We start from the raw sequence: 72,089 nt of genomic DNA on the forward strand, positions 1-72,089 counted from the left end.
GAATAGCTTTATATGTTAAAATCAATGTTTTGAATTCGATACGTGCTTGTATCGGCAGCCAATGCAAATCGAAGAGTACCGGGGAAATATGTTGACGAGTAGTTGTATGTGTCAATAACCGGGCGGCTGAATTTTGAATATATTGTAATTTTTTTATGGATTTATTTGGGAGACCAGAATAGAGTGCATTGCAGTAATCAAGCCTCGACGTAATAAAGGCATGAATAAGCCTTTCTGCATCTGGCAGCGATAGAAATGGTCGTAGTCTAGCGATATTTCTAAGATGGAAAAATGCAGTCTTTGATACCTTTTTGATATGTGCATCGAACATAAGTTCAGGGTCGAAAATAACGCCAAGATTGCGCACTTGAAGGGACGGAGTAACAAAGTCATTGACAGTAATCAACTCTGAAGTGTTAAGGTTAAGTAAAGATGTTGGAGTACCGACAAAAAGGAGTTCTGTTTTTGCCTGGTTAAGCTTAAGAAAATTGTCATACATCCAGACTTTTATCTCATCCAAGCAGGTGCTAAGGGCTGTAACCGCAAGGTTTGGATTAGGGTGCATGCTGATATAGATCTGCGTATCGTCGGCATAACAATGAAAACCTAACCCAAACTTACGAATGATGTCACCCAGAGGCAACATATAGATGCTAAATAAGATGGGACCCAGCACAGACCCTTGTGGGACACCCTGCTGAACTAGTGTTGGTAAAGATTTGTTTTCCCCCAAAGACACAAACTGGAAACGATTTGTAAGATAAGATGTAAACCATTCAAAAGCAGTACCAGAGATTCCTAGCCATACAGACAGTCTTTCAAGAAGGACAGCATGAGATATTGTATCAAAAGCAGCCGTGATGTCCAACAATACTAAAATACTACAGGCACCCATATCCGCAGAGATGAGAAGATCATTTACAACCCGGACGAGAGCAGTCTCAGTACTATGGCCTGATCTAAATCCGGACTGAAACGGTTCTAGGAGATTGTTGTTGGACAGGTATTGCTGTAGCTGGCCAACTACAACTCGTTCCAAAACCTTAGCTAGGAAAGGTAGATGGGCAATAGGCCTATAGTTAGACAAATCCTCCACATCACAGCCAGTCTTTTTAGGGACTGGTGTGATGGCAGCTAACTTAACCCCCTGAGGTCTACGGTATCGCCGGCGATACCAGCTCGCTTTTTTTTTGTCAATGTAAAAGAAACTCATAAATACTCTGTTGACTTTGATTTTCCATAGGAGTTTCATACATCAATCGATTCTGTTAAATGTGTATTATTTTTGTGTATACTCACAATAAAAACAAAGTGTTGTGCTTTTTGCCAAATAAAGAAAAATAAACACGAAGCGAGTTCTGCCTTCTCTCTGCCAGTGAAGTCCATTCTGAAACGCGTCCGAAAATTAACAATAACTGAGCGAATACTCAGTCAAACAGGCATACAGACACACAGGCATGAAGCTTGAATTTTCTTCTTTTAAATGAAGTAATTTATATAAAAAAACAAATATTCTAATCTTGTGAAATCTGTATTAAAAGAGAGCGATTCCAGTCGAGCTCATCTCATCTCATTACGTTATAATCGGCCCCGCCCACGGAGAGCGCGCGCTATTCAAACGCAAATGACTGAGACGATCCCATACAAACTGTGAACGCCCACATATCAGCTCGAGAAAACACATCAAGTTTATTCAGATAAGTGTAGTTGTCTACACTGTCTCGCAGCGCTGTGAGGAATAATAATAATGGAAAACTTACCTCAGAAGTGCTGGTATTTCGAGGAGCAACGGATGGAATAATGTAGTAAGTTTTTTTTTTCATTCTCAAGTAAATCGCGTTTCTGTGTGAATGAATGAACGCAGAGATGCGCTGTTTACCACAACTCGCAAAAAGACGGTTTAAATTTGAATTGCGTTTCTGTGTGTGAATAAATGATCTGCTTTTAGCAAACTATTTAGCTATACTGAGTAAAATCGATTGAAATATGTTGAAATAAAATGTATTTGTATAAGCAACGTATTAAACTGCAAATTAACATTTATATTCCTTATAATAAAAACGAAAGACCTATGTTACAGACATATGAAAGACAACATTTCGTTGATTAATTTTGGATAGATTACACATTTTTACTGTAAAATATCTGCCACCTCAAATAAGCTTTTGTTTGCCAATTTTTGCTAATATGTTAAATATAGTATGCTTTGTCAATGTAGGCTATATTCGAAGTTTGAAATATGTATGATAAAATGTATACTTTAGTTTTTACAAAGAAAGATTACACTTCAATTGTTGTTGTAATTGTAACCTTTTTAATAAAAAATATATATATTTACAAGGTAGATGTAAACAAATTTTAAAAGGTAAATATAAGCATTTTCTTTAAATAATTTTTATTGTGTTTTATTATTGACAAATTTGGGGAGAGGATACATATTCCAAAACTGAAAATACAGTATGAGAATTAACTGCACAATTAATAGACATGTTTTCCTTGGATATTATACAATTTGCAAGCAAAATTTGTGAAAAAAAAAAAAATTGACATGCTTCCAACTGTGAACCAATTTGGTAGAATATATATATATATATATATATATATATATATATATATATATATATATATACTGTATATATATTGCTCTTGCATTCTTTCTTGTGGCTATAGGTGACACACCTGAATGAATGGCTCATTAAGTATGCGGGCCCCATTGTCTCCTCAGGTGTGAACCACTACATATGCATGATGCTGTTGAATGGTTGACGCCCCTTGCGCATATTGCCTTTACAAACAAAAAGTGTTTTACAAGATTTAAATCAATGTATTGTGTTATGTGAATGATAAGGGCAGGATGATTTTCACATCATTTTGAAGAAAAAATTCTAGGCAAAGACATCAATTAGTCAAAAGTCTTATTGACACGTATTTAGTATGTGTTTTGTGGCCTTATTTCAGAAACTTTTGTTTTTTCAATAACCATGCATAAACATTATTCTCTCAAAAATACAAACATGTACATGCATGTTGCTCACATATTATGGTAGCCCTGTTTGTGCTAAATAGAGTGTAATTATACCTTTGCCATTAATATGTTTATAAGCAACTGAAAAAAGCACAAATGTCAGGGCATGTCAGAACATCTCAAGGACCCCAAAAACCCCTCAGACCTCAGAGGGTTAAGGGCCGAAGGGACCTGACCAGTTAATAAAGAGTGATTAATAATACCAGTGATAGAGGGGCACAATAGTGTTAGACACTTTTTCAAAATCTCAGTAGGTATGGGATCAAGAGAGCATGTAGATGAATTCATAGACATGACCAGTTTTGAAATATCATCTGTGGTAACAGTGACAAAATTGCTGAAAGTAGAAGATAAATGTATAGAATGGGGCTTGTTGGATAGACGAGAGGGACCAGTAGCCATGGAGCTATAGATATCTTGAACTTTCTCTGTAAAGTATTTATGAAATTTGTTACACATCCCAAGAGAGGAACAAATGTTTTGGTTATGAGGTTTAAGAAGTTTGTTAATTGTATTAAACATCAATCTTGGATTTCCTGCACCTTCATTAATCATATGCGAGTAATATTCCTCTCTGGTGGATTTAAGGGCAAGATGATATTTCATTTGCTGTTCTTCAAACATTAATTTGTGGACAGTAAGACCAGTTTTTCGGTACAAGCGCTCAAGCTTTCTTTGTTTGGTTTTAAGTGCCCGTAATTCATCAGTAAACCAGGGAGATGATCTAGTGAAAGAAACGACTCGTTGTTTCAGTGGTGCTACAATATCAAGAATAGACGATAGCGCAGAGTTGTAGCTGTCCACAGAGTCAGTCACAGGAAGCTCAGCAGTAGAGCTAAAAAGCAACTGAGGATCAATGTTCTTGATATTCCTAAATGTTATAACACGCTCTTTAGAAGCTTTTGAAGAAGCAGAGGAGGTCAATTCACAGGTTAGCAAATTGTGATCACTGAAGTGTAGCTCATCATTTCTAAGTTGGTCTACATCTATACCAACTGTGCAGACCAAGTCCAATGTGTGTCCAGATTTATGAGTGGGGAAATCAACATGCTGATTAAAATTAAAACAGTCCAATATATGCATGAAATTTGCTGTTTGAGAACAGTCTGGATTATCAACATGGATATTTATGTCCCCTATTAGCAAAATATCTGAACAATTCGAACTCAACAGAGTCAATAATTCAGCGAGCTCAGAAAAAAAGACTGAATTTACCTTAGGAGGACGGTAAATAAGTGTGATAATTACAGGTGAGTTTCCACTAATTTTCACAACCAGGCACTCAAACGAAGACATTTCAGGTGTAGAGATTAAAGCAACAGTCAGTTCTGATTTGTATAAAATTGCAAGACCACCACCTTTACCGGTAAGTCTAGGTTTGTCAATGTATGTATATCCAGGTGGCAAGGCCAAGTTCAAGTTGTAACAGTCATTTGGTTGAATAACTTTATTCTTGAATAACAAAGAATATTGGTTGAATTGGTTGAATTATTGGTTGAATAACATAAATAACTTTACTTCATTTATACTTGTATGCTTTATGGCTGCAATATAAGTTGCAGGATTCCACATCTAAAGAAAGGCCTACAGAAGAGTCTGCACAGACAGAGGAGACATAGGCCTACAGGTGGGCAGTGGATAGACAACTTTTCCTTTTTATTTGTTGCATGTGTCTAATATCTCTTGTTGCAGGCACTTGAACACTGGCTTTTCTTTACAAAGAACAATTGAAATAAAACTCAAGGAACGAAGTATATTTGTCTTTTATTAAACATTTAATGAAAAGTGTTTTTTGGGGCAATGTTGTGTAATATGGCACATGCAACAATGTCACAGGCCCTGTCAGGTGTGCAACCCTCAGACTTTTCCGACACTGAAATCTTCCCTTTAGTTAGCCAAAGTTCATTTCATTGTGTGCCCTTGTCCTGGCTAGAGCTGCATTGTAACTGGTTTGGGTCAGGGAACGGGGTCATAAAACACCTGTCTGCAGACAGGAACATGTCATAATCACCTCTGAAAAAATGCAGTTCTGTTAGGATCAGCATAAGTGTATGTAATACAGTGAGTTTGATATATAATTGTGGAACTTTTCTTACCACTTTCAAATAATGTGCATAAATGTGAATCTCTGAAAATGCTTAAGTCATGCACAGATCCTGGCCATTTTGCTTTCACATTTGTGATATGGAAGATTTTAGTCAACTGCCTTTTTTTTTATTTGATATAATATTATTAATCTGGAATATTAAGAATCCCAATAGTAACTGGGCTGCACATTTACATTGTGAACCCCCTTTCTGTTCACATAGTCCCCTTCATTGAGGCCTTGATGGCAGTCTATGGTATAGTCTATGGTACCAATCACGTTAGTGAAGCCTGAGTGACATACTGTAATCGTAAATTTAAAAATTTGCTTTTAAAAAACTGCTTTACAACATTGGGTCTTAAGTGGCTTGGAAATGCCACAAAAAAACCTAAAACTGTTTTTTAAACCTAAAAGCGCCAGGTAAACTCCGAATGACATGACAGACACTTTCCATCAAGTTCTCCGCATCTCCAATAGTGGAAAGGAGATGGAAGGGAAAGAGCCACTCGCAAATAATCTTAGGGCAATGCAAACAGTTTGTGCTGTAGTTAAAGCCCGACTCCGACAAGTCGAAAAAAAATGTGCGTTTCCAACAATTTAATAATGTAAACGACAATCTCACGAGTCACGAGAAAAAATATACATCTCAGAAAGTGCACTATCGCTCAGCGCTGGACTTCCCGTATCAGCTCCGCTTATAAAGCCGCAGTCTAATCCTGTTTACATGAAATAAGCCTGCTCACGAGCAGGTTTAAGTTTACGGACCTGTTGCTATGACAGCAAGTCCAGGATGAGCTTCGAAGAACCAAACAATCCAAGATCATGACAAATCGTCAACAATCAAATCCAGCTAACTGAGTTAGCGGCGTACGAAGAACGGGCCCCTGGTCTGCGTACGACCTGTTTCTTGTTTTGTTTATTGTGTATTTTGGATTGCTATCATGGATTTTGAACCTTGCCTGGATGACTACGAGATGGATTACACTTCAATAAACAACTATTTTCATACTGCATTTGGATCTACCTACTTTCCTGTGTGTCCCCGTGACAGATATGTCACCATTTTGTGTCTGAATCTGAAAACTAAAATTTCATTATTTAATATTATGTATCTGTATTATTATTTATTAATATTCATAATCAGTTGTATTATCTTATGAAGTGTAAACTGCACGAGTTAGACTATAGATTGCATGGACACAAGTGTTTAAGGAACATATTTTAGACACAAGGAGGGTAGCTGGGAGGATTATGTATTCTGCTTAAAGGTACGAGTAAAATGCAATGTTCACTTAGCAGAGAGTTCCAGTGATGATGATACTTCAGATGTGTACACTTGGTTTGCTCTTTGCAAGAAAATGAATGTTTCGACTGATGCAAATGTAGCATTTGTATACCACTAATATACACTGAGAAATAGTTTCTTAATGTGGAAAGGGGATTGTACCATGTGTAAGCATTAGCATATACGTTCTATCTTTAAACAATGTTTTTTCCACCTTACAAGGAAGTCGAAAGTCGTTCAGTTGTGTATTTAAGCCATAGACTAAAAAAATATGGACGTAGTGTCCGTGACGTCACCCGTAGGTTTCTGAAGAGCAATTTTGAAGCCTAAAGTGGGCGGATTCGGCCGTCGCCATCTTGGCCTCGCGTCACCTTGCGTCACTCCTGGATAACAGAAAATGGGCAAAGAGGCGGGGCGTGAGTAGCCTGGCTACCAGAGTTAGCTCAGGGAAGTAATGCTATATGCTACTGACAGTACCAAGTCTGCGACTGCACAGAGCCTCGCGCTAAAGTGACAGTTGATGATGTAAAGCCAATTAAAAGTTCCTGTTTTTGCCCTTTGAAATATTAAAATAGTTAAAAGACATGGCTACAAGTGAGACTGTGTATCGTGATTCTGTACTATTCTGCTAGTTGAAAATGTATTATGCAGTAACTTAATATGAGAGAGTGTGTGTGACAGTGATTTATGTGCATAACAGTTACATGTCAGTACACTTTTTTATAGTCTATGGTCCGTCAGCGTGGCATCGCTCGTCAAGTTCGTAGAGAGCTTATTCAGTCCATTTTAAATTCTGATTTGGCCGCCTCTCAAATGAGTTAAACCATAGATATATTACCTATGAAGTTCAAGTACGTTAAATGCGCTAGAAATCTGCGCTCATTCAAGGATGTGCATTTATTACATGGACGGAGAAAGCAACGACACCTGCAGGATTTCATCTGACGGTACATAAGCATATTATAATCTATCTGTTCCGTGAGAGCAGAACAAACGAGCCTTTATATCTATAGACGTTTTTAAATCTGAAAACTCAAAAAATCTACGAAATTGTCAGACATCCATTAGTGCATGTTCACAGAGGAAAACAACTGAAATACAGCGCTGGTTGTTCTCTCGAACGATACTCGACGACAACGACGGAATCCTAAGCCGTGGGCGAAGTAATGGGTGTATTAAATTGTATGAAATAATCCCTAGAAAAAATAATCCCTAGACATCTTCAAAATGGCGCCGCGGATGGCTGCTTCGGTTTTGAGCTCCTCAGTACTTTTACTGTTTTGGTTTGTTTGTCCTGTTTTATGTAACCTTTTCCCCGTCAGTTTAACTAGGAACGAACTCCTAGACATCAGGAACAACACACCAAACGACATTTTGCCGACTTTTGAGCATTCCGACATTTTATTTGACATCCTAGTTGGCGGAGCTGCGATCCTGTACAAGCGCTTCAAAAGACGCAAACGAGGGAAACGCGCGGGCGCGCTCGTGAAGTTTCGACAGCGTGGATTCAGGACTCCGCTGCCGAGCATTCACTTGTCAAATCTCCGCTCTCTAGCAAATAAAACAGACGAACTACTACTCCTCACCCGCACAAACAAGGACTTTTCAAACTCGGCTGCTCTTTGCTTCACAGAAACATGGCTGAACGGTTCCATACCGGACAGTGCGCTAAATCTAACGGGCTTCCAGCTGTTCAGAGCGGATCGCGTCGCCGAGTTAACTGGGAAAACGAGAGGCGGTGGATTATGTTTTTATATCAACGAAGGCTGGTGTTCAGATGTGACAGTGTTGACGAAGATGTGCTGCCCTAATTTGGAAGCTCTCTTCATTAACTGTAAGCCTTTTTATTCGCCGCGGGAGTTTTCCTCATTTATTCTGGCGAGTGTGTACATTCCCCCTGACGCGTGTGTGAGCGCGGCATTGCAACAGCTGGCTGATCAGATCACACACACGGAGCAAAGTTACCCGGACTCTTTCACTATCATTCTCGGCGATTTTAATAAAGCTAATCTCACCCGTGAACTGCCTAAATTCAGACAGCACATCACCTGCCCCACCAGGGACCCTAACATACTGGACCATTGCTACACTGCTTTAAAGGACGCATACCACTCTGTCCCCAGAGCAGCTTTGGGACTCTCTGATCATTGTTTGGTTCATCTTCTCCCAGCCTACAAGCAGAAACTTAAATCTGCTAAGCCAGTTGTAAGAACTGTAAAGAGATGGACCAGCGAAACAGAGCAGGTCTTACAAGGTTGTTTTGACTGCACTGATTGGAGTGTTTTTGAGGCTGCAGCCACTGATCTGGATGAGCTCACTGACACTGTGACATCTTACATCAGCTTCTGTGAGGACATGTGTGTCCCCACTAGGACTTTTTTAACATATAACAACGATAAGCCATGGTTCACTGCAAAACTAAAACATCTTCGTCAGGCCAAAGAGGATGCCTACAGGAGTGGGGACAGAGCCTTGTACAAACAGGCCAAATACACACTGACAAAGGAGATCAGAGAAGCTAAGAGGAGCTTCTCTGAAAAGCTGAAAAGCCAGTTTTCAGCTAACGACCCTGCATCAGTGTGGAAAGGCCTGAAAGCCATCACCAGCTACAAGACACCATCCCCCAACACTGTTGAGAATCAACGACTGGCCGATCTCAATGTATTTTACAGTAGATTTGAAAAGCCTGCTCTCACACCCCACACCCGCTCTGACCGTCTCTACACACAACCATCAACACCCCCCACCCTCCCCCTACTGCTTCTCAACCTGCACCTCAGATCAGTGAGGGGGATGTATGCAGAGTCTTCAGGAAACAGAAGATAAGGAAAGCCAAAGGCCCAGACGGTGTCTCACCAGCCTGTCTCAAAGCCTGCGCTGTCCAGCTGTCATCCATCTTCACACTGATTTTCAACAGATCACTGGAGCTGTGTGAAGTCCCCTCCTGCTTCAAACACTCCACCATCATCCCGGTACCCAAGAAACCTAAAATCTCTGGACTTAACGATTACAGACCTGTTGCTTTGACATCTGTGGTCATGAAGTCATTTGAGAGACTGGTGCTGGCCTACCTGAAGGACCTCACTGGACCCTTGCTGGACCCCCTGCAGTTTGCTTATCGAGCAAACAGGTCTGTGGAGGATGCAGTCAACATGGGACTGCACTACATCCTCCAACATCTGGACAAACCAGGGACTTATGCAAGGATCCTGTTTGTGGACTTCAGCTCCGCTTTCAACACCATTGTCCCGGATACCCTCCTGAATAAACTAACCCAGCTCTCTGTGCCCTCCTCCATCTGTCAGTGGATCATCAGCTTCCTGACAGACCGGCAGCAGCTAGTGAGGCTGGGAAAAGTCACATCTCGGACCCTTACAATCAGCACTGGTGCCCCCCAGGGGTGCGTTCTCTCCCCACTGCTTTTCTCTCTCTACACAAATGACTGCACCTCCAAAGACTCATCCGTCAAGCTCCTGAAGTTTGCAGACGACACCAGTCATTGGCCTCATCCAGGACGGTGACGAGTCTGCTTACAGACAAGAGGTTGAACAAGAGGTCTGTGTGTTTACACTAATAACAACTGGTGTAAAAATGCTAGGACAGTCTCAATACATTGTTCACCAGACATTGAGCTTTTGACTGTAATTTGCAGACCAGTCTACCTACCCAGAGAGTTTAGTTGTGTTATCATTACTGCTGTGTACGTGCCTCCCAGTGCTAACACGAAGGTGGCTATGACTGTTCTCTATCAGACCATCAGTGAGCTGCAATCCACTTATCCTGAGGGCATCTTCATTGTTGCTGGGGATTTTAACCAGGCCAACATGAAAACAGTTCTCCCACACTTCCACCAGCATGTGGATTTCGCAACTAGGGGACAGAACATATTGGACAAGGCCTATACAAACATCAAAGGTGCATTTAGAGCAGCCCCCCGCCCCCAACTTGGCTTGTCAGACCATCTATCTGTTATGCTTATCCCTGCATACAAGCCCCTGCTCATCAGTGGGAAACCTACAGTGAGGCAGGTGAGAATATGGTCGGAGGGGGCTATGGAGGCACTCCAGGACTGTTTTGATTGCACTGATTGGGACATGTTCAAGTCAGCTGCCACCTACAACGGTCATACGAGCATTGATGAGTACGCCATATCAGTGTCAGCTTACATTAGCAAATGTACAGAGGACGTCAGCATCATGAAGACCATCATTTCCCGAGCCAATCAGAAACCCTGGCTGACTGCAGAAGTACGCAAGATGCTAAAAGCACGGAACATTGCCTTCAAGTCTGGCGACGTGGAGGCTCTGAGAACAGCAAGAGCCAATCTGAACCGTGCCATCAGGTTAGCAAAGCGTACTCACAGTAAAAAAATCCAGGACTTGTTCCATGACTCCACCAACATCAGCAACATGTGGAAAGGCATACGGGCTATCACCAACCACAAGGTAACTCCTCCATTTGGAGGTGAAGCTGACACTGACCTCCTCAATGAACTAAATATTTTTTTTGCGAGGTTTGAGGCACTAAACAGCACTCGTGCAGAGAAAGCAGTTCCCCATCAGCAAGAAAAGACACTTTGCCTGGACATAGCTGATGTGCGGAAGTCTCTGAGGAGGGTAAACACCCGGAAGGCCCCAGGCCCTGATAACATACAGGGGCGAGTGCTCAAGGACTGTGCAGACCAGCTGGCTTGTGTTCTGACGGATATTTTTAACACCTCGCTAGACCAAGCCACAGTGCCATCGTGCCTAAAGACCGCCACCATTATCCCAGTGCCTAAAAAATCTCGGATCACCTCTCTAAATGACTACCGGCCCATCGCACTGACTTCCATCATAATGAAGTGCTTTGAAAGGCTGGTCAAAGACTACATCATCTCCAGACTCCCTCCCACGTTTGACCCCTTTCAGTTTGCCTACCGGCCAAATCGCTCCACTGAGGATGCCATCTCCTCCGCTCTACATTTGAGCCTCGCACATCTGGAGGAGAAGAACACGCATGTTAGGCTGTTGTTCCTGGACTTCAGTTCAGCTTTTAATTCCATCATCCCTCAACACCTGGTAGACAAACTGGAACCTCTGGGCTTCAGCACCCCCTTGCGGAACTGGCTGCTTGATTTCCTCACTGATAGACCTCAGTCAGTGCGGGTTGGACAGAATACCTCCAGCGTCATCACCCTCAGTACAGGCTCCCCTCAGGGCTGTGTCCTGAGTCCTCTGTTGTTCACTCTAATGACACATGATTGCGTCCCTAGGCACGCCACTAATCACATTGTGAAATTTGCGGATGACACAACAGTGGTAGGCCTCATCAGGGATGACAAGGACCTGGCCTACAGAGAGGAGGTGGAGCAGTTGGTGGGCTGGTGCAGAGACAACAGCCTGATCCTGAATGTCGACAAGACCAAAGAACTCATTGTCGACTTCAGGAAGAACCAGCCCAGCCATGCTCCACTACTCATCAACAACATAACCGTGGAGGTGGTCAGCAGTATAAAGTTTCTGGGGGTGCTTATCACACACGATTTTACCTGGTCTGTAAACACTGCATCACTGGTGAAGAGGGCACAGCAGCGGATGTACTTCCTACGGAGGATGAGAAGAGCTCATCTGCCCCCACCTATCCTCACCACATTTTACAGAAGCACCATAGAGAGCATCTTGACCAGCTGTATCTCAGTGTGGTGTGGAGGCTGTAGTGCCTCTGACTGGAAGGATGTGAGAAGAGTGGTGAGGACAGCAGAGAGAATCATCGGCACTTCTCTCCCCTCCATTCAGGACATTGCAGAGAACCGCTGTGCATCTCGGGCCAGAAAAATCTGCAGCGACTCCTCTCACCCCCATTATGGTCTGTTTACTCTGCTGGCCTCCGGAAAGAGGTTCCGCAGCATGCGGTGTAGGACCACCAGGTTCTATAACAGCTTTTTTCCCCAAGCCATCAGACTGCTGAACACTTAAAAAATAATACTTAGTGCTGCTGGTCTTACACTAGACTGCTGTCATACATCTATTTAGATATTTGTATATTTAATATTTAATCCATTCTGCTATTTGTATATTTATTTATATTTTGCTTACAGAATTTTTTTTTTTTTTTTGCATAAACATTTGCATTGTACTGAAACTGTAAAAACTGTGGCCTATGCAAACGAAATTTCGTTCTGTACACACTTGTTGTATACTGAATGACAATAAAGTCTGTCAAGTCAAGTCAAGTCAAGAACAGCTGGCTGTCTGGTGCAGTCATAACAACCTGGAGCTGAACACGCTCAAAACTGTGGAGATGATAGTGGACTTTAGGAGAAACCCCCCTGCACTCCCCCCTCTCACCATCATGGACAGCACTGTGACAGCAGTGGAGTCATTCAGGTTCCTGGGCACTACCATCTCTCAGGACCTGAAGTGGGACAATCACATTGACTCCATTGTCAAAAAGGCCCAACAGAGGTTGTACTTCCTTCGTCAACTGAAAAAGTTCAACCTACCACAAGCACAGATGACTCAGTTTTACTCAGCTGTTATTGAGTCGGTTCTGTGCACTTCTATAACTGTCTGGTTTGGGTCAGCCAGCAAATCAGATATAAGAAGACTTCAACGGACTGTTAGGACAGCTGAAAGGATCATTGGTGTACACCTCCCCAACCTTCAGGACTTGTACAATGCCAGAGTGAACAATGCCAGAGTTTGCACTTCTGCCGTCAGGCAGACGTTACAGATCTCTGCGCACTAGAACATCTAGGCACAAAAACTGTTTTTTCCCCCATGCTATCTCCAGCTTAAACAGCTAAAACAGCAATTAACACCTGCTGTATAACTCATTCAGTACTTGAGAGAGAAGCAAGAGGTTTTTTTTTTTGTGTAAATACATATACAAATTTTATTTATAGAGCTGTACACACAATGCACAAATCTGTACATAAGTCTTCTGTTTCAGATGTATACTAGAACTATTATTATTGTTTATTCTATTTATTTCTGTTCTCATTTAAATGCCTGTTCTAATGTCATACATGTATGTATGTACCAAGAGCTCCTGTAAAAAACACAAAAAATTCCTTGTGTGTTTGTGCACACTTGGCGAATAAAGCTCATTCTGATTCTGATTCTGAAAAGCACAAACACTGCAGAGATGACAAGTTCAGCAGCTAAAATTTGCTGAGGTGAAGTGACGCAGGCACGCAGCTAATAGCAGACAAACGGCTAGCATTGACATCAGTGGGAATCCACCTGTCACTCAAAAGTGGACACACCCTTAATTATGCAGAACTTTAAATATTAATCAACTAAACGGATGAGTTATAAAAAACTTCATGACCCCCCTCACAGTTGTCATGAAGGGCAAAATTAGCTGTATAGACCAAAGCCACATAGAGATCCAGGCTGTAAACATGTTTTTTTCTGCTGTAAAGTTGGTAATTTTAACATGGGGGAGATACAGATTTGACTCACTTCTGCAGCCAGCCTCAAGCGGCCAGTCAATGAATTGCAGTTTAACTCACTTCCGTGTTGGTTTCAAGAGAGAGACGGGGAGGTTGCCGCTTGATTTAAGCTCAATCTTACTGTACTACGGCAGAGAAACACGGAAACGCATAGACCTGGCATGAATATAACATTTTCTCAGAGTTGACCTTGAGGCTGACCTTGAGGCTGGGTAATAAGCTGAAGATGGCACATATTCTGTGGAGACATCAGAAGATGAAGGTGGAGATGGTGGTCTAGTGGGTTAAACCACTAAACTGGTAAACTGGTAAATCGAAGGTTGCTGGTTCGATCCCAGCAGTCACCACCAGTGTGTCCTTGAGCAAGACACTTTACTCCACGTTGCTCCAGGGGGATTGTCCCTGTAACAATCCCAAGCGACAATTTGATGTCGCTTTGGATAAAAGCGTCTGCCAAATGCATAAATGTAAAATGTAAATGTAAAATGTAAATCTTGCTGCTCAAGTTTTCAGCAGCAGCGTTGCAGATGCCCTTGAATTCTGCAACAAGGAACTTCACTTGCCTCAGTTTCATGGTTCAGAGGAAATCATGGTTCAGAGTCGAATTTCTGAGAACAATCGATGTTCTCAACAGCAGGAACCCTCTGGCAAAGGGTTACAAAGCTCCTTCCAAAGTTGTAATAAACTTCACATGCTGAGTCTGTTGGAGAGAGCTGAAAATGTCCTTCTGCAGCTCAGAGATAGCTCTGGGAGACATCTTCATGCAGGTCCTAGGAAAACGGGTCCCATTGGATTTGTTGCCAGCTCCAGAAGCATTTCCAACATTTTTAAAGAGCTGGTTGAAGCACAGGATGCACCTTGTAAGTATCTCCTCACTTACAAACTCAGTCAGGATCATCTTGAGCTGTTCTTTTCTGCAGTTAGGGCACGCGGAGGCTACAACAACAACAACCCTACAGCCCGACAGTTCAAAGCTGCGTACAAACGCCTCCTAGTGAGACATCAAGTGAAAAATGGAACCGGGAACCGTCTCATTAGAGATGGAACCAACATGTTGGCAGTGACAGTTGGTCCAGCTTCTCGTCAATTTGATGTCACACCAGCACTCCCTCTGGATTCTGACCACGACTACAGCATCTCACCTTATGTCGATTCAATATCCGAGTTCAAGGACGCCGCTATCCATTACATTGCTGGATATGTGGTGAAAAAGATGAAGGAGAAATTCTTGTGCATGCCCTGTTCTGTTGCACTGAGTTCTGATCCAGTATGAATGCTTTCATTGCCCTGAAGAACAGGGGAGGCTTACAGAATCCACCAACAAGCATTGTGGAGGTGTGTAAAGCCTCTGAAAGGTGCTTTCAAAGACTACTGAATACTAGTGGAGGAAAGCTTCCTCAAGGAAAAGGAGTGACAGCTGCCATTATAATTCAGGTTCTGAGTGATTGTGCTGACAAGAATATTTTTTCAGAGTTGCACGACCACATGTTTGAGACCAGTGTTGAGGACAATCATGTTCACACCTTGGTTAAGATGGCAGCCTCCATGTACTGCAAGATACGCCTTCATCATTTGGCAAGGCGAGAAACTGAAAAAGTATCAGGGGCTCTTGTGAGAAGGAGGATGAACAAATTAATACTTTTCCATCCCCAATAGTATGGTGTTTTTAGTGCACATCTTCCTGTTCAAATAATGTTTACAGCACTTTCTGTGTGTATCGCTCACACTCAGAGCCGGCTCTCCCTATAAGCGAACTAAGCGGCTGCTTAGGGCCCCGCCGCCACTAGCGGGCCCCCTAACTACAGATGGTACTCGCCGGTGGCACGGTTTAACAGTCAACCGACCGTGTAAAATCGTTGTCTTGGAAATTTGACCGCAAAAATGAAACGAGTCTATCCATCGGGTGCAGAAAAAAGGAAAAAGAAAAAAAAGGAATCCCATTATAGTAGAGCTGCTACTCTGACGAAATCCAAATTTTAAGCAGTTTTTACTGTAGAATTATTTTTGTATGAACTACATGTAACGTGTAACAATGTTCAATTTTTTTTACATTTTTTTTTACTGTAAGTCATTCCCGCCGCAGTGAATCAGCAGGACATCCGGGGCTGCTCTTCCTCTAAGGGACCGGTAGAAGAAAGGAAGGAGTCCGTGCCATCGAAGTCCACCCCAGCCAAACCAGTGAACCTTGGCCCCTATGGTCTCTCTGGCCCTCTCTTCCCCACGACGAATGTAACTGCTGCCCATGATCCAAATCACTGGACCTGTTAATAGCATACAGCAATCACAATCAAAACATTGTTTTGTCAGTACACATATTTTAACAGACACAAGTAACTTGTGTCGGCCATTGATTTCTTTCTATCCAAACAAAACAGAAAAAAATGATATGCAGATTAGGGGTGACCCCGAATAGTCGAAGATTCGATGCTTCGATTGGAGGAGCCTGATTCGACTACCGATCTCACGCTCGAATCTTCGCAGAGGTGTTATGAAACGAGGATCATGCCACTTTGGCTATATGAGGGCGCTCAATGTCTGATTTCACATAGAACTACCGGTTTTCTGTCAATACGTTAATATTCAGCCTATTATGATAATGCTGTATATAAAAATGTGCAAAGAAAGAAGCTTTCTAAATATTTTTTAACGTGCGTGAATAAATCCAAACACCCCGTGACAGATTTAAGTTTCACTTTCAATCCGTGACTGACAGAGGAGCGTCTTGGCGGCAAGGATTTAAATCTTTAACAATGTCTGGGATAAGAAAATCTAAAGTGTGGATCATGTACACCATCAGAAAGGATATTCTCCAAGGCTGGATTTAGCATCAGGAAAACCAGTCTTTCACTCTGTCTGTGTCCGTTGGAGTCTTTTGTGCGCGCGGATAAAATACATTCTAAAACACTTAACGTGAAAAACGTTTAACGACTTAATCTCCTAAAATAGTTAAATAAAAAATATAGGAGGAACGCATTGCGTTCATATTCTGGGTTCATCTGCTTCTCTGCACATAAAGTGTGTAGGCTACTGTGTACATTAAGCCACGTTAAAGTGCCTTTTAAGCGTTTTAAAAGCTTTTTTCACGTTAAGCATTTTAGAATGTCCCGTGGAAAACCAACTTGTTAACGTTGGCCGGCAGAAGTGCGATCATGGTTTTCCTTAATTTAACTATTTTAGGAGATTGAGTCGTTAAACGTTTTTCACGTTAAGTGTTTTAGAGTGTATTTTATCCGCGCGCACAAAAGACTCCAGCAGACACAGACAGAGTGAAAGACTGGATTTGTTCTCTCGATCAGGTATCGGGTACAAGTGATTTCAAAACTTTTCAGCCGGTTCTAATTAGATTTTTGGATGCTGTGAACATTTTTAGCTAAAAAGACTGCGACTCCAGTTTAGCATTTATTGTTGTTTCTGCAGTTAAAAAGACAAAGTTGAAAATTCTGGCTACTATCGTTATTTTAATAATTTCTTTATTTTAATTGTATTTATTGATCTGTCAGGGTTATCTAATCTAACTATTTGTGGCTTGTGTTTTGAATATTATGTTCCCCTGCACTTTAGGCATTTTGCACACATTTGCTCCTCATCTTGTGACTTGATTCTGATTTATTTCGTTTTGTATTTTTATTTATTAGAAAGGTATATTCTGTTCATATTTAATTAATTGTTTATTTTTTCGGTGCATCGATGTTGTGCTGTACTTAGAGCCTGCTTGCATAGGTAATTTAGCCGATTAAATATTTTTTTTTGCATGTGAAATGCAAATCCTGTCTGCAGTGTGGACTTTCTGGAGTTATTAATGTTATTTCTTAGTTTTATTGATCCAAAATGTTTTTATACATTTTCTTCTATATCTTTGTGTGATTTTCTGTACATCGCGGCTTTGAAATGTTAAAGCCTCGCCCCCATACACATGATTCGACTATTAGTCGACTATAGGCAAGACTTGACGATTCTGATTCGACTATGAAAATCCATAGTCGGGGACACTCCTAATGCAGATATACAATAAAACACAAATGAATTGCTCTTATCTGTTCATTGAAATAATAATATGACAGTATAGGTATTACACAAGGGTAATTTATTATTTTATTCTCTCTTAAGGTCAATGTGTTGCTTTCAATATTTGACTTTAATCTAAATTACACTATAGCTACATGGCTTACCTTTGTCGTTAGGCATGGTGTAGTGCCACTTCAGTCCAGCTATTAGTATTTGAACCTATGAGGAAAGAAAAATGAAAAGGGCAACCATTAGTTATAGATGTTATGGGGGACATTTGTTATTGTCCATCTATTATCTATATGTTATTTAACAGGCCAAAGCAGACGCTTTTGTCCAAAGCGATTTACTGAATAACTTTTTTATATGACTGATTCGTCCATTTCTCTTGTGATGTAGATAACAGTTAACGCCATTTTGTGGTTATATTCGGCGACCATTAACGTTATACAACATCATGTGCATCAATTAACCAGAGGTGGGTAGAGTATCCAAAAACTGTACTCAAGTAAAAGTACAAGTACTTATAGAAATATTTACTCAAAGTAAAAGTAATAATCTATATATATGATTCCAAGAACACAGGATAAGATGTTACTATCCTTTGTGCAAGCATTTCCAAGAGTTCATGAACAGTGAGCCTGATGAAATTTGGGGAGCGCATCGTCAGTAGTGTACCTTTGGTTCCTAGGGTGTTTCGGCCTTTCACACTATACACCCTCCCCACAGGCGGCCAGCGACAGGGTGATCAATCCTACGCTTGCGTCCCATTCCCAATTAGTCATAGGAGTTGCCTTGTTGTTGATAGCCAACATCCCATGGGACTATGCATGGCAGGGGCGTCCTCCTCCCTGAGTCAAGCATTGTTGACCGCATACCTCCTGACCCTCTCACTTCGGGGCCCAGCTAGGGTCTTTCCTCTTCATCCAGAGCCACTGACTGCTGCCTTCTGCCGCCTCCGATACAGCTCTGATTGCTGAACGCTGGCTCTGGCCCTTAATTCCCAGGTCTCTAAGCAGTCTGGTTGTAGATGTTGCCACAAAACCTCTGCACGCCATGATGCCGTGCTTCGGCAGCTAGATCGGCATAGCGCAGATGTTTTCGCTCATAAGCCTCATCTACTGAGTCTTCCCAGGGTACTGTGAGCTCAATAATGAAGACCTTCTTGAGCGAACGGGACCAGAGCACCATGTCAGGTCTTAGGGTGGTGGTTGCGATCTCCGGAGGAAACACAAGTTGCCGACCAATGTCAGCTAGCATTTTCCAGTCGCGGGCCAAGCGCAGCTGGTCTCGCTCTGATGGTGTAGAGCTACTCTTCGGTGGTTTTGCCCCTTCGCGGACAAAAGTCGTCCGTAAGGGGTGTGATGCTGCTGGGGGTGGCAGGGAGTTGGTGGCAGCCCGCTTGTCCTCCAGGGCGGACGCAAGGTTTTTTAGAACTTGGTTGTGACGCCAAGTGTAACGTCCTTGGGTGAGGCTTGTTTTACACCCTGTGAGAATGTGCCTGAGGTTGGCTGGCATGGAACAGAGGGCACAGTCCGGATCTTCACCATACGATTGGTGAAGATTAACTGGTGTTGGAAGGACGTCATATGTTGCTCTGATGGAAAAGCTCAACCGCCTCGCTTCCATGGCCCACAGATCCTTCCAGCTGATCTTCCTCTTTTCCACACTGTCCCATCGAGTCCACTGTCCCTGTTTGGCAAGAGAGACTGCCTTGGCCCACCTTGCAGCCTCCTCCTGATGGCGTACTTCCTGCACTACCATCTTCCGCCGCTCTGGTGCAGTGGCCTTACTCCAAACAGCACGGCTAGTTAGCCCAAGGCCTCCTCTCCCTTGCTGAACATGACCCACAATGTCAGCATGTCTGAGGGCTGCTGTTGCCTCCTGGACTGCTTTTCCTGGCCTCCATTTGCGCCCAGTTACCAAGGTCGGTGCGTTGTTGCTCACCACTGGGTCTCGAGATTCATTCAGTGTCATCTGGAGCCTGGTTTTTGCACACTTGAATTCCTCTGTTAGACTGGTGAGGGGCAGCTTGAGGACACCATCTCCATAGAGGCCTATGGTGGTAAGGCATCGTGGAACTCCGAGCCACTTCTTTAAGTAGCCTGTGACTCCTCTTTCCATCTTTTCCACTATTGAGATTGGAACCTCATACACTACTAGGGGCCACAACACCCGGGGTAGGAGACCAAACTGCAGACACCAGGCCTTTAACTTTCCAGGTAGCTGGGTGTTGTCGATGGACTGTAGGCTATTACTGATGTCTTTGCGCAGCTGTTGCACCTGGTCTTTGTCCTTCAGGCTTGCATCATACCACCTTCCAAGGCTTTTTACTGGCTGCTCAGACACTGTTGGGATTTGGTCATCTCCGATGAAGAATTTCAGGTCAGAGAGTACTCCCTTCACAATCGAGATGCTACGAGACTTGGATGGTTTAATCTTCATACGGGCCCAGCTGATGTTCTCCTCAAGTTTTCTGAGCAGTCTCCTGGTGCATGGAACAGTGGTGGTCAGTGTTGTAATGTCGTCCATGTAGGCTCTGAGTGGAGGGAGGCGGAAACCAGAGTCGACTCGCTGTCCACCAGCAACCCATTTTGAGGATCTGATGATAACCTATATAAAAATATATATATGAAGACTTCAGATGCAAAAGCCTCTGAGTGCCATCTGAAACTTTCTTCTAAAACAAGCATTTTTATTGAGCTCGTATATTTAAGTTCAGTAATTTCACTTTAATCACAATTAATAGGTACTTTTCATTGCCATTTAAGTGAAATAACTGAACATAAACATACAAGCTTGATAAAAATGCTCTTTTAGTAGAAAATTTCAGATGGTACTTAGAGGCTTTTGCATCTGAAGTCATCATATGTATAAAATGATTTTTTTTTTTTTTTAATGACTATTATTATTATCATAAGTAGATAGGCTATCTTTGCAAAAAAAACAAAAAAACAGAAGAGACAAGCATTATTTCTGCCATCTGTAGCCCGAAAATCATTGCCTGTCCTTTGGTTTGTATAATAGTAACTTATACAACTACATTTGGATTATTAGACATGTAGAAATAAAGTGAATCTGCAGAGTGTTGCATTCAAAGGCATGTAATTGACACAGAGAAGAAAGAGTTAAAACTCTCCACATGTGCTCGCGCTCATGACTGCTACTGAACATCTGAACACAAAAAAACAAACAAAAGTACATCGACGGATCTTCTTCTGTCTGTTCTCCAAAATATAATCAAATGTATATTTCTGCAAGCATGTTTAAACTGGTTAACTGTGTCTACGGCAGGCAAAGGCATTCGTTTTCAAGTCGAGTTCGCACGCCACTGCGCAACAATACACACAAACTACCGCGGGATGGCGGGTGTTCATAAACTGTGAACAATGGTAGCTTATTTAATGTATAAATTAATGTATATGTCCAAAAAAACAGGTAATGTCATACTTTCTAGTAGTGCTATCGTGGCGTAATAATCTGTTTGGTTGTAAAATGTATTACCTGAGTGAAATGAAATCGAATATATCGTCCTGTGGAATCATTCATTCACAGACAGCATACGAAGATGTTCAACTAATAAAGATCTTCATCGCTGGCAAAAATAGGATGCATTTGAAGACATTTAGAAATAATAATTAGAATAATTATTAATATTTGTAATGACAGGTAGTGACTGAGAGGTGTCGTTGTTCTAGTCGGGAAGGAGGAGCCGAAGAAGAGATATAGACGGGATGTTTTGAGTTGTTGTTCATGCTGGAAAACTAATAAACCGAACACAGAGAGAACTCACGAGTCGTTGTCTTTAAAAGTATTGATAGATGCCTGTAAAGGACATATATAGACATTACATGGTGTCAGAATAGCCTGTGTGTCGGTAACGTTACAGAAGACATGGCGAAGTTTAGCCCACAGAGAGAGTTTAAGTTTGAGAGCCCAACCGAATGGCCAGAGTGTTAAACAAAGATGATGGCGAGATTCAAGTAAGTTCGCTGATCTACGCAATGGGCAGTGAAGCTGAAAAGATATTCAGTTCATTTGAGTTTGCAGCGGAAGATGAAAAGAAGGAATTTGAAGTTGTCATGAAACATTTTTACGACTACTTTATTCCACAACGCAACATCATACACGAGCGCGCATGTTTCTACCAACGGAATCAGCAATCCGGGGAAACGGCGGAAATGTACATCAGGACATTATATGAATTAGCAGAGCACTGTCAATTCGGGGCTACAAGAGATGAACACATAAGGGATCGTCTTGTGGTAGGAATAGCGGACAAGGAACTTTCCCGTCAGTTCCAGCTCAAAGCAGACCTGACGTTGACGCAAGTGATTGAAAGTGTGCGTCAGACAGAGGCGATAACGCGGCAGGTCAACCTTCAAACCAATCGGCCGGAAGCTCAGCTGGCCAATGTTAATGATGTCAAAGGGAAGGTTGGACAGTATAGAAAAAAGAGTCAGCGACGAGAGAACAACAGCCATGGACCCAACACAAAGGAGGAGTGTGGGAGGTGCGGTAAGCCACAACATTCTGATGAAAGACATTGTCCTGCATTAACCCTCTGAGGCCGAGAAACGCGCCCACGCGTTTTGCTGGATTTTTTTCACATAGCAGCAACATAAACTTAAAAAAATCCGTAATTTATGGTCATATAAATAAAATAAATACATTATTATAAACTATAGAGGGTCTTCTTTTTTTGTGTACACTCACATTAACATCAAAACCTTGTTTTTATTTTTAAATAAATAAAATAAGCAGGGTGCGCTTTCAGCTCACTCTGTCTCCGCAAAAATCTTTCTGAAACAAGTCTGGAAAACTCAGCGAATACTTATCACACAACCATGAAACATGCGTCTAAAGAAAGCTTTAAATTTCTACTTTAAAATAAAACAGTTCACATTCAAAACAAATATTCTCCTGCAATGTAATCTGTATGAAACTAAAGAGAAGTACAGTTTCTCCCGTCTCATCTAATTATCTGTAATTAGTTCACGCCCTCTCGCAGAGCGCGCTATTCATAAGATAATGTGCTGAGGTGATATGCAAAATAAGGTAAACGCCCCCTGAAATGAGTTCACACCCACTCGCAGAGCGCGCTATTCATAAGATAATGTGCTGAGGTGATCTATGCAAAATAAGGTAAAAAGCCCCCTGAAATGCCTTAAAACCAGCAAGTTTCTTTCACTCACTTTCCTGCGCCGTTGGAAGATGACACACAGCCCTTCAGCTCGTCCTGGATAGCAATGAAGAGTTCACTTTTTCCTCAGAAGAAGAACAGGACTCTGACAACGAACGTTTGTTATTGAAGAGCGACTTGATCCAGCCGTGGATATTTCGGATGAGTAAGTCTTTTTAAATTTACTTGCATTAGTTGACAAGCTATTTTGTATAAACGTAGGCTACATATTTTACTGGTTGGACCATTTCCATACTTGTCATTCAGAGTAATTATATTTAAATGGTCTAGGCTATGCTTTATAAAGTAGGAGAGAGGCTTCATGCAGTCTGTTTTCTTTCGTTTTTAATAGTTTTGTTTAAAATAACACATTTCAAGCTTTCTATATATTTCTCTGGTATTTTAGGCAAAGCTTATGAGTTTGGGTTCATTTATGAGGCCTCCAGTTCCTGCTATTTTTAATTCTTATGTTTTAAATACAGGCATTTGGTTGATGAAACAACTATTAAAATTAAGATACAATTAATACAAAACGAAATTCACTTTAAAGAAAGGCTTTATACAAAAAATAAACTTAATGAAATGGTCAAAATCTTCTCTGCCCACTCCATTTGTCTCGCGATTGCGCATGATCTGACTCATGCTTTTCACTTTTCATATAATCAACATAAATGAAATAAAAAAAAAAAGATTTTATTTAAACCTAAATATGAACTAAATTGTTTTATTTAATTTTAATGACTAGGCTACTACACGTAGGCCAATTAGCCTACAGTACAGAGAAATTAGTTGACAAGCTATTTTAAATAAACGTAGGCTACAGATTTTACTGGTTGGACCATTTCCATACTTTCCATTCAGAGTAATTTATATTTAAATGAAGAGTGCTTGCAAATATCTATTGCAAATGTGTGTATGTGCTGAAATGTGTAAATATGCCCAGCTGATGAATTGCAAATGTGTTAATGTTTGCGTTGTGCTATCTCCGTAATGGCCCATTACACACAATATATGCCTACAGCACGTGTCTACAATTATTTGCATCAGTTATTCATATAGACTAATGGTAATATACTTTGAAATATTTATGTTATAATAGTTTTCAACTTTTTTTAAAACAGGAATGCTGCATCTCCTTCATCTGCAACTCGGAGGGCGCGCAGCAACACAGTTGAACGTCAGAAAGAGTAAGTACATAAGTAGTATATATGCTACGGCAAGTGTCAAAATGATTGATGGCTTCCGGTTGTCATTGACCTTCCGGTTGACCTTTCCGGTTGCCCTTCCGGTCACTATTGTTATGGATTGACCTATTGACCCTTCCTATCCGTCGATCATGTGGTTTTGACAGTTAGTTTTGACCTATGACCCTACCTATCCCTTCGATCATGTGTTTTGACAGGTTGACCTTCCGGTGTCTATCCGGCATATGTTGTTATGGTTTGCCCTTGCTTTGATCATGTGTTTTGACAGAAGCTTTTGCCCTATTTGAACCTTTTTAGCCCTAGATCATGTGATTTGACAGAAGCTTTTGCCCTATTTGAACCTTTTTAGCCCTAGATCATGTGATTTGACAGAAGCTTTTGCCCTATTTGAACCTTTTTAGCCCTAGATCATGTGATTTTGACAGAAGCTTTTGCCATTTAACCTTTTTAACCCTAGATCATGCGTATGACAGAAAGTTTGAAGGCACTGTTATGTGTCAGCATCTCCTCCGCATTCCAGAGCACATTGTGTGCCCCTTTGGAATGAGAGAAGAAAAAAGACTGTGTAAGTGTAAAGTACACGACCATTGAAAAACAATTATACAAACAGTTAAATGTTTATAGAGTGCTGAAGAAAAAACAGTTTATGAAAATCAGTGTGGTGTCTATCACACAAAAGTATATAAATGAAATGGTTATAAAATAATTTAACTAAAGTTGAAAAACATTCTGTTCTTTAAAAGTATATAAAATAAAAAAACTACTGAAACCAATTGTTTTAGTTTTAGATAAACAAAATAATAAAATCACAGAGTGGTTCTCTTACAGCACCACCTGACGGTCTTTGACTCCTAGGGTTGTATTCAGTGATCACGATGAGACATTGTGTTAGGGCTAAAATCATAAGGTTTAAAAATGTTTTAAATGTAATATATTATTAAAAGTCGTAATAATGTTTTTAAATTCAATACATTATTAAAACTGGTAAAACAAAAACACAGTTTTTTCCTGAATTAGCTCACCAGAGCATTCAGAGTGGCACACGCGTCTGTCTGTGTGTGTGTGTGTGTGTGTGTGTGTGTCACGGGATTCCCTCTCCCAGCCTTCACATTTGAACTCTGACATTTGAAACGTGCTGTTTAGACACTGTGATTAAACAATGTCATAAAAAAAATAAAAAAATAAAAAAAATAAAAAATTCTATCCTTTAAAATAATGATCATGTTAATTAAACTAAAGTTGAAAACATACGGTTCTTTAAAAGTATAAATGATATGGTTATAAAATAATATCTTGCTAATTTAACTAAAGTTGAAAAACATTCTATTCTTTAAAAGTATATAAATTATATAATATAATATAAAATCACAGTCTCTCTCTCTCTCTCTCTCTCTCTCGCTCTCTCTCTCTCTCTCATTTAAAACCATAACCTTAAAAGTTTAAATTATATCTTTTAAAATTAAAAGACTGTTTAAATTAAATCTTTAAAGTATTATTAAAATCATATCTTCTATTTATCTTCTAAGAAGACTTGTGTATTATAAAAAAATAAAAAATACATAAAGCAAAAAGTATGCTTGGGCGTCTTAGATCTTTTGTCCATACACCATTTTGTCAAAGTTTTGTTGTTGTGTTGTTTTAAGAAATCCGAGGACTCCACATTGCTCTTATTTAGACTAAGTTGTATCATTTGGAAAATCACCACACAATTTCAGATAAGTAAAGTTGGTCTTGAGCGAATATTTAATTTTACTCGTCTTAATTCAAAGTATAAGTATAAGATCGTATAAGATCATTTTTACTTGTATCTCCCGAACTATCCTTAATCAGTGTGGAAACACACAGGGTGAAACCCTTTACATTTTACCCTTTAAATATATGTAGAAGTTTCAAATGTTAGCATTAGCCTATGGTGACCGCATGAACAGACTTTGTGGAGAGCTATATAGCAGGAAGCATGCGCTTTGACCTCCTCGATTTTGCAGGCTTTTTTGTTAAAGACCCTACAAGTTAGTCCTCCCAAAAGAATTTCTCCCATCTAGTGGTTCTCCCATCTACTCGCTTTTTCAAATGCGTGTTGCAACTGCGGTAGCCGTAATGTGTCAAGAAGCTATGACAACATGGCTTCCAATAGCACATCATTGAGTTTAACGATACATGTTCTACTGTTATGGCAGCTATATAATGATTTACACAACCAAGCAATGAAAAAGCTTGTAATTTAGACCATACCTTTGACTTACCTGTCGAGAAGAAAGCAGGCACCTACAGCGTTTCTCTTTCTCCTTCATTAGCTCTTTCCACCTGGGAAAAGCTATCCCGATATTTATTTACATACCGATAAATTAAATTTTTGCTTTTTGGCCACGAGGATTCCTTTTCCTGTGGCTCGGCATAAGTATGATCCTGCATTATATTGTCCCACACAGTGCCTCCCATATGGTCTAGTGGTTAGGATTCCTGGTTTTCATCCAGACTGCCCGGGTTCAACTCCCGGTATGGAAAGTCTTTTTTTTTTACATTGTCAACAAAATTCAAGTTATTCAATAATCATTTTTAGTAATTTATAGGCTTAGAGGCCTACACGAACTGCAGAAACAAGCAGAAGATATGTAAAAACTCATAAATGCTGTTTCAGTACTGAAACATTTTCACAAATACAATTATATAGAATTCAGAAAATTTCACTATGGAATATTTACTTTATCATAATTTCAATTTTAGAACATCATCATTTAAACTTTTCATCTCATAATTATGACGCATAGTCAATTTTAATTTCAACTTTTTGTTATAATTATTACTAAATTCAGAATTACAATTTTTGTCAATTTTAATGTAACACTATTTTGATGGTCCTTTTGAATGTGCTGATGACTATACTAGTGTTGATGATGAAACGTGTTGAGTTAGGCTAGCGCTTTTTGTCCCTCTCTGGTATTATAGTGTTTCAAGATGGCGGAACGACACGGAAGCCTCCTTGGACTTACCCGCCCCATGTAAATAAAGATAAGAAATGTTTCGCTTACGAGGATAAGTCAGATCATTGGCAGAGGTCATTTTACACCCATGAGGACATATTTTATGAATACAGACAATGATTTTAGCTAATAAAATACCATTTTTTCAACGAGCGAATCTACACATGAGAGGCCTTCAGAAGTCATAACTTCAGGGGTCAACGGCTTAAGGCCAATTTATACTTCTGCGTCGAGTGTACGCCGTAGTGTACGTCGTAGGGTACGCACGTAGGCGACGCCGTCGTGAGCATTTATACTTCTGCGAATGTCTGTGTTGCTCTGCAGTTACACCGCCGAAACGCTAGTTGGCGCGGGTGGGTTTTAATGTTCCACTGTGTTTACATTCCTCGTGGCTGTTTTGAGTTTAGGTTTCTACGAGCAATGGCGACTGAAGGAGTCATACAGATGGCTGTATTTCCGCACTTCTTCAAGCAATCTCTCGGTCACTTGGTCTGTTTCCATGGCTCTTCACTGATCTTCGGAATTTAAAAATGGCGGGCGGGCGGTGCAGAGTGCAGAAGATCATTCCGGAAATGCATAGGAGGAAACGCGATGCTATCCAGCCGACCAATCACAGATCTTGCGGTCCGCGTCGCCGCGACGCGTAGTTACATTTTTGAGGAGGTGCGCGTCAGGGTACGGCGAAGGGTACGACGTATGGTACACGTCAATGCGTATGCTACGCCGTACCTTCTACGCGAACCCGACGCAGAAGTATAAATTGGCCTTTAGGCCCATTGGTTTAGGTATTTGTAAAAATCAAATACTGTATTACACTTTTCAAAGTTACAATAAAAAGACCTGTTGTGTTCTGACACAAGGCCATTAACTTTTTTTTAATGTTTTTATAAATGTATTTTGCTTATTTCTACAAATATCAACCTGAAAAAAAATACATATTTTGTTTTAAAATACAACTAAACCATGATAATGTTTAGTTTAGAGTTTGATGACTAAGCTTCTGGCATATAGTGCGACCACGCAACAAGAAATCTAATATTGGTGTAATCTTTGCGAGGTCTCACTTACGACGCACAACTTTGTAAATAAAATAAAATAAAATATTATGGAAGTCATTGTACTGTAATTTAACCATATTTTATTGATTAATATTATGGCTTCATGTTGATTTAAAGTTTTTAATTGTTATTAACTAATACCTTTATCTTTTAACATCCGGCACAAAATGAAAGAGATGTATTATAAAAAAACAAAACAATTCACAATCACTATGTGTCAAAAACAGTATGTGTGGAAATAGTTGTGCAAAGTTCCACACCCTATGGACTAACTTTAAAAAACAAAACAAAAATACACATAAATAAATATATATAACATACACAAATAATTTCTTAACTAAGCAACTGTTTCTTAAATTATCAGACACTCACCGCACCGATGTTAACATCACCATATATTGTGTTTTCTACCATGATTGTAGCAACTATTGTCCCACCATTCTTCAGGGCAATTGTTAAGTTAAGCTGATTAGGGTTCTGAATTAATGGCTGTCCGAATGATGTAGAAATATTATGCTGGCGTCGTTGTGGAAGGTTGTTAGGCTGTTGAACGTCACCATCTGTTAAAAAATGAGCAATTAAATACACAACCAAAACCATGTAAACATTATAGTAAAGCTAATTGAAGATTGAGAAACATATTGACTACTAACAAAGTAAATTATACATCTTTCCTACATTTGATATTCTTTTTTCTGATTTTTTTTCACTATGGACTTGATCCTTTTTAATGCTGTTTTCTCTCCATATTTATTCTGTAGTTCCTCTACTGTGTCTTCCAACTTCCCTGTTGTTCTTCTCCAGCTGTGCTAACCAAAGACAAACAGTTAGAAGAATAAAATGTATGTACAATAGCAAAAATAAAGTTGGTCATTAGTTGTTAGGGTTAGATACACCTGTAGACACATTCATACACCCGTTCGCCTGGTTTCATTTAGCATACACCAGAGTTCAAACATTCACTTTTTCAAAGGCCGAAAGATTGCGCGGTCAAAATTTCTCTTTTTAACATAAGAGTTAAAAAAAGGTACATGAGTCACGACGCATTGCATTATGCACCTGACCTGCCGGCTGATGAAGTATTTATTACATCAAGAAAAATGGATGAATACATTTATTAGATTTATTTAATAATATTACCAGTTCCATATTATCTTTATTAAAAAATAAGACAATAAATGATTTTATTTTTTAAATTTGACTGCATTCTTTACTTTTTGATTTATGAATTATAACAGACTGATGGGAAAAACATTATTTTGCTGTTACTTTTTTAAAATTTGTTTTATTATTCAACTATTTCTTTCTTTTTGTTAGTTTTTATTAGTTGTAATTTTATACAAACATTTAACTCGGATGGTGGGAGTCTGGTGATGATCCATGGGTAGAACATGCCAAGTGGTTTCCAAGATGTGAATACCTCTTGCAAGAAAAGGGGCAAGAGTTTGTTCATCAGATTCAAGCAAGATTTCCAAGACTATTTGAACAGCTATTGACTAATGGAGACAGCGACTCAAGGGAATTTGTTGATCCACCTGTTGTACACCTGGGTCCTGGAGAAGACCGTTCAGAAGATGCAGTGATGATGAACAACCCTGTGGTGAAGTCTGCTTTAGAGATGGAATTTGAGTGTGGCCTGACGGCCCAGACAAATGAAGCAGCATCCCCGAGTCAAGATCTTTCAGACTTGTCTATGGAGGAACAGTTAAGAAGACTTCAAGAGGAGCGCACATGCAAAGTTTGCATGGATAAGGAAGTGAACATTGTCTTCATCCCCTGTGGTCACCTAGTTGTGTGCAAAGAATGTGCGCCTTCTCTGAGCAAGTGCCCCATATGTAGAGGCTTGGTCAAAGGCGCTGTCCGTACTTTCCTATCATAAAACGAAGATATTTATCATCCAAGTAACAACAGTTTTTAGATTTAACTTGATGAATAAAAACAAAGGCGAAGTTTATTATTTTCACTCAATCCAGTGACAAAATCTGATTAAACATTACACGTTTAAAACATATGGGTGAATTGTTCACCATAAGTTCTGTAACAAACTTTTAGAAAGTAGCTAGGATGCGCATGCTTTAAGTTAATGTGCTTTAAGAATAATTTTGCGCAGGCTTTAAGTTAATTTGACCAACAAGATGTTTTGAGTATTGAGTTAAAATTAAAACGTGATAAATATCGCATCATTACCGAATTCATAACTTCAATATAACTTCAATAGTTATCAAGCACCAGCTGATTTAAGTTTTTCTTCAAACAAAAGTAATTTTCTGATAAATCATCGTACACCTACACGTGTTTTGTTGTATGCACAGATTTTGAGGGTCGCTTATAGAAAGAGGCATCCTTGTCTTTATTTTTAAAAACATAGAACCAAAGAACAGAGAACCTTGTGCGGCATATCCGCATAAAGGGTTAAAATATACATTTTAGCGCTATTTAAAAACTAGGACGGTATAACGGTATATAGGACGGTATATAATATAATGTAAATGTCTCAAGTGAAGATGATGGTTTAAAACATAATTTTATCAAATCAAGCCAATTCATGCGAATACTGTCGTATATGAACAAAGAGAAGACCTAGAGTTCACTAACATTACAGCTAACTGTAGGAAACAGATATCCGGGGAGAGTGTAAAGAAAACGCCATACAAAACATTACAATCACACCCGGCAATACGATAAGTGTTGCGCTAGTGATGTTAAAAATTGTTGTTTCAGAAGAAATGCAAAGATGTGCTTTTTACGAGAAAAATATATTCATGCGGGCCCCCTTCACCAATATCATATACTGTACAGTAGATGAGCATGGAGGCCCAAATATAACAGAAGATGGTGATGTTGTTGTAAAACCTTTATTTTAAAAGTTAAATGTTTGTATAAAATTACAACTAATAAAAACTAACAAAAAGAAAGAAATAGTTGAATAATAAAACAAATTTTTAAAAAGTAACAGCAAAATAATGTTTTTCCCATCAGTCTGTTATAATTCATAAATCAAAAAGTAAAGAATGCAGTCAAATTTAAAAAATAAAATCATTTATTGTCTTATTTTTTAATAAAGATAATATGGAACTGGTAATATTATTAAATAAATCTAATAAATGTATTCATCCATTTTTCTTGATGTAATAAATACTTCATCAGCCGGCAGGTCAGGTGCATAATGCAATGCGTCGTGACTCATGTACCTTTTTTTAACTCTTATGTTAAAAAGAGAAATTTTGACCGCGAAATCTTTCGGCCTTTGAAAAAGTGAATGTTTGAACTCTGGTGTATGCTAAATGAAACCAGGCGAACGGGTGTATGAATGTGTCTACAGGTGTATCTAACCCTAACAACTAATGACCAACTTTATTTTTGCTATTGTACATACATTTTATTCTTCTAACTGTTTGTCTTTGGTTAGCACAGCTGGAGAAGAACAACAGGGAAGTTGGAAGACACAGTAGAGGAACTACAGAATAAATATGGAGAGAAAACAGCATTAAAAAGGATCAAGTCCATAGTGAAAAAAAATCAGAAAAAAGAATATCAAATGTAGGAAAGATGTATAATTTACTTTGTTAGTAGTCAATATGTTTCTCAATCTTCAATTAGCTTTACTATAATGTTTACATGGTTTTGGTTGTGTATTTAATTGCTCATTTTTTAACAGATGGTGACGTTCAACAGCCTAACAACCTTCCACAACGACGCCAGCATAATATTTCTACATCATTCGGACAGCCATTAATTCAGAACCCTAATCAGCTTAACTTAACAATTGCCCTGAAGAATGGTGGGACAATAGTTGCTACAATCATGGTAGAAAACACAATATATGGTGATGTTAACATCGGTGCGGTGAGTGTCTGATAATTTAAGAAACAGTTGCTTAGTTAAGAAATTATTTGTGTATGTTATATATATTTATTTATGTGTATTTTTGTTTTGTTTTTTAAAGTTAGTCCATAGGGTGTGGAACTTTGCACAACTATTTCCACACATACTGTTTTTGACACATAGTGATTGTGAATTGTTTTGTTTTTTTATAATACATCTCTTTCATTTTGTGCCGGATGTTAAAAGATAAAGGTATTAGTTAATAACAATTAAAAACTTTAAATCAACATGAAGCCATAATATTAATCAATAAAATATGGTTAAATTACAGTACAATGACTTCCATAATATTTTATTTTATTTTATTTACAAAGTTGTGCGTCGTGAGTGAGACCTCGCAAAGATTACACCAATATTAGATTTCTTGTTGCGTGGTCGCACTATATGCCAGAAGCTTAGTCATCAACATCTAAACTAAACATTATCATGGTTTAGTTGTATTTTAAAACAAAATATGTATTTTTTTTCAGGTTGATATTTGTAGAAATAAGCAAAATACATTTATAAAAACATAAAAAAAAAGTTAATGGCCTTGTGTCAGAACACAACAGGTCTTTTTATTGTAACTTTGAAAAGTGTAATACAGTATTTGATTTTTACAAATACCTAAACCAATGGGCCTAAAGGCCAATTTATACTTCTGCGTCGGGTTCGCGTAGAAGGTACGGCGTAGCATACGCATTGACGTGTACCATACGTCGTACCCTTCGCCGTACCCTGACGCGCACCTCCTCAAAAATGTAACTACGCGTCGCGGCGTCGCGGACCGCAAGATCTGTGATTGGTCGGCTGGATAGCATCGCGTTTCCTCCTATGCATTTCCGGAATGATCTTCTGCACTCTGCACCGCCCGCCCGCCATTTTTAAATTCCGAAGATCAGTGAAGAGCCATGGAAACAGACCAAGTGACCGAGAGATTGCTTGAAGAAGTGCGGAAATACAGCCATCTGTATGACTCCTTCAGTCGCCATTGCTCGTAGAAACCTAAACTCAAAACAGCCACGAGGAATGTAAACACAGTGGAACATTAAAACCCACCCGCGCCAACTAGCGTTTCGGCGGTGTAACTGCAGAGCAACACAGACATTCGCAGAAGTATAAATGCTCACGACGGCGTCGCCTACGTGCGTACCCTACGACGTACACTACGGCGTACACTCGACGCAGAAGTATAAATTGGCCTTAAGCCGTTGACCCCTGAAGTTATGACTTCTGAAGGCCTCTCATGTGTAGATTCGCTCGTTGAAAAAATGGTATTTTATTAGCTAAAATCATTGTCTGTATTCATAAAATATGTCCTCATGGGTGTAAAATGACCTCTGCCAATGATCTGACTTATCCTCGTAAGCGAAACATTTCTTATCTTTATTTACATGGGGCGGGTAAGTCCAAGGAGGCTTCCGTGTCGTTCCGCCATCTTGAAACACTATAATACCAGAGAGGGACAAAAAGCGCTAGCCTAACTCAACACGTTTCATCATCAACACTAGTATAGTCATCAGCACATTCAAAAGGACCATCAAAATAGTGTTACATTAAAATTGACAAAAATTGTAATTCTGAATTTAGTAATAATTATAACAAAAAGTTGAAATTAAAATTGACTATGCGTCATAATTATGAGATGAAAAGTTTAAATGATGATGTTCTAAAATTGAAATTATGATAAAGTAAATATTCCATAGTGAAATTTTCTGAATTCTATATAATTGTATTTGTGAAAATGTTTCAGTACTGAAACAGCATTTATGAGTTTTTACATATCTTCTGCTTGTTTCTGCAGTTCGTGTAGGCCTCTAAGCCTATAAATTACTAAAAATGATTATTGAATAACTTGAATTTTGTTGACAATGTAAAAAAAAATGACTTTCCATACCGGGAGTTGAACCCGGGCAGTCTGGATGAAAACCAGGAATCCTAACCACTAGACCATATGGGAGGCACTGTGTGGGACAATATAATGCAGGATCATACTTATGCCGAGCCACAGGAAAAGGAATCCTCGTGGCCAAAAAGCAAAAATTTAATTTATCGGTATGTAAATAAATATCGGGATAGCTTTTCCCAGGTGGAAAGAGCTAATGAAGGAGAAAGAGAAACGCTGTAGGTGCCTGCTTTCTTCTCGACAGGTAAGTCAAAGGTATGGTCTAAATTACAAGCTTTTTCATTGCTTGGTTGTGTAAATCATTATATAGCTGCCATAACAGTAGAACATGTATCGTTAAACTCAATGATGTGCTATTGGAAGCCATGTTGTCATAGCTTCTTGACACATTACGGCTACCGCAGTTGCAACACGCATTTGAAAAAGCGAGTAGATGGGAGAACCACTAGATGGGAGAAATTCTTTTGGGAGGACTAACTTGTAGGGTCTTTAACAAAAAAGCCTGCAAAATCGAGGAGGTCAAAGCGCATGCTTCCTGCTATATAGCTCTCCACAAAGTCTGTTCATGCGGTCACCATAGGCTAATGCTAACATTTGAAACTTCTACATATATTTAAAGGGTAAAATGTAAAGGGTTTCACCCTGTGTGTTTCCACACTGATTAAGGATAGTTCGGGAGATACAAGTAAAAATGATCTTATACGATCTTATACTTATACTTTGAATTAAGACGAGTAAAATTAAATATTCGCTCAAGACCAACTTTACTTATCTGAAATTGTGTGGTGATTTTCCAAATGATACAACTTAGTCTAAATAAGAGCAATGTGGAGTCCTCGGATTTCTTAAAACAACACAACAACAAAACTTTGACAAAATGGTGTATGGACAAAAGATCTAAGACGCCCAAGCATACTTTTTGCTTTATGTATTTTTTATTTTTTTATAATACACAAGTCTTCTTAGAAGATAAATAGAAGATATGATTTTAATAATACTTTAAAGATTTAATTTAAACAGTCTTTTAATTTTAAAAGATATAATTTAAACTTTTAAGGTTATGGTTTTAAATGAGAGAGAGAGAGAGAGCGAGAGAGAGAGAGAGAGAGAGACTGTGATTTTATATTATATTATATCATTTATATACTTTTAAAGAATAGAATGTTTTTCAACTTTAGTTAAATTAGCAAGATATTATTTTATAACCATATCATTTATACTTTTAAAGAACCGTATGTTTTCAACTTTAGTTTAATTAACATGATCATTATTTTAAAGGATAGAATTTTTTATTTTTTTTATTTTTTTATTTTTTTTATGACATTGTTTAATCACAGTGTCTAAACAGCACGTTTCAAATGTCAGAGTTCAAATGTGAAGGCTGGGAGAGGGAATCCCGTGACACACACACACACACACACACACACACAGACAGACGCGTGTGCCACTCTGAATGCTCTGGTGAGCTAATTCAGGAAAAAACTGTGTTTTTGTTTTACCAGTTTTAATAATGTATTGAATTTAAAAACATTATTACGACTTTTAATAATATATTACATTTAAAACATTTTTAAACCTTATGATTTTAGCCCTAACACAATGTCTCATCGTGATCACTGAATACAACCCTAGGAGTCAAAGACCGTCAGGTGGTGCTGTAAGAGAACCACTCTGTGATTTTATTATTTTGTTTATCTAAAACTAAAACAATTGGTTTCAGTAGTTTTTTTATTTTATATACTTTTAAAGAACAGAATGTTTTTCAACTTTAGTTAAATTATTTTATAACCATTTCATTTATATACTTTTGTGTGATAGACACCACACTGATTTTCATAAACTGTTTTTTCTTCAGCACTCTATAAACATTTAACTGTTTGTATAATTGTTTTTCAATGGTCGTGTACTTTACACTTACACAGTCTTTTTTCTTCTCTCATTCCAAAGGGGCACACAATGTGCTCTGGAATGCGGAGGAGATGCTGACACATAACAGTGCCTTCAAACTTTCTGTCATACGCATGATCTAGGGTTAAAAAGGTTAAATGGCAAAAGCTTCTGTCAAAATCACATGATCTAGGGCTAAAAAGGTTCAAATAGGGCAAAAGCTTCTGTCAAATCACATGATCTAGGGCTAAAAAGGTTCAAATAGGGCAAAAGCTTCTGTCAAAACACATGATCAAAGCAAGGGCAAACCATAACAACATATGCCGGATAGACACCGGAAGGTCAACCTGTCAAAACACATGATCGAAGGGATAGGTAGGGTCATAGGTCAAAACTAACTGTCAAAACCACATGATCGACGGATAGGAAGGGTCAATAGGTCAATCCATAACAATAGTGACCGGAAGGGCAACCGGAAAGGTCAACCGGAAGGTCAATGACAACCGGAAGCCATCAATCATTTTGACACTTGCCGTAGCATATATACTACTTACATATTTACCCATGTTTGTGCAATTTTGTTTATATACTTATTACAATAAGAGCCTGTATGAGTTTATTTATTTTTGGAGGTTGGTTGATAATGTTACATATTTTTTATTTGTGCTATCTTATCAGCATGCTAATGCCCATCAGTTGTGCATGTGCTGGAATAGTACTCTATATGATAATAATAGTTTTCAACTTTTTTTGAAAGGAATGATGTAGGTTGCTCACTCTCACCTCTCACTGCAACTCGCACTAAGAGGGCACGCAGCAACACAGACAGAAATCAGAAGGAGTAAGTACATATTTACCCACTATTTTACAGATGTTAGACCAATTTTGTTTATATACTTGTTATGTATGCACAATATTACAATTAGTGATTGGTAATGTTAGTATAAAAGAGCTTATTTTTGTTGTTTTACCAAAATGCTGACTGTCCATCAGTTATGCATGTGCTGGCATAGTACTTTGTTCAACCTTTATTAATATTAATATTATTATTTTTATAGGAATGTGGTAGCATCACTCTCACCCTCACCTGCAACTCGCACTGGGAGGGCACGCGACAGGTGTCGTTCAGTTTTGAGAACAACTGAAAAGTAAGTACACTTATTCCCTTTCTTTCAGATATTAGTATAATTCTGTTTACATATTCTGGTTTTACATAGTCCATACAAACATTATGTGTCTGTATGGCTTTGCATCTGGCCAATGTTACTTATAATGATTGAAATGCAGTTGTTATATTTTGTGTAATAAACATGCTCACAGTTGTTTGTTTGTTTTACAGCTATAAAGGTGATGGTGATCATCAGACACCTGTTGCAAAGAGGGCCAAGACAAACATTCAGACAAGCAACAAGCAGTCTACTCTGTCATGGAAAACAGAGACTGACATTGATATGGTTCCACAGACTCTGAGATTCCTGCCTGCACGGGAACCTGGACCACAGCTGAGTTTAAAACATTGCAAATTTAAAACATTTAGTTCCTCCTCATAGAGGAATTACAATAAAACAGTGAAAAACAAAACCTTTGAATCTCCTCTTTGTTCAGGCTGCCTCTCTTGATGGCCCATTAGTCATTGGGGGAGTGTCTATGTCACACCCCTGGTCTGAATCTCATTAATATTGATGAGCGATTACCCCTCCCACGCATAAACCTCTTCTGACAAAAAAAACTGTTTTACAATGTTTAAATCAATGTATTGTTTTAAGAGAACGATCAGGCAGGATGAATTTCACATCATTTTGAAGCCAGAACTAGAAACGACAACATATATTAGTCAAGAGTCTTGTGGGCACATATTTAGAATGTGTTTTGTGTTCTTAAAAAAAGAAAGTTGCTGAAATTTTTTTTAAATAACCACGCATAAACATTATTCTCTTAAAAATACAAAGATTTACAAGCATGTTGATCAGATATTATGCTAGCCCTGTTTGTGTTATATAGAGTGAATTTACACTTTTGCCATTAACATGTTTATAAATAACTGAAAAAAAAACAAATGTCAGAGCATGTCAGAACACCTCCAGGGCCCCAAAAACACCTCAGACCTCAGAGGGTTAAAAAGCAAGTGTAATAAGTGTCACAAAGGAGGACATTGGGAACGTAAACGTCATTCTAAAGCAGTGAGAGAAGTCACAAGCGAACAGCCTGGACAGATATACTTCCTTGGAGCAGTTGACAGGGAGGATAATGTGGATACATGGACTGTAGGCTTACCTGTAAACAATGTGGTAGTAACCTTTAAAATTGATACAGGAGCCGACGCTACCATTATTGATAAAGAGACATTTAAAAAGATGACTCCTAAAATGAAATCTGGTCCTACAGACCAGATCTCAGCTGCATAGGCATGTTCCAGGGTACCACCAGCTATAAGGAGAGAAAGTACTCCCTTAAGGTGTATGTGACAGATGGAAAAAGCTGTTTACTGGGCCGCGAGGAGGCAGTGGAAATGGGGCTAGTGAAAAGGATGGGTGAGGTCAGTGGTGTGTTTGGATCAAGCGGATTATTGAAAACTGAGCCAGTCAGAATAGCCCTGCGCGACGATGCCCAGCCATATGCAGTGCCGACAGCCAGGCGGATACCCCTGCCACTGGTACCGCTGGTAAAAAAGGAACTGCAGCGCATGGAGGATGAGGGCATAATTGAAAAAGTAATACAGCCGACAGAATGGTGCGCTGCTATGGTCCCGGTGCTCAAACCCAATAAGAGAGAGGTCCGTCTCTGTGCAGACCTCAGGAAACTGAACAGAGCTGTGAAACGGGAGAAGTATGTCCTGCCCACAGTGGAGGAAATAATGCTAAAGCTCGCCGGTTCAAAAGTGTTCACGTCACTGGACGCAGCAAGTGGATTTGATCAGATCCCTCTGCACGAGGAGAGCAGGCTGCTCACCACTTTTATCACTCCGTTTGGGAGATATGCTTTCCGCCGTCTTCCTTTCGGAATTACAAGTGCTCCCGAAATTTTCCAGAGGAAAATGTCGGAAACTCTGGCTGGCCTAGAAGGGACAGAGATCTTTATGGATGATATTTTGATTCACGCAGAGACAGAGGAGCAACATGACCGACGACTGGCTGAGGTGTTGAAGGTCATTGAGAAAGCAGGGCTCAAGTTGAACCAGGCAAAGTGCAAGTTCAAACAGAGACAGGTTCGCTTCTTGGGTCATCTAATCGATGAGGCAGGTGTCAGGGCAGACCCAACTAAAGTCGCAGGAATAGGGAACTTTCCACAGCCACAAAACACAACAGAACTCAAAAGATTCTTAGGGATGGTTAATTATTTAGCCAAGTTCATTCCAGAGTTATCAACAGTGGCCCACCCACTGTACGAACTACTGAAAGGAGACAAGGAGTGGATGTGGGGACCTGCTCAGTGCGAGGCGTTCAGGAACCTAAAGACTGCACTAGCCACAGCTCCGGTACTTACCTTCTACGATGCCAACAAGCCCACCATAGTGTCAGCAGACGCCAGCAGCTACGGGCTGGGCGGCGTTCTTCTCCAGCAGCACGGAGATAACTGGAAGCCCGTGGCCTACTGCTCAAGGCGATTAAGTGACGCGGAGAAAAGGTACGCGCAAATCGAGAAGGAGTGCCTGGCAAGTGTGTGGGCCTGTGAACGGTTTGATAAATACCTGTATGGACTGGATGGCTTTAGATTGGTTACTGATCACAAACCATTGGTACCTCTCATGAACAGTAAAGACTTAGACTGTGTCCCAATCAGGTGCCAGAGGCTATTAATGAGACTCATGCGCTTCAATGCCACAGCTGAGCATGCACCAGGCAAAACATTAGCAGTGGCGGATGCGCTTTCTAGGAGCCCAGAGCAATGTTGTGGGGATGGGGTCTGTCATGAGGAAGTGGCAGTACACATTGAGGCTGTCATGAGTCAGGTCCCAGCCACACCGCACCGGATGGCAGAGCTAAGACAGCACACTGGAAATGATAGACAGCTCCAGACGGTCATGGGCTTCATCAAGAATGGGTGGCCTGATTATGCTGGAAGGGTGCCTGAGGTAGTCAAGGACTTCTACCAAGTGAGAGGAGAACTATCTGAGATAGATGGTTTGGTCATTAGAGGTAACCGCATCGTCATTCCCACAGAAATGAGGAAGGTCATCTTAGAGAGAATCCATGACGGACACCAAGGCCTGGTAAAGTGCAGAGAAAGAGCTTACCAATCCGTATGGTGGCCTGGAATGTCTGATGAGATTGTAAAAACAGTACAGCAGTGTGAATTTTCCAGAGAAAACAGAAACGCACAGAAGAAGGAGCCGTTAATAACCAGTGAGCTCCCCTGTAGGCCATGGCAGAAAGTGGCTATAGATCTGTGTGAGAGTAAGAAGCAAAACTACTTAGTAGTATCAGATTATTACTCCAGATATCTGGAGATTTTGAATCTGCCTACAACTACTACCAGCCAAGTTGTAGCAAAGCTGAAAGCTACATTTGCTCGTTTTGGCATTCCGGAAGTGATAGTGAGCGATAATGGGCCCCAGCCATCTTCAGCAGAGATGAGGGAGTTTAGCAAGGAATATGGCTTTGTTCATGTTACTTCCAGCCCACACTACCCTCAAAGTAATGGGCAGGCAGAGAGGGCAGTTCAGGTAGCGAAATCTATACTGAGACAGGAGGACCCCCTCCTTGCCCTGATGGTGTACAGAGCCACACCCACTTCGTCGACAGGAGTCAGTCCAGCTGAACTGCTAATGGGCAGGAAAATCAGGACCACCTTGCCCACCCTGCAGGACAATCTGCAATCTGCTAAATTCCATCAAGGGAATGGTTAGTATGGACTTTAAAAAAAATAAAAAAATAAATGTAAAGGAGGGGTGACGGTTGATTAAGTGCTGATTTGTTGTTCAGAAAATGCACTGTGTTGTTTGTAGAACTAAGATGAGTAGGAATGGTTATTTTTTCATTGGCCACCATTGAGGTTGGAAGTTAACAAGACAGTTGTGTTTTACAATACGAAATATTGTTAAGATAGAGACATGTTTGTTGCTTATACTAACAGTTCATGTTAAATAAGAAGGGCAACATCTTTGACGGGGGAGATGTAATGACAGGTAGTGACTGAGAGGTGTCGTTGTTCTAGTCGGGAAGGAGGAGCCGAAGAAGAGATATAGACGGGATGTTTTGAGTTGTTGTTCATGCTGGAAAACTAATAAACCGAACACAGAGAGAACTCATGAGTCGTTGTCTTTAAAGTATTGATAGATGCCTGTAAAGCATCGGTTCCCAACAGGGGGGTCGCGGCCCACAAGGGGGCCTCAGCGAGCTCTGTGGGGGGTCGCGTCATATTTTGAAAGGTTTTGAGCAATTTGCATTAAATAAAAGTCCTTAACTTTTTTCTATTCAAAATGTATATAATGAGCGAGTTCATGATGAATCCATTTTCCAAACCGTGTTTTTGTCTTATCCTGAATCACTATGGTACACCTATAATAAGTGATTACATTGGGACTATTTTACCCTGGTTCGGATCGCTGCCGCTGCGGAGTAGCCCAGTACCTGTGTGACTCGTCATAGACGCACACAGAGAGAGAAGTAGTTCCGGCTACAATGTTCTTCCGAAAGACGCATTATTCTGTTAATAAACTCAAGTTTGTTATCGCTCGCTATAGCGCCAAAAGCCTAAAAAATGAAGCCTCACATTGATAAAGCCTCACAAATAACATGCAAGTATTGAGGCCCCAGACAGAAGTAATTTAGTAATAGCCTATATTCATTCTTTTTTTACCTACACACAAGTGTGAATACTGATATTTTTGTTATTGCATTTAAAATAGGGCAAATTTATAGGCTACTCCTAGGCTTACATTTTTAAATTACAAAGGGCCTACTAATGTTTTTGTTATTGTATTTTCAATATTATAGGCTATTATTTGTGCATAAACATATCTGTTTATAGTAAACATACTGTTTGTTTGAAAACAACATATTTTGTCATCCTTGCTGCAAGCTTACAAGAGCGAAAATATCATTAAATGTGAAGGGGGGCCCTAAAATATTTTCTTGGGAAAAAGGTTGGGAACCACTGCTGTAAAGGACATCTACAGACATTACAATATTGACAGTTGCTATTAAATGGTTTACCTCATCCTTTAGAAAAGGTGCAGTCGGCAGGCCATCTCTCTCTGAACTCCTCAACTACTGTAAATACATAATGAGCAAACATCTCATTTGATATGACAAAACATACAGTTGATTATAAAAATGATAAATACCAGACATGACGTTCACAAGTCCCTAAAGGCCAAGTCCAAGTCAAGTCTTTGTACCTAAGCAATATTTAAACAATATTTATTTGTGTAGTAACAATATTCAGCTCACGAGATATTGAACGCGGAACTCGGCGAATATGCGAAGCGAATATAAAAAGCAACTTTACCCAAGTTGCAGACTTGATCATGTAGGACCTTCACTATGAACATAGTCAAGTTTAAAAAAAAAACAACATCCAGGGTAAAAATAGTTTCAGGTTTGATATTTGCTGCTTTAGTGTACTTTTGTGTAGGCTATTGTACATACAGTACGCAAAAATCTTTTATGTAAAAGTTACAGTAATTCACCAAAGAGATTTTTTTCATGTTCCAATGGTTGTAGTATGTTCCTACTGACCAGACTGACTTACTACAGGTGGAATTTTGACAGTACCTCCCTTACTGTACGTTCAGTATACAAATATTAATTTAAAAAAATTACAGTAATTCCCCTAAAGTATTTTTTCCTGTTCCAAAGGCTGTAGTGCTTTCCTATTGACTTACACTGTCCCACACTGACTTACTACAGGTGACATTTCGACAATACCTCCCTTACTGTACGTCCTGAAGGGTTGGGGTCAGAATCCCCTGTCTCTTCCATTTAATTATATATATCCTTTTGAATGATTACTTTATTCTTATTAAAAATTCAACAATCAAGTATGTATCCTAATGATTTCTGTATTCATTTTCTTTTCAGTGTGTGCCCTTGGGTTGTGTTCACATGCAAGGGGCCTTTTGATGATAATTGTCTTGGGATTCAGAGAGCGGCGAGAGAGACTCTGTACTCATGTATTGCATATATATTATATTGTAAGTAAATCAAAACCAAATAATTTACAAGCTTTTAACTTCATGAGGTGCAATGGCAAGGTATCTAACACCGGAGACGTCCTTGGTGAATCTGCGTCTGGCTGGACATTCCTTTACAGTCCTTTTTAAAGTCCATCAACTTTTTGACATGTTCAGAAATCCCCTCCTGGAAACTCCCTCTGCATACATTGTCTTTTACAGCCAATTGGTCAAACATAAAATCTTGAACTGTCATTATTTCTGGAAGACCCCTTAGGACTTTCGCATATAAAACTCTTTGTCTCTTTGTCCTCTTTTTCAGGACCTTTCCATCATCGCTGTATCTTCTGTATCTCGTCCGCAACACATAGACGGTAATGATGGCATTTTTCTCCTTTCTTTTGCAAAGCTCTTTCTAATACATTTTCAATTCCTCTCTACTCTGCCACCATCATCTGCTTAATAAATGCTTACAACATTCAGTGTGGTATGTTTTCCTTTATAAACCAGCTTCATAATAAAAATCTTTATAAAACAATTTCAGGTGTTTTTCTTAATAAACTATTTTCTCAATATATGGTTACAATGATTATTAATACAAGTGTTTTACAGTAAACACAAATTGTTTAACAACTACTTATGGTACCTTTCATTATAAAACCACTTTTTATTAGTTACAATTGTGGTTTACTATGACCCATAAATACTTCATATACCAAAAGCCATGATTAGAATAGAATAATTGCATATTTCACAACAATATCCACATATCTGCATCTATATATCTGTCTTAGTTGACTTGTATAAGATTGAGGGTCAATTTATACATAATTTCACCTTATTTTCATTAAGTGAACATCTCATGTGTATTTCTTTAGGGAGTAAAGGGGCATATTATCGTTCCTGCTTTCCTGGAGTGAAATGTTTTATCAGCCTGTTAAGTTGGACTGCTCTTCTGATAATGAGCTCAGGCCTTCTTCAGCCTCGAAGAGAACTGTTGTTTGTCAGTGTTCTGTGTGTGTGTGCGTTTGATATTCTTTGCAGGTTCTGAACTTTGTGATATACAACATTCTCGGACCCTGGAAGAAGGTCACCACGGACTTAAATCTCGGAAATGGACGACAAATATTCTGATTAACGGCGATATACCCACTTATCTATCAAAAATGTTGCGTTCTCTTAGCCAATCAGAAGTAAACGATTATGTAATGCATGTCCTTGGAAAAGATATAATTGTGTGAGATTTGTTTGTAAGGTAGAGTTGGCTTGCGACCTCCTCGTAACTTTGACGCTGGCTCTACCAATTTAACTGCAGACTATTCTTCAGTAAAATTTTACTTATTTGATTGAATTTCACGACTCCTGGTCTAATTTCATCATATATCTGGTCCTAGGTCTTACAACTGTACCCCCCCCAAACAGTACAATAATCAAATCATTTTTTCCTGTTCCAAAGGCTTTGCTAGTGACCACACTGACTTACTACTGGTGGAATTTGGACAATAACTCCCTTACTGTACAATTATCAAATATGTTTATGTAATAAACATTATTACATATGTTTATTACATATGTTTATGTAATAAACTGTAATTCACCTATAGTGTTTTTATATATATATTCCAATGGTTGTAGTAATTTCCTAGTGATCAGACTGACTTGCTACATGTTGAATACTGCCAATACCTACCTTACTGTAAGTAAACTACAATCATATTCTGAAGAAATTATTCTAATTTCACTTTTTTTCATGTTCCAGAGGTTATAGCATGTTCATAGTGATCACTCTACTCAATTAACTTTGATCAATGTATTAGGTAAAAGTATGTATTATAACTGCTGTTCCTTGTACAACACATTTCTTTCATTGATTAAAGAAATTCAGATACTTTAGATTAAAAATTTATAATATAGCACATCAATTATTACTTAAATCATTAATTAATGAATGAATTTAAAATAAATGTATTCACAATAAAAAGTTATTATTTTTAAAATACATAACATTATGCCATTTGGAATGCAGGGAGAGTCACCACGGAAAAAAAGAAAAAAAAAACTAAACGTGCTGTGTATTTTGAGCTATTTGAGTTGCCGTAGTTTGCTGTAGTTCTAGGCAGTGATGGGTAATGTAGTCTTCCAGAGAGCGCCGGCGGTAACAAACCCTTTGTATAAACAAGCGATACAGTGAACAACACAAAGAACAATATTCCCGTCAGTGTGTCGTTAATACACACCAGTGACTCTTTAGAAACGCTGGATTGAATAGGCAGGACACCGCTAGTTAACAACAGCATTGACAAAAGCATCGAAAAGTGTGCGAAATCGGCAGCACTGGTGAATTAGATCAGGCCATCAGTTTGGGAAGAGCACAATATACATTATATATGACAAATAACATACAGTCGATTATAAAAATGATTAATACATACCAGTGATTCTGCAGAAACGCTGAATAGATACAGACTGTTGGTCTGGGAACGCCCCCGGGAACGCCCCGTCACGTGATGTGAATTTAGCCCGTGGGGGAAAACATTGCCTCGGCGCTCATTGAAATACACGGGGCAATCATGCCGAAGAGTTGCTGTGTCGTTTTCCGTACCGCCAATAAACAAACAAATTATGAATTGATGTTCTACATTCTTCCTAATTAACACACAGAACCGGAAATGAGGAAAATGTTTTAATATTACTGTGTGAGTAGATCCCTGTGTGATATAGTAGTGGGTGTTAAACTCGTATTAGGCAGTGGTGGGCTAGTTTTGTCTACATTCCTTACGAAAAAGAACTATTAGTAATCCTATAAGATTTCTATAGTAGTGTATAATACTTATGTGATGTTCTGTAATACCTCTATAGTACTTCTATAGTATGTCCCAAAATACTGTAGTATTCCAATAGGATTACTATAATATTTTGTCCCAAAATACTACAAGATTCCTATAGTTGTTTTTCATAAGGGATGTCTCATTCACATCAGCGTTATCAGCTGAAGGCTCATGACGCGAGCCGTGAAACTATGGAGTAGACTGCAGTCTGTGAGTTCCTAGAGGACTTTATAACTTCTTAAGTGATCACCGTTTTACAAAAGGATTAATAGTTTGGAGTGAAGCATACGTACAATTGGTAAGTGACAAGGTTTTATGGAGTTATAGCATGCAACATAAGTTGATTGAGTTATAGGCTAATGTTACCGCTACAGCTGCCGCGATGTCTTGGAGATTCAACCAGCTCACAAAATATGTCTGGAAACGACACCTCCGGCCATTTGGTTGGGTCATTGACCCAGTTTTTAATTAAATAAGGCCTAGCATAACCTATTGCAGTTAATTTTACAATGTACCGTTTGCCGGTCGGCAGGAGTCAATGACTCGCAATATCACATTTTTGTCATTCAAATACACACGATGCTCGCAGTGTTTTCCCCCACGCCGACTCCACCCTCGCCACGCCCCCAACTATGACTAGATGTCGACTGTATGTATTGAAGGCAGGACTCCGCTACCGACTTCTCACCAGCAGCAAACAGACACGTGACCGCAGAGGAGCTGAAGTCTCAAACCTTGGCCCCTATGGTCTCTCTGGCCCTCTCTTCCCCACGACGAATGTAAAAGTAATAATCTATATATATATATATGAAGACTTCAGATGCAAAAGCCTCTGAGTGCCATCGGAAACTTTCTTCTAAAACAAGCATTTTTATCGAGCTCGTATATTTAAAGGGATAGTTCACTTTGAAATAAATTTTTGGAATGTTTTAGCTTACCTCAAGGGCATCCAAGATGTAGGTGTCTTTTTTTCCACAGTAGTTTCAATTTTGATATTTTTAGGTCAAACCGTTCTTGTCTGTCAGTCATATAATGCAGGTCTGTGGTCACTGTCTCAAAGAGCATGCACAGAGTCCAAATTAAAACAATTCCCCATCGTAAGTACACATTGATGGCCTAAGACACGAAACGAGCGGTTTGTGTGAGAAAACGAACAGTATTTATATAGTTTTTACCTCTTGTACACAGCCATGTCCAAGTGATCTGATCTGACGTGTACGCAGACTGGTGCATAGATATATACACTAGATGTCGCCTTAAAGACATTCGTTCCAATGAACTGCCGTAGACAAGGCGACATCTGCACAAACCGCTCGTTTCGTGTCTTAGGCCATCAATGTGTACTTACGATGGGGAATTGTTTAATTTGGACTCTGTGCTTGTGTTTTGAGATAATGACCATAGACCTGCATTATGACTGACAGACAAGAACGGTTTGACCTAAAAATATCAAAATTGAAACTACTGCGGAAAAAAAGACACCTACATCTTGGATGCCCTTGAGGTAAGCTAAAACATTCCAAAAATTAATTTCAAAGTGAACTGTCCCTTTAAATTCAGTAATTTCACTTTAATGACAATTAATAGGTACTTTACATTGCCATTTAAGTGAAATAACTGAACATAAACATACAAGCTTGATAAAAATGCTCTTTTAGTAGAAAATTTCAGATGGTACTCAGAGGCTTTTGCATCTGACGTCGTCATATATATAAAATGATATTTTTTTTATTTAAATGACTATTATTATCATAAGTAGATAGGCTATCTTTGCAACAAAAACAGAAGAGACAAGCATTATTTCTGCCATCTGTAGCCCGAAAATCATTGCCTGTCCTTTGGTTTGTATAATAGTAACTTATACAACTACATTTGGATTATTAGACATGTAGAAATAAAGTGAATCTGCAGAGTGTTGCATTCAAAGGCATGTAATTGACACAGAGAAGAAAGAGTTAAAACTCTCCACATGTGCTCGCGCTCATGACTGCTACTGAACATCTGAACACAAAAAAACAAACAAAAGTACATCGACGGATCTTCTTCTGTCTGTTCTCCAAAATATAATCAAATGTATATTTCTGCAAGCATGTTTAAACTGGTTAACTGTGTCTACGGCAGGCAAAGGCATTCGTTTTCAAGTCGAGTTCGCACGCCACTGCGCAACAATACACACAAACTACCGCGGGATGGCGGGTGTTCATAAACTGTGAACAATGGTAGCTTATTTAATGTATAAATTAATGTATATGTCCAAAAAAACAGGTAATGTCATACTTTCTAGTAGTGCTATCGTGGCGTAATAATCTGTTTGGTTTAAAATGTATTACCTGAGTGAAATGAAATCGAATATATCATCCTGTGGAATCATTCATTCACAGACAGCATATGAAGATGTTCAACTAATAAAGATCTTCATCGCTGGCAAAAATATGATGCATTTGAAGATATTTAGAAATATTAATTAGAATAATTATTAATATTGACAGTTGCTATTAAATGGTTTACCTCATCCTTTAGAAAAGGTGCAGTCGGCAGGCCATCTCTCTCTGAACTCCTCAACTACTGTAAATACATAATGAGCAAACATCTCATTTGATTTGACAAAACAATACAGTTGATTATAAAAATGATAAATACCAGACATGTTCACAAGTCCCTAAAGGCCAAGTCCAAGTCTTTGTACCTAAGCAATATTTAAACAATATTTATTTCAGGAAACCTAGTTATTGTAATTATCAGTGTTTTGAACTTTCAAAACGGATTTCTACTTCAAAAATGTATAATATAGCACATCAATTATTACTTAAATCATTTATTAATGAATTAATTTATAATAAATGTATTCACAATATATAAAATACATAACATTATGCCATTTGGAATGCAGGGAGAGTCACCACGGAAAAAAAGAAAAAAAAACTAAACGTGCTGTGTATTTTGAGCTATTTGAGTTGCCGTAGTTTGCTGTAGTTCTAGGCAGTGATGGGTAATGTAGTCTTCCAGAGAGCGCCGGCGGTAACAAACCCTTTGTATAAACAAGCGATACAGTGAACAACACAAAGAACAATATTCCCGTCAGTGTGTCGTTAATACACACCAGTGACTCTTTAGAAACGCTGGATTGAATAGGCAGGACACCGCTAGTTAACAACAGCATTGACAAAAGCACCCAAAAGTGTGCGAAATCGGCAGCACTGGTGAATTAGATCAGGCCATCAGTTTGGGAAGAGCACAATATACATTATATATGACAAATAACATACAGTCGATTATAAAAATGATTAACACATACCAGTGATTCTGCAGAAACGCTGAATTGAAGGCAGGACTCCGCTACCGACTTCTCACCAGCAGCAGACAGACACGTGACCGCCGAGGAGCTGAAGTCTCAAACTGCGCACGCGCTAACAAAACATGCGAACTTCAATGAAAACTAAAACGATTTAGTTATAGATTTAGTTTGAACAACAAAACATTGTACGTTTTCATCATTTAAGTAATGAATTTGTTGAATCAACTTAGTATGATGCATGAACACTTCCAATAAAAATATCTCAGTTCATTTTACTGTTTTATGTTTATTTGGAGAACTGTCAGTAAGTTGGCTTTTTTTATTGTGAAATATTCTTACACTTAAAAATATCTGTTTTCTGTTTTAATATTATTTAAAATGTCATTTATTCCTGTTATCAAAGCTGAATTTTCAGCATCATTACTCAGTCTTCAGTTTTACATGATCCTTCAGAAATCAAATTCAAAGAATAGAAGAATTTTATCCAAAGCGACTTACAAATGAGAACAATAGAAGCAGTTAAACTAACAATAGGACAACAATATGCAAGTGCTGTGACCCTTGCCGGTTTAATCTAACGCAGTACATGTACTTTTATATTTTATTTGTTATAAATAGATCTAGAATAGAAGAGAAAGTGTTAGTATTAATGGATCAAGTGTTGCTGAAAAAGATGCGTCTTCAGCCGTTTCTTGAAAATGTCCACGGCCTCAGCAGCTCTGACTGAGTTAGGCAGATCATTCCTCCAGCAGGATCAGTCCAGGTGAAGGTCCGTGGAAGTGATTTTGTGCCTCTTTGAGATCATGGCCCCACAAGACGACGTTCACTTGCAGAGCAAATTTAGCAAGTTTATAGTTAACTGGGTACTAGCAATTGTGAACAATTTTAATAGAGAATTCAACAAAAATTTGGATTTCTTATTTTTTTTTCATATATATAATTTTAAATTTCTTTAGAAGAAACAGCACTGCATTGAATACATTAACCCAAAAAAAATTAAAATAAACAGCAACAAAAAAACAAAACAATAACTGACTCCTCAACAAGTAAGAAAAAAACCGTACATAGTTCTTAAGAAACTTGTTGTTCTTACTGTTATCAATGAGTTCAAGAGATTTTACAATTAGGGAAATCTCAGCAATAAAGACATCAAATCTAGGCAAAGTCTTGAGAAATTTGTTTTTGTGAATAAAAAAACAATGAAACACAAAGAAATTAACAACATTATCAGTAATTGCACAGGAAGATGTTACCACCTGCTGGGCATTGCTGCCTGTCGCACCTCCTCCAGTGCCCATGGGTCAGCTGCAGGGTCATCAGCCAGAAACCACCATTCACCAACGTTTCGCTCCTTTAATTCTGGAACGTCTCCTGGTGGCGGAGCAGTGACAGGGACGTCTCCCTGTCACCCCCTGCAGCTGATAGCTGTTCTCCCTGCAGCTGTTGTCTGGGGTTAGATGTTCTTCCCCCAACACCTATCTTTCCTCCTCAGCCAGAGCCAAAAGCTACCTTTCTCTGCCTCCTCTGCCAGTTCCTTTGTTGCCCTCCTTAGCCTCCCTCCGGTCACTCCTGCTTCCCTCAAGAGGCGTATGGTTGACAACCCGAGGAAACCTCGGCATCCGACCTCCACTGGGTAGATGGTAGTCTTCCAGCCAGCCTCCCGGCACTCAGCAGCGAGCTCTGAGTACTTCGCCTTCTTCCGTTCGAAGGCGGCCTCAATCCCCTCCTCCAGTGGTACAGTGAGCTCAATGAGATACATCGATCTTGCCTTGGTTGACCACACCACTATGTCTGGCCGGAGAGATGTGGTGGTTATCTCCGTGGGGAACCGGAGCTGCCTGTCCAGGTCAACCCTCATGCTCCACTCCTGGTTGGGGGAGAAGGGCCTTGCTGTTTCTCTTGATCTAGTGCTTCTCCTTACCCCTCCTTCCGACACAAAGATGATGGGGTCCTCTGCTGATGGTAGTTGTTTGCTACCCTGTCGACACTCCTCCAGTACTTCGGCTAGCTTTCTCAGGACCTGATCGTGGCGCCATCTGTAGCGTCCCTGTGAAAGAGCGATCTTGCAGCCTGACAATATGTGCTGGAGACTTGCGTTGGGGGCATTGCAGAGTGCACAGAATTCTTCATTCCCAAACCACTGGTGGAGGTTCCGAGGGCAGGGAAGCGTGTCGTAGGTTGAACGAATGAGGAAGCTAAGTCTTGCCTGTGGGATCTTCCACACGTCTGACCAACTGATGTTCCGGTTCATGATTCCCTCCCAGGTTGTCCAGCTTCCTTGTCGACCCTGCGACACGGCCTTGATTTTGTAGCGGTCTTCCTCCATCCTCGTCACCTCTGCTACCACCATCTCCTTCCTTTGCTTGCGATTGGCCTTGGACCAAAAGCGTGGCGTCTCTCCCCATCCTAGCCCTGTTCTTCCTGCCTGAACTCTGCCCATGATCTCCCGGTGTTGTAGCCGACCGACAGCTTGATCGACCTCGGTTTGGGCATTCCACTTGCGGCCAGTAGGAACCTTGGCATTTGCGTTCCTTACTGACTCGTCTGTGGACTCCCTCAGCTCGAGAACCAACCTGGTCTTTTCTTGCATGTAGCCCAGCTGTATAGACTGCAGTGGCAGCTGCAGCATGTTTTTTCCAAAAAGACCTGTTTCAGATAGGCACCGTGGCAGCCCCAACCACTTTCGGATGAATGAGTTGGCTTTTCCATCCATCTTACTTACGGTTGATGAGGGAATCTCACTCATTTTCAGGGGCCACATTACCCTCCTGTAGAGTGTAAACTGGTAGCACCAGACCTTATACTTCCCAGGGAGTTGGCTTTGGTCGATTCTTGCCAATCCGTCAGAGAGCTGCTTCATGACAGTTTTCCCCATCTGTTTGTCAGATAGATCTGCAGTGTACTGCCTCCCCAGGCTTTTGATGGGTTGCTCTGATAGGAGTGGGATTTTTTCCCCTCCAACGACGAAGATGGTATTGTCATTTCTGACTCCTCTCCTGAGGGACAAGCTCCGGGACTTGGAGGGCTTGATCTTCATTCTTGCCCATGACATCAATTCGTCCATCCTCTTCAGCAGTCTTGATGTACATGCTGCTGTCTGAAGGAGGCTGGTGACATCATCCATGTAACTCCTCAGTGGAGGAAGCCTCTTACCGGTTGGGAGTTTGATCCCCCCAACCATTTGCCTTGCCCCGATGAGAATTATTTCAAAGGCTGCAACAAACAGTATTGGAGAAATAGCACACCCCATCGCGATTCCTACTTCGAGCCGCTGCCATCCGGTGGTGAAATCCTGGAGGGAAAAACACATCTGCAAGTTGCTAAAGTACTGAGCTACCAGGTTCTTGACGCAGGTGGGCATGTGGAAAAATTCCATGGCATAGTTGACCAGCTGATGCGGAACTGATCCGTACGCATTGGCAAGGTCAAGCCAGATGACATGCAGGTCGGTCTTCTCCCGCTTGGCCTTCTGGATCTGGTCCCAGATCATAGTTGAGTGCTCTACACATCCTGGGAAACCTGGAACTCCTGCCTTCTGGCAGTTGGTGTCAACATAGCCGTTCTCGAGCAGATAGTTGGTCATCCTCCTGGCTAGCACTGAGAAGAAGATCTTTCCTTCTACGTTCAGTAGTGCAATGTTTCGGAATTGGCTAATGTCTTTGGAGTTCGTTTCCTTGGGGATGAAGACTGCTACCGCTCTTTGCCACTCAGATGGAATGATTTGCTTTTTCCAGGCAGTTCTCATCAGATACCATAGCAGCTCTAGTACCTTGGGGCAGTTCTTATAGAGCTTGTAAGGGACCCCATTGGGCCCAGGTGCGGAAGAGGACCTTGCCTTCTCCACGACTTGCCTGACTTCGCTAAGCTTGAGGGGCATGATGTTGAACTCAGCTGTTGGCTTTGCCGGCTGGGGTACGTATCCTGGAGTTCCTAAAGGGACGCTCCTTTGTGGATCACTGTACTGCTCTTTGACATGCTGTTCCAATTTCTCCCTGGTAGTTTCAAGCTTGCCGCTCTTCTTTTCCTCCAGTAGTTGTCTGGCATGCTTGAAGGGATCCTTGAAGAAATTGGCTCGCTCTTTCTGCTTCCGCTGGCTGCGCTTGCGGATGCGTTCAGCTCTGCGAAGCCCGGCTAGCCTTTTCCGGACCTCCTCCCACAGGACTTTCAGACCCTCTCTCTCTTCGTGGGTTGCCTTCCTCCAGTTCTTGCGGAGTTGCCGACGCCTTTGCACAAGTTGGAGGATTTCCCTTTCCCTCCTTCCCTTCTCTCTCCTGGCGGTCCTCTGTTTGGGGACAATTTCGCCAAACCTGTCTTTGCAGGTCTGGTATATTATGTCTCCAATCTGGTTAAGCTTAGTCTCGGCCCCTCCACGCAGTGATCCCTCTAGGGTCCTGATCAGGTCCAAGTCCAAATTGCGCCATGCCTCTGCTTCATTTGACTTCGGCCATTTCAGCTTGCTCCTTCTGGCTGGTTCTTTGGTCTCTGCATTTGGCTCTGTTCTGTCTAACGTGTTGGGGACTGGGCCTTCATGCTCACGTGGAGGCTCAGCCTCCACCAGGGGGCCTTCCTCTGTGACTCTCATGCCTTCAGCAACATTAGGTCCTTCGGCTCTGTGGTTTTTTCCCTGGCTTTTGGTCCTTCTTGTCTCACCTGCTAACACAGTGCAAGGTTGCTGTTGGCCTTTCTGTCCACACCTTGCTTTCCCCTGGTGGATCCGTAAGCCTCTAAACGTGGTCACTTTCTCCCATCCACATGCACACTTTCGGAGGATCTTCTCCTCATTTACTGGAGTTCTGGTGTTCTCGTTGTCCATGTTCATTGCCGTCGTCACCGTGTGGTCTGTCCTGTTGGGCCCATCTTTCGTCCCACCTCTCGGAGGGCCCGCGGGTTGTTTCTCATTATGTTTCTTTGTAGTTAGGTTTGGGTGTCTCTCTCGCAAAAGACTAGTGGGTTAGGTAACTAGCCAACCACTCCCGGTGCGGTCTTTCCCTGCTGCCATCCAGTCTTTCCTGGCTGTCCTCCAGTCTTCCCTGGACTCCAACTGCCCTATTCACAGTAGTCACTGGGTTCGCCAGAACTTCAGTAATTGCACAGGAAGATGTTACCACCTGCTGGGCATTGCTGCCTGTCGCACCTCCTCCAGTGCCCATGGGTCAGCTGCAGGGTCATCAGCCAGAAACCACCATTCACCAACGTTTCGCTCCTTTAATTCTGGAACGTCTCCTGGTGGCGGAGCAGTGACAGGGACGTCTCCCTGTCACCCCCTGCAGCTGATAGCTGTTCTCCCTGCAGCTGTTGTCTGGGGTTAGATGTTCTTCCCCCAACACCTATCTTTCCTCCTCAGCCAGAGCCAAAAGCTACCTTTCTCTGCCTCCTCTGCCAGTTCCTTTGTTGCCCTCCTTAGCCTCCCTCCGGTCACTCCTGCTTCCCTCAAGAGGCGTATGGTTGACAACCCGAGGAAACCTCGGCATCCGACCTCCACTGGGTAGATGGTAGTCTTCCAGCCAGCCTCCCGGCACTCAGCAGCGAGCTCTGAGTACTTCGCCTTCTTCCGTTCGAAGGCGGCCTCAATCCCCTCCTCCAGTGGTACAGTGAGCTCAATGAGGTACATCGATCTTGCCTTGGTTGACCACACCACTATGTCTGGCCGGAGAGATGTGGTGGTTATCTCCGTGGGGAACCGGAGCTGCCTGTCCAGGTCAACCCTCATGCTCCACTCCTGGTTGGGGGAGAAGGGCCTTGCTGTTTCTCTTGATCTAGTGCTTCTCCTTACCCCTCCTTCCGACACAAAGATGATGGGGTCCTCTGCTGATGGTAGTTGTTTGCTACCCTGTCGACACTCCTCCAGTACTTCGGCTAGCTTTCTCAGGACCTGATCGTGGCGCCATCTGTAGCGTCCCTGTGAAAGAGCGATCTTGCAGCCTGACAATATGTGCTGGAGACTTGCGTTGGGGGCATTGCAGAGTGCACAGAATTCTTCATTCCCAAACCACTGGTGGAGGTTCCGAGGGCAGGGAAGCGTGTCGTAGGTTGAACGAATGAGGAAGCTCAATAGCATAGTCACTCCCAGAAAAATAGAGGAATATATTCTTCAATGAAAAGTTGAAATCACATTTGATAAAGTGAGAAAGATAACAACCCAAGCTCTCCCAAAGAGGCTTAACCTGATTACAGTGGTGGAATAAATGAAGCAAAGTTTCTTCCTCAACTTTACAAAATACACACAGGTCAGAGAGATCAACAAATGAGGCAATTTGTGAGTTGGTTGGGTAACGTTAAACATTATGAAGAATCTTAAAGTGTACCTCTCTACTTTTATTGGACATACAGTATTTCTCTGAGAGTAACCACGCCCTCTTCCAGTGAATACTGTCAAAAAAATTATTCCAGAAAGATTTACATCGAGGGGATGTGTAAACTGTGTAATGTAACAATAGCTTTATAAGTTTACTATTACATTTTTTATCAATAAGGCTAACTCCATCCAATAAAAGTTTGGCCATAATTGTTTTTCTCTCGAATTTGGATTTCTTCACCACTACTACTAACTGGTTTGATGACGCATTAGTGATACTGAAAGCTGATTGGCCTTGATGGTTATATATGCGGAAATGGGCAAATTTAATTAATCTTGAGTTTAAGATGATGTCCGATTTATTCTCCCTTGTGCCTTTTTATGCGCATTTTCCACGGATTTTAATAATAAAACTGGTTTGAAACAAATAATCTCATATTAAAGAAAACATTAAATGTGTAACTATTAATAATCAGATTCGATGTGCGCGTGCATGCGTATACTGCCGATATTTACACTTGAACCAATCGCTATCTGTGCGCGCATATGAGTGATTTGAATTTTAGTTGCTATGGCGACGCATTTTATGAATCAATCTGCAATCTGCATGTATATTTACACTTGAACATATCGCAGTCTGTCGATTGAGAGACGAGGCGAATTGACAGACTTTTTGCAGAGAAATTTCTATGCAAATCTTGAGACTTTGAAGCTGTTTTCTGGATTTCTGAGAGGAGACTTTTATTCTAGAAGGACATCGGGAGGATATATCCTTTTTATAGAGTTATATTTTTGAAAGCATCATATAATTTCCGAGAATACTTTTATTTGATTGTTCTTTTCTAATTTTAGAAAGAGTTTATTTAATTGTTTGTTTTATTGTTTGATTACTGATTATTATTATTAAAACATTACTAATTATGTGATGTGTGAAATATTCCATCCTCAGACCACTCCAGATCCAGGAGAGCTGCTTTCTCTCAGACGGCTGGTCAGGAGGTTTGGACGAGGGCGATGCAGAACCCAGATGATGGACGTCCGTCCACTTCATCTGAACACTCTCGCAGAGGTCAGAATAGGCTTTTAATAAAGAAGGAATGGCTTAGTTTTGGCTGATTTGTCATTGAAAATAGAAAGTTGAACCAACTAAAGTAACGGTAACACTTTATTTTGATGGTCCCTTTTGAATATTCTGTCGACTATAAGAAACTTCACAACTACATGTCAACTTATTCTAACTCTCTAATACTTTACTAATACTCTAATGAGAGTTAGTAGACATGTAAGTGCAGTGTTACTTATAGACAACCGAATATCTTAAAGGGACCAAAATAAAGTGAAACCAAAGTAACAATTTGATGTGACCACTGACATTGATTATTAATATTATAAAAAATATATAAAACAAAAACAGTTTTTGATGTCTGAAATGTTCCATCCTCTGCTTCACAGATTCTTCTCCGGGCATCACGTCATCCTCAGGTTCGTTCCTGTCTGAGGTCCCTGTCGAGAGGAGGTGTAGAGAGTCATCCTCAGGTTCGTTCCTCTCTGAGGTCCATGTTGAGAGGAGGTGAAGAGAGTCATCCTTGTAATGTATTGACTGACTATTGCAATAGTGAGGTCCCTTTAAGAGGCTAAAAGCCTGGGGAGGGCGTTTCGGTTCTGGGGGGAATATGTGTTTTTTGCCAGAGTGTTTCTGGGTTTTGGCCGAGCTAGATGTACGTTCTATGTTGCCTTGTTCAGTAAAGGTTCACCAGATTACGAACGTCTCCTCATGTTATTCAAATATATTACAATCCTCAGGTTCGTTCCTGTCTGAGGTCCCTGTCGAGAGGAGGTGTAGAGAGTCATCCTCAGGTTCGTTCCTCTCTGAGGTCCATGTCGAGAGGAGGTGTAGAGAGTCATCCTCAGGTTCGTTCCTCTCTGAGGTCCATGTCGAGAGGAGGTGTAGAGAGCCGTTGAGTCTGAGCAGCCGAGGCTCGTACAGCGTCGAGTGGAGGTGGAGTGCCGATGGATTGGAGAGCCCAAACCAACAGGGTTTGTCCAGGTCCGACAGCCTCGAAGGGTTTCTGTGTCCTCCGCTGCCGGGTCAAGTTCCTGTCGAGCCAACAGAGACTTCAGATGGCCGAACTGCTAAGGGTGCCGTGGAGGCTTCTCCAGTGAACAAGAGCTCAAAAGGTGAGATATTTTAAAATATTTGAATTGGACATTCATCTAACATTTTCAGAACATTCCGAGAACCTTCAAAAGTAACGTTCCCATAATGCAAAATTATAAAATAGAATGTTCCTTTAACCAAGATAGAACATTTTTGAAACGTTGAAAAAACTGGACGTTTTGAACGTTCAGGGAACATTTAGAAATAATGTTTCCTTAATTGAATGGGAATGTTAGCAAAACGCTCTCAATAAGGCATGAACTTGATGGCACTTGCGCTGTCTGACACACACCAGAAACACACACACAGAAAGCCGCTTCTCCACAGCATACGATCCAGAAAATAATTATATTTCGCCACTTATTGCTCTTGAATTGTCAAAATGGCTGTCGTGCCGAGCATTACAGAGTCGGTTATGTCATAAATAAGACATTGCTATGCATTTAATAAAAGTCAATGTTTAATATAATATAAATATATTTTAAGATATGGCCCATATGATCTTTGCCATTACCAGAACTGAGCCACATGTGCCAGAGTTGGCCAAATGAAGCCTGGAAATGTATGTTTTCTTTTTATTAAAAGATCAGAAAAAAAATAAGAAAATGAACTTTATCGTTGACACGGAATCACCAGGCTCCGCCCTCGTAATCGTGATAATTGTGAAATAAAATGACTATTAATATTGTGAAATAAGATGTTGGGACATTTATGCAGGCATTAAGCAGAAGTCAGGGGGGTAGCATGAACAATTCCCATTACTTTAGATTTGTAACATTACAGATAAGAATTTAACAGTAAAATGTAAGTTATGTCATTGCTTAATTTGACGTCAGAGATGTGTCTAATAGTTGTTTTCAATTGTTTTTTCTTCATTTCAGAAAAAGCTCCAGAACGCAGGAAGAGGGAAATAGCTGGTTGTTTCCTCCGGCTCTGGAAGGCTTTGAAGTGTGTGTTCTGCTGCTGTTCCTGTAGTGTTGTGGATGTTGTGGAGGCTTTTGTTCCTGATCCTGAACCATCATCACCCGCTCCAGATCACTCCGGCGTCAAGCCAAATCATGGTAAATCATTATTTCTCCAACATTATTTTCAACAGTATTAGCTTGGTTTCCACTCAAAATAAGGCTTGTTTTTTAGAGAATATTAATATTATTTCCCCCATTATAATATTATTTTCTCGACCAGCACTGGATCTAGCAAGCTAATAATTGTCTCATATTATTCTGTTTGTTTTTCAGAGTCCCTTGAGTCTCTCTATAACGTGGGAAAGATGATTGGATCCGGAGGATTTGGCAAGGTGTACCTGGGAACACGCAGATTTGATGGCAAAAAGGTAAATCTTACTTAATTGTACAAACATTTTGCTCTTGCAAAACACATTTAAAACAATTTACAGATGGTTTAATACTCAGTGCAAGTTCAGGCGCTTGAATACTGTTACTGTTATTGAAACTGGGATGTTTTTTTTTTTTGCAGGTTGCCATCAAGCGGATGTGCAAGATTCACAACGATCGTTATCTTAATATTGTAAGTTGTCCAAAAGCTGAATGTGTATTGAGTTGTTTAAGTGCAGAAAAGGCTCTTTTGAACGGATCTAAAAAGATCAAAGAAAAGTACATTTCAAAATGATGTTTTCTTCAGATTTTTACCCAGCTAACCTTCAGTCTGCTACTTCTCTCTAGCCTGGGAATCCCAAACCTCTCGTTACAGAAGTGGCGCTGCTGATGATGATGAGGCAAGAACCCATAAGCCCCTTCGTCATCCGACTATACGAGTGGTTTGAAGATCCTAGAGATTTCACTCTGGTTATGGAGTATCCCGAACCCTGCGAGAGCTTGCTGGACTTCATCACTCGTAATCATCAAGTGTTTGAAACAACAGCACGGGTCATCATGAGACAGGCTGTGCTGGCAGTGCAACACTGCATCCATCGTGGCGTTTTCCATAATGACATTCATGCGCAGAATTTCCTGTTGAAGAAACCCCCGCTACAGCTCAAGCTGATAGACTTTTGGCTGCGGTCAGCTGTTTAGTAGCGATGGCTACGACAGCGACATATACATTGGTGAGCATTCTGGGAGTGTGGAAACCTGAATGTATAGACTTACTAATTATTTGATGCTTTAAAAAAAAAGCTCAACAATGTGCAAATGTCTTTCTTCCAGGAGTTCCGAATTACTGCCCACCTGAAGTCTTGACAGAGCCTCGATTCCACGCCATCCCAGCAAATGTCTGGTCTCTAGGAGTGTTGCTGTACCAGATGGTGAACGGATGTTCTCCTTTTCACAATAGAACGGAAATCACACAAGCCAAAGTTACATTTCTGAAACCCAACTTATCCAAAAGTGAGTGAATAATATTGATAACATTGATAAACACACACATAAAGCAAAGGCTTTGTACAGAAACAGTTAAAGGTGAAGTATGTAAGATGTTTTATATATAGCTGTTTTATTTGGTCATTTATTCCACTCGCTGCCACTAGTGTCGCAGAAACGACATACTTCACTTTTAAACTAAAGATAAGGAACATTTTACAGTATATTAATCATGTTTTAGATGCTGTTTTCAAAAATGCCAGGTCACATGCTCATGACTAACCAGCTCTCTCCTTATTGTACAGAATGCAGGGATCTGATTAGCCAGTGTCTAGCCAGGGATCCGACTAAACGCCCGACGTTAGAGCAGATGTTACAACATAAATGGATTAGTAATGGTCTACAGTAGATTGGAGAAGTTCAGGAGATTCACACCATCAGTTTCAGGTGTGAGGAAGTGTAACAGGCAGAGAAGGATTATTATCTTTTGTCTTAAATTCTGGATTATTTGTAGTGAGATTTTCAAATGTGTGTTCATTGTAATGTTCTTGTTATAGTCAAGTCACCTTCATTTATATAGCGCTTGATACTATACAGATTGTTTTAAAGCGGCTTCACTGTAGTAAACAGGAGAATAACAGAATCAGTGAACCAAGCAGAATTCAATTCTGTTCTAGCTCTAAAAAATCATTCATGAGTTGACTTGTTCATATCATCTTTGTATTGGATAGGAAATCACAGCTCACAGGCGGCTGCTCTGCGCGGGTGTGTCCGACTACCACGTACCCGGCCGTCAGCGGACTAGTTCACCGGTTAGCAACCTACAATGCTCTGACAAGAGGTTTGTGTTTAAAAACTCTGGCCAACCAGCTTCTCATCAGCCATTGTCTTTCTCCATCCAAACTATTATTTTTCACCGGTGGGTAACTGATGTTAAAGCAAATGACTGATGAAAATGAAAATAAGTCTAAATACGTTTTAAGTGCATCAAGACTTTTAATAACTATTCTCCTGTTTATTGGAAATGTTGAGCTAAATCCCGGGCCGGACTCAAATACTTGTTTGACAACTTTAGGCATATTGCATTTGTGGGGACTATTAGCATTTGCAAACTATAGCAGATTTCTTACCGCTGTACCGCAACCACAGCGCATGTTTTTACTGATAACTCGCGAATATTTCCTCCATTCTAGATTTCCAACCCCGATTATCTTTACTCCCCCATTTTTTCCGATCTTACCCTCTGAAGTATCTTCTTCTAGTCCTTTAGTCAAAACAGTTAAAGTACAAAGAAGAAGACCTCATCCAAGAAATAGTCCAACTAATTTAAGTCAACTCGGTAGCACCAGAGGCTTTAAGATTTGCCATTTAAACACCCGAAGCCTTGTTCCCAAACTAGACGAATTTAAAATCTTGCTTGCGCAGTCGAAAGCACATGTAATGGCAATCTCTGAATCATGGTTAACTCCTAATATTCCGGATTCTTTTATGAATTGTATGGTAAAGACCGCATTAGCAAGACCGGCGGCGGAGTGGCCTTCTATATGAGTTGGAAATATACACACTTAATATCAAAGTTTGAAACCAAAACTGAAACATTAAAACTGATCGTACATTTTACACCTCAACATGCAATTACCATTATTGTCACCTACAAACCCCCTAATGTCAGTGAAAGTTCTTATCTATCTCAGCTTTCTGACATAATTAAATCTGTTACATCAAAGGAGCTTGTATTCTGGGCGATATCAACCTTGACTGGAATGATAGCTCATCAAAATCTTTAAAAGCTATTGTAATGAAACTCGGACTGTATCAATTAATTAAGGATCCAACAAGAATTGGCAAAACACGCAGCTCCTTTTTCACATTTAGCTCCTAAACTCTGGAATGGCCTTCCTGATATTGTTTGAGGCTCAGACTCGCTGTCCCAGTTTAAAACTAGATTAAAGACACATCTCTTTAGCCAAGCATTCACATAATACTTACCTTTTATTCTACAGCTGAAGAGACGACGCGACGCCTGGGAAGAGACGACGCGGCGCCTGGGAAGAGACGACGCGACGCCTGGGAAGAGACGAAGCGACGCCTGGGAAGCGACGCGACGCCTGGGAAGAGACGACGCGACGCCTGGGAAGAGACGACGCGCCGCCTGGGAAGAGACGACCCGACGCCTGGGAAGAGACGACGCGGCGCCTGGGAAGAGACGACGCGGCGCCTGGGAAGAGACGACGCGGCGCCTGGGAAGAGACGACGCCACGCCTGGGAAGAGACGACGCGACGCCTGGGAAGAGACGACGCCACGCCTGGGAAGAGACGACCCGACGCCTGGGAAGAGACGATGCCACGCCTGGGAAGAGACGACGCCACGCCTGGGAAGAGACGACGCGACGCCTGGGAAGAGACGATGCAACGCCGGCGATATGTTGTGCCCTAAATTAATACATGATTAACTAACTGTAAACTGTAAATTACTCCAACTTTAAATCTGATGATCACACCCTTGTTTCTGTCATGAATTTGAGGATGAACCCAAGCGCAGACATGATGCTTGACACACAGTTTATTTATGGTAGTGATGTTACATATGACACTGAAGCTTCGATGCGCATATCACACAAGCGAAACAATTTGTAGTGAAGCCCCGTATCGGGGCGTGTATCGGTTTACTAGAGTCACGTGATCGATGACAAACGAAGCCTCACTTTCTCTCCAATCACGTGCGCGTTTCGCTTTGGGTGTCAGAAGGCTCGAACTCCAGATCTTATTTAACGAGTCATTGTTGCCTCAGTCTGGTTGATGTGTTTGTGAGGAGAGTGCTGTACTTTGAAAGTTAATCAATATATTACATTTAAATAAGCAAAATTTATTTTTCGCTACTTAGGCTATTATTTTTTTGTTGTCGTGTCTTTTTGTTTTTGTAAAATCTTTGCACTTTTTGGTGATTTTAGGTAATTTGGTGTTGGTATTGGGGTTTAGGGTGGGATTAGGGGGGAAGGGGTGTTGGTGTTTGGTGAAGGGTTTGTATTTAGAGCAATGGCAACATCCAAAAATATAAAAATAATTAAAAACTTGATCAACTTTCTGTCATTCCTACAGTTGATTAAGCACTATCAGTAACAAGTGTCATAAGCACATTTAATAACAGATGATCCTATCAGACAATGTCCTTATTCATTGTGTGTGTGTGTGTGTGTGTGTGTGTGAGAGAGAGAAATATATAGAGAGCCTACATTAGATCTTATTGAATCATATAAGCTCATTTTATATTTTAATTGTCACACTTTAATGGGTAAAATAATTTATTTAATGAACAAATCAAACACAAACATGTAAGGTTTTTATTTGTACACATAACATTGAAACTATGGAGTGTGTTGTGGTTGCTTGATCTGCCAGAGCTTCTAACACAGGCTTCTGGCTGCTTTATTTTAAATAACCACCAGATGGCGCTGTTCTCGACCAGTTCTCGACACTCTCGAAGCTTTGAATCTTTTCCCGGAACAGTCAGGAGAAAGCCTCAGTGATTCATGAGGCTTCATTTCCCCATCCCTAATTTATGGACAAAAAACAGGGAAAACAAAACCCACGAGGGGGCAAAACATGGACAGGACAAGGAGTGACTAAACTAAGACTTGACAGATAACTAGACGATAAACCAACAGCAAATACAGAATCAGCACTTTCTCTAGACAATACTCTTGAAAGGATACTCACAAGGTAAGATAATGAACCGGCACAGGACAGCAAACACAAGGGGATTAAATAGGGAGACTAATGATAACATAACAGGTGACACAGGTAAAGCAATAATGACAAAACGAGGATAACAAGGGGGCGGGGTTAAGTAACGAGACAACACAAGCACATGGCCCAAACAAAAGACCATGTGCTTGCACACAAAACACGGGTCTGTCATGATCCTGCCTCAAGACTAGAGAAAATCAAGGACACGAGGGCAGAATCATGACAGTTTCAAATGACAGACCTATTGCAATACTTCCAGCAATGTCTAAGTTGCTGGAAAAAGTCTTGCATAACCAGCTAAGGTTTTACCTTGAAACTAATAACTGGCTCTGTGACTGTCAACACGGTTTTCGTGATAAGAGATCAACCATGTCGGCGTTATTACTTTTCACTGAACAATTACGTGACGCTCTTAACAAAGGTCACATTACTGGAGCTATTTTTATTGATTTCCGTAAAGCCTTCGACACAGTGAACCACCAGATCTTGCTAAACAAACTTCACTCATTTGAACTGTCTCCATCTGTGATAGAAATGTACTTTCCTTGCGTACTCTCCCATCAGTGCTTGGAAATACTTGGGACACAAGAGCCATAGGCCACTTGTTACGAGGGCTCTGATTGTCTTTTAGAAGTACAAGATCTCCTTCTTCAAGTTTAAAAAAGGCAAGCAGTTTCAAAACATAAATCATATAGGCCAAATGGGGAATCATATTAAATACAACAACTGTGTTATATACTGCTACTGTGTATAATTTCTCCTGTTTTTGTCTACTTTATCTCTCTTTCAACACAAGAAGCACAAAGCGGGATCAGAGGATCCTGAAGACTCCCTGCAATGACGCTGTACCCTCACCCTGAGTCTCAGCTCAAGACTTTCCTTGCTCCTTTTTTATAAATAAACCTTAAATAAACATTAAACTAAACATAAAACAAAACATTAAAATAAAACATTCCAGAGATCCCGAAGACAGATCTCTACTTTATATTGAAGATGACATACAGAGTAATATCTTTCCATGAGCTAATAAACACATACAGTAGACAGTATCCCACACACAAACCCTAAACCCATCAGAGTAGAAGACATACCACTGAAATCATGCACTAAACATTAACTAAACAACATGCAATGCAAAATAAGACACCAGAATCTGTTTTTTACAGTAAATTACATATTGTTAAATCGTTTTTCACTGCATATGGTAAGTTAACCTGCAGTTAATCAGCGTAATTTTTTACGTTTATTATTGTTTAGGAGAAATGTCTTATTCAGACAAGGCAATGAGGTAAACATTTGAACCAGGGCTTAAGACCGAAAAATATTGTAATATTTTAGACGTATTTTAACGTTTATGTTAGGGTGACCACGCGTCCCGCTTTGCGTTGCACCAGAGAATGTCTAATATGGCGAGAAGTTAGCCTGGGAAAACCCAGACTACTTCCGGCGAATTTTAATTCTCTCTCCAGGATAGTCTGGAGAAGAGCCCATTCAAACTCATTTCTGTGCCGCCGAAATCGCGGCACCAATCAGAAACGTTTGGGGAGGGATTTACATGATGACGACAGCGCAGCGACGCTGAAGGAGATTTCATTACAAAGATGGATGCCGCCGTGGAACATCACTCGTTCGAATCATAGACAGTATATAAACGAATAAGTTATCGCGTCTGTTTTGAGCGATTTAAACTTACCGTTTTCGTTAAAGGGATAGAGGGCGCGCGCGCCCTCAGATCACTTGGACATGGCTGTGAATAAAAGCTAAAAACGATATAAATACTGTTCGTTTTCTCACACAAACCGCTCGTTTCGTGTCTTAGGCCATCAATGTGTACTTACGATGGGGAATTGTTTAATTTGGACGACGGGGAATTGTTTTAATTTGGACTCTGTGCATGCTCTTTGAGACCGTGACCATAGACCTGCATTATATGACTGACAGACAAAAACGATTTTACCTAAAAATTTCAAAATTGAAACTACTGCGGAAAAAAAGACACCTACATCTTGGATGCCCTTGAGGTAAGCTAAAACATACCAACATTTAATTTCAAAGTGAACTATCCCTTTAAAACCGGAGCAAAGAACAACACTCGAAGCATAGGTCATCTCCTTCATCGATCTGATTGGTTTTATGACTATCCAATTGCGCCCAGAGGAATTTGAGCTACGTCGGTTGGTGACGCCCCTTTGGAAATGATTTGTCTACATAGCTTCCCCAGACCCTATACTCAGTTTCAACTGAGAAGGGTCTGGTTTTAACCAGGCTAGCGAGAAGTTTCACTCTCAGTAAACTTCCGGCTTCTGAACTGGTTGCAGTTCCACTCTGATTCCATATGAGGGCGCTCACAGGACGAGTGCAGAATGAATGGAGGTCTATGGAGATATTGCTCTCAAAATCCACTTTTCGCAGGATATAATTTTTTGTCGAGTAATTTGAATGTTGTTTTCGAAAGGGGATGCAAAGAAATTACACATTGCTGGGTGTTAGATTTTTTTGAGTCACTTATTTGCTTTAAAAAGTATTTTAAAGTGTCAATGACGTCATACACATCGTACGACCCGAGATACTGCTTTACGGCGATCCTTCAGTCACTTTGGTGCTTTCGCGCTCTGCACTTTCTTTTCTCTCGAGGCATCGACAACACAGCTGTCGCAGGTAAATACACAACACAGCTGACACAGGTAAACACACAACACAGCTGACACAGGTAAATACACAACACAGCTGACACAGGTAAATACACAACACAGCTGACACAGGTAAATACACAACACAGCTGACACAGGTAAATACACGTGCTAGAAGAGTTTTTGTTTTGTTTGTTTCTGGTCCCGCTTCGGATGCCACGATGCCATCAAGCTGTATCTCTGGTCGTAATCAGTCCTTAACTGACCAATCAGCGTTCATTAGCAGAATGCTAGCGTGTTATGGGCAACAACAACTCAACATGTAAGAAATCGAAAGAACATAAGTACTCGTTCATTCAACTTTCGACCTATAACCCATGTTGAACTTGCAAAACCTACAATCAAATCTGAGATTTCTCAACGGCAATCGGGTGAAAGAGACAGATTTAGCCGTCTAGCCCCTTTGACTCCCATTCATTTTGCACTCATGGCGAGCGCCCCCCAGTGGAACTCTGGTGGAACTACAACCAAAATTCGGTACAATAGGACTTAATAGGGAGTGGCCAGGCTCTCCGTAGACGGGCTCTGGTTGCACCGCACAGCATTTTCACCCCTTGTCCCGCACGTCGCATATTGAGAAAATGTCCCACATTTTCATCAGTCTGTTGGTTTTTAATTATCATATGTAGAAAACGTGCATGCGTTATTTTGCCTTTTTAAGAAAGCATTTTATTTATTCTTTTTGCGGCGTAGTTTTCCCCCTATATTTAACAGCGCTTCATCAGAAGTACAAATACAACAGCCGTTTTCTAAATCCTATCCAATGGTTGAAAAGAAAGGAGTAAACACGGTCACTGGAAGGTTGTGACGGCTGTCAATCAAAATGTGGAGCGGTGATTCGTTCCATGTGTTCCCTGTCAGAAAACAAATGGATAATTCGGTAAAGTAAAATTAAATTTCTACAGAATTTATGCCCTTCTGTGGTTGTTTTAATTAACATCCTTTGAAAGTTTTTGGTTTAATATATTCTTAATGGTCCGTGTATCATCTGATCATTTCATTTGGAATGGAATAACGAGAAATGAAAAGACGGATCGTTTTTTCGTTTAGTTTAATAAACGGAAAATGAGATTTCGGCTCGATTTCTAATTTTTCGTTTGTTGTTTACAAATCAGTTTATGGCTTTGATATTTCGTTCGCACATGTGGGCGGAGCTGAAACATCCCTTTCATCTGATTGGTCAAACCGCTTCGTCTTCAGTACAGCCAGAATAAGAGTCCGTACGGCACACTCAAATCCCACTTTAAGGGAAGGGATGTAGAGTTGATAAATGTTGCTAGCCCTTTAAGGTTGGGGTTACATGGGAAGGTGGGTGTGGTCCGGTTGGACCGGCGGGAGTGTAGAACAGGAGAAACAAAATAAAAAAGACGAAACACGTTCGGTTGTTAATCCTATCCTGCGTTGTGTCAGTTATTGAGAAATCTACAGTTGGAAAACTCCTTGTAATGGTTGATTCAGTCTGTAACTCAGAACACGTTTGGACAGCAGTCAGTCTGATGTGGTTTGCCTAATGCTGATCGATTTCATTGGTGTGAAGTTCACTGTGAACGGAAAAGGGAAAAGAAACTGTATTTCACTGCAAATATTTCATTCCCTCACAATGGCTCTTATTCTGACATCTTGTCTCGTATCGAGACCTTCTTAATGACACATTCAGTCAGTCTGCAGTTTCTTTTGTGCTTAATCCAGTGTTAAATCTGAATATTTATGGAAAACTTTGTAAAAGGTAGGTTAAATACACGCAGAGAACAGATGAATATGATGGTAAGTAGAATAAGAAGGTAAGATGATTTTATCCAAAGTTTGCAACTTTCTTCTGTGGAACAAAAGACCCCATTCAGCAAACCCAGATCCATCACTCGTTCTCTCGGGGAAGAACAATCATTTCAACAACAGTATTTTGTTTACTTTAATGAACATTTGGCACATAATGTGTTTCTCAGCGTGTGTGTGTGTGTGTGTCTGTCTTGTTTCTTCTTCAGTGACGAGGAACATTATTGACGGGAAACTTCCAGAAGCTTCTGTGAGCATCGACCAGAAACATCACAAAACATCTTGAAGAGCTTTAATCTGGAAGAAGATCGGCAGAGACCGTAACTAAACCCCTGAGAAAGATAATCTGTGTTATTTGGTTTACTCTGAGATTTGTGTGTGTTTTCTAGCTGACATTGAGGAGCTTCTGGAGCATTTGATTGAAGAGTTCATCAGTTCTCTCTAGATTTCTACCAGCACGAGTTTGACTTCAACATCAACAGTATCTCAGCATTATAAAGTACTTGAAACACTGAAATCAGTGCATAAAGACCCTCATGAATCCCATAATCAGTTCTTCTCACTGTCCACAGTATAAGATTCAAACCATTATCCAACAAAACAAATATAAACACATTCAGTACAAGCGCTACATAGCTCATGACAAACAGGTGTGTGTCCCACTGAGAACCTGTAATATGTTTATTAATTCCCCTAAAATCCCAGTCACACGAACCATCATTTGATCCATCAGTAAACAGCCTCTCTCCTGTTTCAACACAAGCACTTCTTATAAAATATTTGCATATTAGAGTTTTGAGTTTTATGAGTGTGACGGCCCCTGTGTGATTGTTAATTATCTTTGTTCTGTTGAGATGATTGCTGATTGGGTGCACCTGGAACCTGTGAGTGGTGCACCTGGAACCTGTGAACCAGTGGAGATAAAGCTCAACTTGGTCAAACTACTTGAGCATTCTCTTCTCTGCAACACAGACGTCAACCATGGCCTGATCACTCCGACTACTATATTTTGTTGTGAGTTTACTTATGTTATAGAGACTTATCATTTACATTTAAATAGTTATGTTTGGTGACTCTTTTGTTAAATAAATCACTTTTGATTATTTATGCTGCCTCGTTCCCTCTTTTGTCATGACCCTTGAGCCAGGTTGTGACAAAATGCAGCCCGTTGGAATGGTAAGAAGCTTGTTTTACTTTGGTAATTGTTTGTTCGCTTGTTTGTTCATTTGGGGTAGCGCTGTGGTGATATACAATAGGTTTGTTGGTTGAGCAGGGTAAGTGAAGGTTTGTTTACTGGCATTTGAAAAACTTGTAGGTGATTTGTTTTTTTTTACAAATTATTTATTGTTTCTACAGTCAACAGGTAATCCAGGTGACTGTTGTAGGTCCTTGTGTGCATATTGTTGTTAAAAGCGGTTGGAGTTTTCTCTTGTAGGCTGTAGCGACGGTCCACTTTTGGGCTTGTTGTGCAGGTCCTTGGTAGTGTTGTGGCGAACGTGGGTGAAGCTTTTAGCTTGGGAGCATGTCCGTGGTTTTGGGAGGGTCGCTAGTGTGCTAGTTGCTCTTCCATGCCAGCGGTCATTAGTGCATAAATACCCACCACAAGTAGCTGCATGAAGACTAGGGATGAGTTAGTTAGCTGGGTTGATCAAGATAGCGGGAAAACTCCATATCACGTGAGGTTTAGTCCTTTTAGTACGCACGAGGAAGCTACACTGTCTTGGTGGGTCTGTTGCTGTGGTTTTGATGTGCCAATTGTAATTAGGCGTAATGGCAGATTGTGATGCATTTATTGCAGCTCCGTCTGAAGAGGCGTTGGAGCGTTGTACTAGAGAGCAGCTACTGAAGATTGCAGAGCACTTCTCTATAGTGGTAGGTGACAAACGCCTTAAAGAGAATATTAAGGTAGTTTTGAAGTCTGAGTTAAGGGAGAAGGGTGTGTTGGCTGTAGACGAAAAAGATGATTCTCCAGTTTCCGCTCGTGTACTTATCCAGACTCAGGGCTTAACGTTTGACCAACAAAAGGAACTGTTGATTCAGCTTGATCATGACAAATGTAAACATGAGTTGCAAATTAAAAAGCAGATTGAGGTGGAGAGGATTCGGCAAGAAATAGAGCAGGCCAAATTAGATCTGGAAGGGCACCACTTATCTTTGGCAAATGATAGTAAGGGGTCCACTGAAGATCAGAGCGGGCAGTTGTCTAGAGCTATGTGTTCCTTTGATATTAATAATTTAAGACTACTGCCACAGTTTAATGAAAAGGACCCGGATACTTTTTTAATATTATTTGAGCGTGTTGCTAAAGCTAGAGGTTGGCCTGATGCAGATTGTGCTTTGATGCTTCAGTGTGTGCTGACAGGACGAGCGCAGGAAGCTTATTCATCCTTGAGCACAGAAGATAGCTCTAGCTTTGTAAAAATCAAGTCTGCTGTGTTAAAGGCGTATGAGCTGGTACCAGAAGCGTATCGCCAACGCTTTAGGTCCTGGGAAAGACGCACTGGTCAAACTTATATGGAGTTTGCTCGGGACGTGACTGGTCATTTTAAACGTTGGTTGGATGCGCAGGAGGTCACTACTTTTGAGCATCTGTGTGACCTTGTTGTTTTGGAGCAGTTCAAAAACATGCTTCCTGGCTACATTGCAACATATGTTAGTGAGAAAGTGTGTCACGGCGGCAGGTGCGGCTGCATTAGCAGATGAGTATTTGTTACTCCATAAAGGGAGTTTTAGAGAGCGTGCTATAACACGTGAGCGTTCTTGGAGAGCTGGTGCGCCAAAGTTAGAAGCAGTTTCGCGAGGTAATGTTGACACTAACTGTAACTACTGTCATGAAGAGGGTCACTGGAAGGCTGATTGTCCGCTGCTGCATTTTAGAAATAAAACTGTAATATCTAAGGTTAATCCTGTGGCAGCAGCTGCACCGGTTGTTACGGACTGTGTGTCTGAGTTACTTACAGCGGAGCTTGAACCGGATGTCTTGGCAGCTTATGCCCCTTTTATTAGAGATGGGTTTGTGTCACTGGTAGGAAGTGAGGTTAGGGTTCCAGTAAAAATTCTGAGGGACACAGGGGCCTATGACTCTTATATTGTGGGATCTGTGTTGTCGTTGTCAGAAGAAACTGATACGGGTGACTGCATACTAAGTCGTGGCATGGGTTTAACTGTTTTGCCCATACCGTTACATAAGTTGATCTTGGACAGTGAACTGGTAAAAGGAGAGGTAGATGTAGGTGTGCGTCCAGCGTTGCCCATTGAGGGGATTCATTTCATTCTGGGTATGGGCTGGCTGGTAGCCGTGTTTGGGCTGACACTACTCCCTTGCCAGTCGTTGCATCTTGCCCAGTTAAGTCTGTTGTTGACCATATTGCCGCTGATTTACCTCAGGTTTTCTCAGCCTGTGTAAGTACACGAGCTATGAGTAAAGCTGAGTCTGAGAGGGAATCTGATGAGAGTGAAGTAGAGTTTGTGACTCCATCGATGTCGGACTTTCCACTATCTGTATCAAAAATGTAGTTGTTACAGGAACAGCAAAGTGACTCTTCCCTTAAAGAAATGTTTAATTGTGTTGTATCTGCTAAGGAGATCAACAGTGTAGCAAGTGGGTATTTTGTACAAAAAGGCTTGTTGCTTAGGAAATGGTTGATTCTGGGTACTGACTTTGTTGGGGATGCTGTCGTTCAGTTGGTGGTACCAACAAAATTTCGTCCACTTGTCTTAAAAGTTGCTCATGATGAGAGTGGGCACTTTGGTGTGAAAAAGACTTATCTTAATGTCTTGAAGCATTTGTTTTGGCCACGGTTGAAAAAAGATGTTGCAGCATACATTAAGACATGTCACGTGTGTCAGTTAACGGAAAAGCCCAATCAGTCTGTTAAACCTGCTCTATTACAACCCATTTTGGTTAGGAATGAACCATTTGAGCACCTGATTGTGGACTGTGTGGGTC

General features: G+C 40.5%; 2 long non-coding RNA genes across 2 annotated transcripts; one reads left to right on the forward strand and one right to left on the reverse strand.

Annotated features, from left to right (window-relative positions):
- Positions 1 to 6,440: 6,440 nt before the first annotated feature.
- LOC309479541 lies at positions 6,441 to 18,141 on the reverse strand. The gene is made up of 3 exons (XR_014199286.1): positions 18,004 to 18,141; positions 15,897 to 16,095; positions 6,441 to 6,779 (listed from the first exon to the last, which is right to left on the reverse strand). It is a non-coding gene; the product is annotated as an uncharacterized lncRNA (long non-coding RNA).
- A 4,410-nt stretch (positions 18,142 to 22,551) lies between these two features.
- Positions 22,552 to 37,503, forward strand: LOC309479500. Its single transcript, XR_014199236.1, has 4 exons — positions 22,552 to 23,187; positions 24,143 to 24,208; positions 36,680 to 36,763; positions 36,981 to 37,503. It is a non-coding gene; the product is annotated as an uncharacterized lncRNA (long non-coding RNA).
- Positions 37,504 to 72,089: the final 34,586 nt, after the last annotated feature.

This window comes from Leuciscus leuciscus (genome assembly GCF_965113295.1).
Source record: "Leuciscus leuciscus genome assembly, chromosome: 17".
Lineage (NCBI taxonomy): Eukaryota > Metazoa > Chordata > Actinopteri > Cypriniformes > Leuciscidae > Leuciscus > Leuciscus leuciscus.